Consider the following 61,935-nt stretch of genomic DNA (forward strand, 5'->3'; position numbering starts at 1 on the left):
AAATGAACGTTATTACAATACTAAGTTAGTAAACAATGAAGGTTTGAGTTGATAAAATATATAAAATTGCGTCAAAAAAGCATTAAGTTCATAATATGCGGTTGCATGCGTTCATCGCATAAAAACAGTTAACTATTATATTTTTGTGCAGAATATGCGTTGACGCAAAGCGTAAAATGCAACCACAAGAAAGCAACAGTCGAGTGCAACGTTACCGCAAGGCTTTGCGGTGATTTGTGCTCACAAATATCTGTTCAGAAGAATTTCCGCATAGAGCCACCGCAACTCGGTGGGCGCATCTGGGTGAAAAGCATAATCAATCACGATGGGACAAAAAGCTGATGACGGTCGAGTCCGAATTAAGTTGACAAGCCGCTAACGAACTTCTGTAGCAAGTACGCTCAACTGTTCGGTAACAAATATTCAACGCATCAGACAAAGAATTAATGCCATCCCATCAGTGCAATCATAAGAGAGAAGACGTCTTTCACCCCAAAGCTCTATAAATACCAAAGGCAACCTTCAGTAAAGGAGTTCGTACAGTTAGATAACTTTCCCTTAGATAGAATTAACCTTGCTCTTAGTTTTTCTTCAAAGGCGGAGCAAGAAAAGGGAAGAGACGCTGGCAGAGCGCTCTGGTCAGCTCGAGAGAGAACCCAGAGGCGTGGAAAAGCGGAAAGAGGGCCAACTCTCGCGAGAGCGAGACTATCTTTTGAACAGTGTAGAGAATAATAGTATAAAAAGCCTTGGAAAGCAAGAGATTGCTACTAGGCTCTTTATTCTCATTTCGCATTGTTATTTTGTATTTCAATTCTATATCTATAAAATGGAACTTGCTTATCTACATCTGTTTACTCTCTTAAAAGCACGCATAAGTAGCTAAATCTATTGAATGGATTGAGAAGAACTAAGCTAACATGACCTAGGATCTTCACCGCATGCGATTGTCTTGTCTTATGTTGCACCCAACACCCCTTTAGAGCTACTCGAGAGAGAGTCTAAAGAAAGAACCTAAGACTTGAGAGAGCTAGGTTAGAATCTAGACTCGAGAGAGCAAGATTAGATCTGCATAAGCAAAAGATAGGGACTTAGAGATAAGCTCTGTTTGCCAACATGCATTGCATGTGCCCTAGAGATAGGTTATGATATTATGCGGTCGCCTTGTTTGTGTGTGTGTCATTTGTCATCACATAAATAAGAATAAAGGCTTATGTGTAGGTCTTATAGACTTATCGCATATATCGCATGCGTTCGAGTAATAGAGTTCGTAACATTTGCGTTGAGAGATGATTTGCTATTGTATGTGTGTTGCAGGATCGTATAACCTGAACGCATCCTAGGAAGTGTTAGCTGAACCCTTCTCAACCCGTTCTCCGCATATTCATCGCATCTTCTGTATTATCAACTCTTGTTTTAACTCCGCCGCATACTTTTTTATTACCGCAAACAACAACCCAAAAACAACTCTTGATTTATCAGTTATCACAAAGTCTTCTTAAAAATTATCACCGCATACTGTTTTCCCTAGTCCCTAAGTTCGACCCTGAACTTACCAGGAAACTCAGCGGGATTTATATTTGGATTTTGCTGAGAAAACTTGTTGCTCAACGCATTCTCATCACCGCAATTCATTCTATTTTTTCATCGCACAAAATAACGCATCAAGTTTTTAGCACCGTTGCTGGGGACTTCGGCAATTTAGTGTGCTAACAGTAATTTTTCTGATTTCTTTGTGGCTCTCAATCTTTGGCGAATTACGACCCGGAGATTGAAAAGACATTTCGATGAAGACCAAGAGATAGCCGCCAACAACCACAACCAGATAAAGACGATATGGCGGAGCAGCCTGGAAACGAGCACCAAACGAAAATAATGTCATGGCAAATCCAATCCTATGGCAAACGATCGCAATAGGCCCATTCGGGACTATACATTGCCAAACCTCTATGATTTCTCCCCAAGAATCATGAAGCCTGCCCTTGATGGATCTCGATTCGAAATGAAACCGGTGATGCTGCAGATGATCCAGATTGCTGGACAGATTGGAGGAAGGTGTGTTGAGGACCCGCACGCCCACCTCCAAAGCTTCATAGAAATCTACAACACGTTTGTGTTCCCAAATATCTCTACCGAAGAAGTTCGACTAACTTTGTTTCCATTTTCTCTGTGTGATCAGGCACAAAAATGGGCGTACTCTCTCGAACCGGGGGAGATCACTTCCTGGGAACAAGTAGTAGAGAAGTTTATGAAGAAATATTTCCCACCAACTGATAATGCGAGGAGAAGGAAATTAATAACCAATTTTGAACAAGACATGGACGAATCACTTAGCGAATCCTGGGCGAGGTTTAAGCTGCTGGTAAGGGACTGTCAACACAACGGATTACCAGACTACTTGCAAATGGAGATCTTTTATCACAGATTAAACCCTGCTTCGCAGACCGTTGCCAATGCTGTAGCCGATGGAGGTCTGCTAGACAAAACGTATGACGAGGCCAAGAATATTCTTGATCGCATCTCTAAAAATCACGAGGACTGAAGAGAGAGAGCGATCAGAGATTGAGAATAAAGGATAATGAGGCAAACAATGGTGCTATCGCATCACTTCAGAGTCAGATGAATGCGATGATGAACTTGATATAGGGGATCGCAGTCAACAACCCAACACCGCATAGTGGGAAGTAAACGCAATTATTTAGATTGCCGCAAGGTGTGCGACTTGTGGTGAAGGACACACAATGGAAGAATGCCCGAAGAACCTATAGTCTATTTATTTTGTAAAAAATAATCCATTTTTTAACACCTACAGCTTTGGGTGGAGAAACCACCCCAACTTTGCATGGAAAAATCAGCAACAAAATTTCTAATCAGTGGCGCAAAAAGAAGGGCCACCCGAATTTTTCCCGCGAAACAACTGAGTAGTCAAGCCAAAAGTTCACAACCGCCACAATCTTCCTCCTTGGAAAGTCTGTTGAAGCAATATATCGAGAAGAATGAAACTGTTCTTCAAAACCAGGCGACGTCCATCCGCAACCTGGAATTACAGATGGACTAGATTGCGAGCTAACTCAAGAATAGACCGCAAGCCCTGTCAAGTTCAACAGAAATCCCATGCAACCCAAGGGGATTAGGTAAAGAGAAATGTCAAGCCGTGACATTGCAGAGTGGAAAGACTGTGGTTGGGGAGAAGAAGAAGCCTAGCCGGACTGTTCCAATTGTGCTGGAACCTGAGATTGGGGTGACTCGAGAAGAAGAAGGAGAAAAAGAAGCGATAGAGCCAGAAATTGTGTCCACCTCGAAGCCAAAAGATAAAGGACCGTGAAAGTGCAGTTGTTACCTTTCACGTAGAGACTCAGAAAGAAGAAAAATGATGAGATACAGTACCAACGCTTCATGACTATGTTAAAACAATTGCATATCAATATTCTGTTCATTGAAGCAATTGAGGAGATGCCTGCATATGCGAAGTTTCTTAAGGATATGGTGACCAAGAAGAGAGGTACTGGTAAGTTTGCCACAGTGGCTTTGACGCAGAGCTCAAAATCAATAATCCCACCAAAGATGCGCGATCTTGGGAGCTTTACTATACCTTGCTTCATTGGAGGATTATACAATGGGCAAGCATTGTGTGACCTTAGAGCCAGCATCAACTTGATGCCTCTGTCATTCTTTAAGCAGCTGAATATGGGGCAACTTGCGCCTACGACCGTGAGTCTCTAACTAGCAGATAGATCTCTGGTGCATCCAGAGGGGAAGGTGAAGGATGTGTTGGTTACAATCGATAAATTTTTATTACCAGCCAACTTCATCATCTTAGATTATGAAGCCGACAAAGATGTGCCCATCATCATGGGGCGACCATTTTTATCAACGGGTCGTGTCGAGATTGATGTGCACAAAGGAGAGATCACCTTGAGCGTGAATGGACAGAAGCTCAAGTTTGACATTATTCGTGCCATAAAGTATCCTGACGAAGAAGACTTGAATGAATCTGACGACGACCAAAGTTTGAATGAAGAAGAAAATCCTGAAAATGAAAATGAAGATGAGGATGCGATCACATCCATTGTTGCATACAATGCAATCATAGAAAAAACCAACAAGGAACATGAGATGATCGCAACCCAAGAAAAAGAGCCGACAGTAAATGAAGAAAGAAAAACAATGCAACCGTCCTTAAAACAACCACCACTAAAAGAGCTGAAGACCCTGCCCAACCACCTAAAGTATGCGTTTCTGAGGCAGAATGAAAAGTTACTGATAATCATTTCCTCTGAACTTAATGAATATCAAGAGAATACACTGATGAGCATTCTGAGAAAATATGTGAGAGAGATTGGCTGGACACTCGCAGACATCCGAGGAATTAGCCCCGCATACTGTATACATCGAATTCGCCTTGAAGAAAACCACAAGGGATCGATTGAACATCAGCCCAGACTCAACCCTGCGATGAAAGAGGTCATTAAGAAGGAGATAATTAAGTGGTTAGATGTGGGCATGATAACGGGCAGAAATGCACGTTATCATAGTGTTAAGTTATTAAACAATGTTGGATTGGGTTGATAAAATATGTTAAATTGCGTCCATTAAGCATAATTTCTATAACATTGCGGTCGCATGCGTTCAACGCATTAGAAATATTGATTTTTGTATTTTTGTGTAGAATATGTGTTAACGCAATGCAAGAATGCGATCATAGGAAATTATTGGTCGAGCGCAATTTCACCGCAAGACTTTGCGTTGATCGTGCTCACAAACATTTGTCCGAGAAGGATCGCCGCAACTTGGTCAGCGCAACATGGTGGGCACATCTGGGTGAAAGGCCAATTAAAAGCGATGGGACATAAAGCTGAGACAGTCGAATCCAAATTAAGTTGACAGCCGATAACGGTCACAAAGTACATTGAGCTTTATCGGTAACAATCATTCGACGCATCAATCAAGAATTAAAGTTGTCCCATCTGTACAACCGGGAGAGAGAAGCCGCCTTTCACCATCGATGCCCTATAAATACCAAGTGCATTCCTCAGAAAATGGGTTGATCGGTTGACGAGTTTACCAGTTGCTTCTGTTCATAGTTTTCTTTTCCATTTTACGGTGGAGCAAGAGAAGAGTGGTGGCGTCGGAGATTGTCCAGGGCAACTTGAGAGAGAACCTTGGGGCGTAAGAGCAGAGAGCGGGCCGACTCTCGGGAGAGCGAGAATATCTTTAGAGCACTAGTAGAAACAATGTAAACGCTTGGCAACAAGAAATTGCTACCAAGCTCTTTATTATACTTGTATTGTTATTTGTACTTCATCTTCGTATCTATTCAATGGAAGTTCTATTTCTGCATCTGCTCACTCTTTAAATACGCATAAGTAGCTAAACTAGTTGAATGGATTGAGAAGAACTAAGCTAACATAACCTAGGAAGTTCATGGCTTGCGATTGTCTTGTTTTATGCTGTGCAAAATACCCTTTAGAGTTACTCGAGAGAGAGTCTAAAGAAAGAACCTAATGTCTCGAGAGAGCTAGGTTAAAATCTGGACTTGAAAGAGCAAGATTAGGCTTGCATAAACAAGAGATAAGCTCTATTTGTCAACTTGCATCGCATGCATGCATCCTAGGAATAGGAATGATATTATGTGGTCACATATTTTTGTGGAAGTCATATTGTCATCGCATAAATAGAAATAGAGGTTTATGTGTAAACCCTGTAGACTTATCGCATATTTATCGCATGCGTTCTAGCCTTAGAAGCCGTGGTATTCACACCGAGAGGTGGTTCACTATTGTATGCATGTTGCTGATCGCAAGTATGAACGCATTCTAGGGAATGTTAGCCGAAATCTTTCTCAACCCGTTCACCGCATATTCATTGCATTTCTCGTTTACCAACTCTTTTCAAACTCTGCCACATTTGTTATTTATTTTTAATCAACGCAATCAACAACCAAACATTTTATTTATTTTCCCGGTTACCGCAAAGTTTTCATAAAAAATTTTCAATGCAATCTATTTTCACAAGTCCCGTTGTTCGACCCTGGACTTACCAGGAAACTCAGGGGAATTTACACTTGAGTTCCGCTGGGGAAACTTGAGTGAACAACGCAATCCATCAACGCATATCATCCGTATTTCCATTCAAGTTTTTGGCGCCATTGTTGGGGACTTCGACAAAATAGTTTGTTAACGGTAATTTTTTTATTTCTGTGCAGGAGTCTCAATCTCTGGTGAATTACGACCCGAAGATTGAGAAAAATTTTAGAAGAAGATTAAGAGATCGCCAATAACAACAAGAAGAAACACCAAGAATGGCGGAGCAACCGGATGCAAGGGCCGTTAACGTGAATAATATAATGGCCAACCCTATCATTCTGGCGAATGACCAAAATAGACCCATCCTGGACTATGTGTCACCTAACCTCTACGATTTCTCTCCAGGAATCATGAGGCTGGCGTTAGATGGATCAAGATTTGAAATGAAGCCGGTAATGTTGCAGATGATCCAAGCTGTTGGGCAGTTTGAAGGAAGGCATGGCGAAGACCCGCACGCCCACCTCTGGAGATTCATAGAAATCTGCAACACTGTTTTGTTCCCAAATATCTCAACCGAGGAAGTTCGACTAACTCTGTTTCCCTTTTTTTTGTGTGATCAGGCGAGGAATTGGGCATACTCTCTCAAATTGGGAGAGATAACTTCGTAGGAATAAGTGGTGGAAAAGTTTATGAAGAAGTATTTTCCACCAACTGAGAACGCTAGGAGAAGAAAATTAATAACAAATTTTGAACAAGAAGATGACGAATCGCTCAGCGATTCCTGGGCGAGGTTCAAGCGATTAGTAAGAGACTGCCTGCAATGGCTTATTTATTTTCCCGGTTACCACAAAGATTTCATAAAAAATTATCAAAACAATCTATTTTCACAAGTCCCTGTGTTCGACCCTGGACTTACCAGGAAACTCAGGGGAATTTACACTTGAACCGTTGGGGAAACTTGAGTGCACAATGCAATCCATCAACGCATATCATCCGTATTTCCATTCAATAAAATAACGCATCAAGTTTTTGGATTTATCTGATAGCATACAACACGTGGGTCAGTCTCGTGTAGTGCATGCCAAAAAAAGGTGAGATGACGGTAGTCCCCAATGCAAATAACAAGCTGATACTACAAAAGACCGTCACCGAATGGCGTATTTGCATGAACTACCGTAAGCTGAATGCGACAACGAAGAAGGATCATTTTCCTCTACCTTTTATTGACCAAATGTTGGATCGACAAGCTGGAAATGACTTCTACTGATTTTTGGATGGGTATGCTGGTTATAATCAGATTATGATCGCCCTTAAAGATCAGAACAAGACCAAATTCACCTGCCCGTATGGAACTTTCGCTTTTCGCCGCATGTCGTTCGGACTCTACAATGCCCCAAGCACTTTCCAAAGGTGCATGATGGCCATCTTTTTAGAATATCTTGAAGACTCTGTAGAAATATTCATGGACGACTTCTCTGTATATGGGCACACATACGAAGTTTGTCTTGCCAACTTGGAGAAGATATTGAAAAGATGTGAGGAGACGAACCTCGTGCTTAATTGGGAGAAATGCCATTTTATGGTGAAGAAAGGCATTGTGCTGGGCATAAGGTATCTCGGGACGGGTTGGAGGTGGACAAGGCAAAAATTGAAGCAATTGAAAAGCTCCCACCTCCAATAAGTTTAAAGGCTATAAGGAATTTCTTGGGGCATGCCAGATTTTACAGACGTTTTGTCAAGGATTTTTTCAAAAATAGCTCGACCACTGAGTGCGTTGTTAGAAGTCGATAGAAAATTTGACTTTGATGATAATAACCGCAATGCATTCATGATTTTGAAGAACTCCTTGACGACCGCACCCGTGTTAATTGCACCAGATTGGATACTTCCCTTTGAATTAATATGCGATGCGAGCGGGTATGGGATGGGAGAAACAACTGTCTCTTATACACATCTAGATGTGTATAAGAGACAGGGGTAGGTGATGGGAGCAGCTCTGGCACAGAAGAGAAAAACAATATTACATCCCATCACATATGCGAGTAAAACTTTGAATCCTGCTCAGACTAACTACACCACCACAGAAAAAGAGCTGCTTGCGATAATTTTTGCATTGGAGAAATTTAGAGCATATTTGCTGGGAACAAAAGTACTCATCCATACTGACCACTCGACGATAAAATATTTGATGTCAAAGAAGGATGCGAAGCTGAGGTTGATCAGATAGGTCTTCCTCCTCCAGGAATTTGATATAGAAATAATTGATTGTAAAGGGATGGAGAACCAAGTTGCGGATCATTTATCTAGATTGGAAAATCCAGAGGTTGACCACAATCAGTCAAAGGTGAGTGCGGTGTTCCCAGACGAGCAGCTATTTCACATTGAAGAATTTCTATGGTAAGCAGACGTGGTGAATTGTCTGGTTTACGAGCAATTTCCCGAAGATTACATCGACCACCAAAAAAGGCAGCTCAGGCATGAATGCATATCATATTTTTGGGATGAGCCAAATCTGTATAAAAAGGGGCAGACCAAATTCTACGACTATGTGTACCGAATGCTGCTCAACAATGCATATTATCGTAATGTCATGACTCACCATATGGCGGGCACTTTGGAGGACAATGCACCGCAGCTAAAGTATTATAAAGTGGATACTATTGGCCAACACTGTTTAAGGATGCAAATGACTATGTGATGAAGTGTGACCGGTGTAGCGCACGGATAACATTTCGTGGAAACATGCGATGCCTATGAACACCATTTTGGAATTAGAGTTGTTCGACGTCTGGGGCATTGATTTCATGGGACCATTCTCAGTGGGTAGAAGCAGTGACATGCGTCGCAAGCGATGTGGCGGTAGTGTTTAAATTCCTGAAGAAAAACATTTTCACTCATTTTGGCACTCCACGTGCCATAATAAGTGACAAAGGCTCCCACTTTGTCAATCACATTGTCAAAGACTTGCTGTGCAAATATAATATCCTCTATAAAGTGGCCACCGTATACCATCCGCAGATGAATGGTCAGGCCGAAGTGTTCAACCGAGAGATTAAGTTGATACTGAAGAAGGTGATAAAGCCTTCGCGAAAGGATTGGGCAACAAAGCTGAACGACGTGTTGTCGGCATACCGAACTACTTATAAGACACCCATAGGTATGTCCCTGTATGTACCTATGGGTAGTGAAGAAGCTAAACTTTGACTTAAGGACAGCAGAAGAAGCGAGAAAACTTCAATCGGTCGAGCTGAAGGAATGGAGAATTAACGCATATGAGAACGCAAAGATCTACAAGGAGCTGTCTCTTATACACATCTAGATGTGTATAAGAGACAGGATCTACAAGGAGCGCGCAAAGCTCTTGCAGGACAAACAGATATGAGGCAAGTACCTCCAAGTCGGGCAAAAGGTCTTACTATTTAACTCACGACTACGTCTCTTCCCTGGGAAATTAAAATCACGTTGGTTCGGACCATTCATAGTCCAAAAGGTATTCTCTCATGGCGCGGTCGAGTTATTTAATGATGACGGAACCAACATATTCAAAGTTAAAGGGCAACGAGTGAAAGTGTATCACGGAGAAGGCTGGCATCGCAAAGTCGAATCCATGGACCAGAGAAACTCTGAATGAGGAAGAAGTAGGAGGTCCCTACGCTATCAGGCGATTTAAATTCATCAGGGACGCAAGTTTTGTGAAGTATCCGTTGAAATCCTGAAATCTTAAAATTATCTCTACTCCTTAGTATTATCATTTCACTATCTTTTTGCAAAAAAAAAAATATGATCGTGTTGAATGATTACGGTAAGCGATTTTGTTAACTCTGTTTTTTATAAAATATTATTTAACCCTCTCGATGTTTTTTCCTTGCAACGATCGAGGTGAACGATTGTGGAGGCGCTACACAAAGATGCAACTATTTTATTCCGTCACCGCAATCCAAAGAAAGTAGATCGCCGCAAAGCAGGATGCGTCAACAAATAATGCAGGCGACATCGCAAATTTGGGGGTGGTATTTTTCCATGACTTTATTCCAAATTCTACACTATCACATCACATTTTAATTTTGAAAATTTTATCACCGCATCCTCTTTAATTACTGCAATCATTTAACATTGATCAATTTAGTAAACCACCGCATGCTTTCTCTTTGCTAATTATGACTTCAATGATGAAACACATGCTTCTATTTTTTCATGTACATTAGAGTCAACTTAATTTTAGGACAGCCACCTCATGAAATATTTCTAAAAGTTAGTGGTCTGCTAGTTTTCTTTCAAACTGACCCTTTATCAAACTTCCTAAGAACATCGCATGACTTCTTTTAACTTTTTGGCAATGAGGACATTGTCGCATTTTAGATTTGGGGATGAGGCATTTACTTTCGACATTCTATTTTTTAGCTCTATCTAAAAAAAATCATAATGTTGCGATCGGATCTTACTCATAGTTGGATGTCCGCATGACACATGTGGGGGCAAGCCAAAACGAAGGTAGGAATCGTGATCAACGCATAAATAAATGACCGCAACTCCGCTGCAGAGTAGGTATGAGTTTAGTCTGAGAAAGAGCACCTTACTTGTAGTTGGATGTCCACATGACAAACGTGGAGGCAAGCCAAAAAGAAGGCGAGGCACTTGGATCAGCGCAAGGTCAAAGAAAAATAATAATGTCAAAAATATGCAAGGATAAAAATCATTGAACACCTCAGTGAAAAAGTTCTTTTTGAAATAAATCGTGCGATGTCCTGAAATCTAGTAAAGTCCTTTTGAAGGTTAAACTTGCGGTCCATAAATTTTAGAAATATTTTAAGAAGAGACCTAACTGAGAATTAAAGAAATTTTGGTGTATAGGATTTGAATGAAGTATCCTTGAGAAATCTGGAAAAGAGATTGCGGTCGACTTTCTAAAGAAAATCTTTAGCTTATACTTGAGGATAAGCATTGTTTAAATTTGGTGGTGTGATAACAGACAGAAATGCACGTTATTACAGTACTAAGTTAGTAAACAATGAAGGTTTGCGTTGATAAAATATATAAAATTGTGTCCAAAAAGCATTAAGTTCATAATATTGCGGTCACATACGTTCATCGCATAAAAATAGATAACTATTGTATTTTTATTCAGAATATGAGTTGACACAAAGCGTAAAATGCGACTACAAGAAAGCAATGGTCGAGCGTAGCGTTACCACAAGGCTTTGCGGTGATTTATGCTCACAAATATCTGCTCACAAGAATTGTCACATAGAGCCGCCGCAACTCGGTGGGCGCGTCTGAGTGAAAAGCATAATAAATCACGATGGGACAGAAAGCTGATAACGGTCGAGTTCGAATTAAGTTAACAAGCCGCTAACGAACTACTATAGCAAGTACATTCAACTTTTCGATGACAAATATTCGGCAAATCAGAAAAAGAATTAATGTCATCCCATCAGTACAATCATAAAAGAGAAGACGCCTTTCACCCCGAAGCTCTATAAATACTAAAGGCAACCTTCAGTAAAGGAGTTCGGACAGTTAGATAATTTTTCCTTAGATAGAATTAGCCTTGCTCTTAGTTTTACTTCAAAGGCGGAGCAAGAGAAGGGAAGAGACGCCGGAAGAGCGCTCTAGTCAGCTCGAGAGAGAACCCAGAGGCGTGGAAAAGCGGAGAGAGGGCCGACTCTCGCGAGAGAAAGACTATCTTTTGAACAAAATAGAGAAGAACAGTGTAAAAAGCTTTGGGAAGCAAGAGATTGCTACCAGGTTCTTTATTCTCATTTCGCATTGTTATTTTGTATTTCAATTCTATATCTAGAAAATGGAACTTGCTTATCTATATATGTTCACTCTCTTAAAAGCACGCATGAGTAGCTAAATCTATTGAATGGGTTGAGAAGAACTAAGCTAACATAACCTAGGATCTTCACCGCATGCGATTGTCTTGTCTTATGTTGCACCCAACACCCCTTTAGAGCTACTCGAGAGAGAGTCTAAAGAAAGAACCTAAGACTTGAGAGAGCTAGGTTAGAATCTAGACTCGAAAGAGCAAGATTAGATCTACATAAGCAAAAGATAGGGACTTAGAGATAAGCTCTGTTTGCCAACATGCATCGCATGTGCCCTAGAGATAGGTTATGATATTATGCGGTCGCCTTGTTTGTGTGTGTGTCATTTGTCATCGCATAAATAAGAATAAAGGCTTATGTGTAGGTCTTATAGACTTATCGCATATATCGCATGCGTTCTAGTAATAGAGGCTATAGCATTTGCATTGAGAGATGATTTGTTATTATATGTGTATTGCAGGATTGCATAACATGAACGCATCCTAAGAAGTATTAGTTGAACCCCTTCTCAACCCGTTCCTCGCATATTCATCGCATCTTTTGTATTATCAACTCTTGTCTTAACTCCGCTCCATACTTTTTTTTATTACTACAAACAACAACCCAAAAACAACTCTTGATTTATTGGTTACCGCAAAGTCTTCTTAAAAATTATCACCGCATACCGTTTTCCCTAGTCCCTGAGTTCGACCCTGGACTTACCAGGAAACTCAATGGGATTTATACTTGGATTCTGCTAAGAAAACTTGTTGCTCAACACATTCTCATCACCGCAATTCATTCCATTGTTTCATCGCACAAAATAATGCATCAATGCACTTGCTATCAAGTAAATTCTTCATGCAAGATTATAACATTTATAATACATGATGCATGAACAATTGCACAACCTAAGGTGGGTTTTTAACTATATGACAAACATTTTGACATATAAGTACCATACATCACATGTATAAGCAATAAAAGTTGATGAACCGGGTAAAATTACCTTAAAACACAAAAATGAAAGCTAACTATTACAAAGACAAGGAGTCTCCGGTTCAAACAGACGAACCGGGTCTTGAACCGCTCGGCAAAGAATTGCTTCTCAAACCATCCATCGTGTACTAAGCACCCCGCGATCGTCTATACGATAAAACAAACTCTTTGCTCTATCCCTTACCAGCACTCCAGAGTTAAACGATCGTTTAGCATTTACTATACGATTGTCTAGAAAATCTAAACGATCGTTTAGTTATTACTACACGATCGTGTACCTTTACTAATTGATGAAGCCTGAAGTACACGATCCCTTAGCGCGCTCCGCAAAATGCCCACCTTCCGCGATCGTCTAAGCGATTACGATGCCGCGAAGCATCATCGCCTAAGCATCGCTTAGCTAGCATCTTTGTATCGCATACGCACGATCGCATAGGAAGTAACTAAGCGATGAAGCTTGCTAACTACACGATCGTCTAGCGTGTATGGGCCTTATACCTAAACAACGAGCATCGCATGTCCACTACGATTCGCCTACCTCCAGCGCCTACGCGATCGTGGCAACCGACGCTACACGATATGGTAAACGATTTACCCATCGCTTAGCATTAGCTAAACGATCGATTAGAAAATACTACACGATCGTTCTAGAACGAAAATCTAAATGATCGCTTAGTTAAATCCCAACGATCGTTTACCTAAGGCTACACGATCCGACCAACACTTGGTCTTCTTCTTCGTTGAGAACTGCATTCGCCATGCGCTGAAGCTTCATCATGAACGACTCGAAGAACTCGAACATTTCAAATTACAGACTCGATTGCAAATTAATTTCGCTCAAAAACCTAGGGGCCCTTACAATTAACACTTTGTAATACTGAAAACTTTAACAAACAAAAGGCAATTTAAACCCGAAACATTCATCATATTCATCCACAAATGTAGGAAACGGTTTAACCACAAATGCAAAAACCCACCGCGACTATAAAAAACATTCAATTTAGATCTATAATTTGGAATATCAGAGAACCTAGCTCTAATACCAATTGAAGGAAATCGAAACGAGATTTCCATGAGCAGCGAAAAAAGACTATTTCCAAATTACAATCATGAATCAACAAATCATTTACAGTCTACTTCAAACAAATGGTTATGCGATTCATACAGAAATTACAGCATGTAAAATACAAAGGAACAGAGAGTAAAACTCTACGCACATAGGCAGAAGCGTCTCCACGCTCCGTTGCGCGACCCCATCGAACAACAATGACCACGAACACTCGATCTACCACGACCGCAACACTGTACGAACATAGCACGAACACTTCGTGCTCGTCCTCAATGTTCTGCTTGGTCACGAACTCCTCCGCAACACGAAAGGCCTCCACAGCACTACGAACGGCCTCTAGAAATCCTCGATGGTATCGAGTTGAGTCTGACACCACCAACAAGGCGACCTTGGTATTCTCGGTGTGAGAATCTAGAAGGTGGTCTCTGTTCGGACTTGTATGAGGCAGACGAACAGAGGAAACAAACGATCGCATACACGACTGGGCAAGTGGGAGATGGTGGAGACCTATCGTATAGATCGATGCCCAATCATTTAGATAAAGCTATGCGATCGTCTAGCAAAAAGCTATGCGATTTTAGATTATCGTTTAGCTCGTCTGTTGCCTACAGACACTACACAATCGTTACCTTGGCACCACGATCGTTTAGCTCGCACCTGCTCGATCGTTTAGCTCGCCCAGCCGTCGTTTAAGTAAATCTGCATTGACTTGAATGACTTACGTGAGTTTTTTTTTTCGTGAAGAGAAAACTCAAAAACCTTTTCAAGTTTGTACAAAACTTCTTTCAAAAATAGGAAACCACTTTCCCTTTTAAACTCACGTTACGCGGAGGTTCCAAATGCAACCACTCTGATTATTTAAAAAAAGAATTAATTAATTAATATTAATATTATTATATAAACATAAATGATAACCACTTATGATACTAATTTTATAACCGACATAGTTTTATATTCATCTACATGAACCATATAAATATGTTTTTTTCTATTCATGCGTACTTTTAATGTAAATCTCATTTACATCATCCTCTAACTAGATGTTTTGATACATCAATACCGATTATATCAATATAGTCATCAAATCTCTTGTCAAATTTGAACATTTCAAATCAATACCAAGAAACTGATCCTCAACAGATCCAGAGCTACCAAGGGAGCCTCATAGGACCTGTAACTCCGAAGCTCCAACGGTACGTGAATAACTGACTAAACTCTTTAGTCACAGGATCCACCATTCGTTAACTGCCAGATACTCCACTAAAAGACTGACAGCTGAACTCCTCTTATTATAGATATATATTGTCCATCTTAACCAATTAGCAGTGCAAACACCTTCACAGATCGCTCGTAAGTCAGCTAGGCCAATAACCGTTATGCCCTTGTAGTTACATCTGTCTCCTTAAGTACCACTGATCCCTCTAATGAACTAAGTCATAGTCCACTATGACTGAGTCTTCTCTTCCAAAGAGAAGTTGTGGCCACTATGTTCAGCCCAGAATCAGCCTTAAGAGAGCAATCTCTCTACTTATCCCTGCTTCGGGAAATGAGTGAATTCTATCTTGTGGATTGAGTTCCCAGCTCCCAGATCAACAAGTCCCCAAAAAGGTAGGCATGTTAAGTTGGCAATCTGACCAACTCTCACCCATACTAATCAAAAGGACCGCACTCAAAGGCAGAAGTTCCCAAACACTCAGGATTGAGGTCGTGTCACCTATGTCGTTTAGGTGAGACGCAAATCTCTAGTATCAACGACGTTATATTCAGAGCTAGTCATCTCGTGGTCTAGGTCTTATACAAACTCTTTGTATAGGACACCCCCGCTCCACGTCTCCCACACATGGTCAGGATCTACCATCTATAGTAGTTTAACACACTTGCAAACCTCTACAAAGCGGACCGTATCTGTAGTGTCACCAGGATCAGGTATCCACTTTAATCCTTATACAAGACCCGATTTAAGGTTATCACTTAAGGCCTGATCCACTTGTAAATCACATATACATGCTTAAGTTCACATAAGATAACTAAGGAGCTTTGTTTATTGGATATGAGTAAATGCCAGAATTAAATAACATTTATTTTATTCATTGAACAATGTGTATCCTTACAAAACAGCGAGACTCCGGGAGAATTAGGACACCAATCCCAACAAATGGTATATCAGAAAGGAGAAATCGAACCCTGTTAGACATTGTTCGGTCTATATGAGTTATGCTTCCCTACCGGACTCGTTTTGAGGTTATGTACTACATACTACAACTTATATTTTGAACTGTGTTCCATCCAAGAGTGTTACAAGAACACCTTTGGAATTATGGAATGGTCGTAAAAATAGATTATGCCATTTTAGGATCTTGCCCAACATATGTGCTTGAGGAAAATCCTAAGCAACTGGAACCTCATTCAAAACTATGTCTATTTGTAGGCTACCCAAAAGGAATCGAAGGTGGTTACTTCTACGCTCTTAAAGAAAATAAAGTGTTTGTGTCGACAAATGCTACATTTTTAGAAGAGGGCCACAAAAGGGAGCATAAAACCCGCAGTAAAATTGTGTTAAGTGAACTTTCCAACGAAACTACTGAATCATCAACAAGAGTTGTTGAAGAAACCAATACCTCAGGAAGGGTTGTTGAAGTTGGATCATCTAGTAGGTCAAATCCACCTCAAGTGTTGAGTGAACCTCGATGTAATGGGAGGATTCGTAAACTCACCTGTCTGTTATATGGATTAACAGAAATCCTAGCTATGATAGCTGACGGAGATGTTGAGAATCCATTGTCTTACAAGAAGGCAATGAAAGATGTTGATAAAGATGAGTGAATCAAAGCTATGGATCTCGAAATGGAGTCTATGTACTTCAATTCTGTTTGGGATCTTGTAGATCAACCTAATAGTGTTAAACCTATAGGTCGCAAATGGATCTACAAGAAAAAATGGGGTGCTGATGAGAATGTGCAAACCTTCAAGGCTAGACTTGTGGAAAAATGTTATACTCAAGTTGAGGGAGTTGAATATGAGGAGACTTTCACCTGTTGCCATGCTGAATTCTATTTGGATCCTCCTATCCATTGTCTCATATTATGACAATAAGTTATGACAAATGGACGTCAAAACTGCTTTTTTGAATGACAATCTTGAGGAGACCATTTATATGGAGCAATCTGAGGGATTCATTGTTGGGGTTGATGCCTTAAATCTTGTAGGGTCCTGTAGTTTATAAACATTTGTATGAATAAACATTTTGTGATTTATAATATATGAAATTTTATTCACTCCAGTCTATGAAATATTTGATATTTTAGTTGCATTAACCACAAACCAATAAACTAAGATCTATGGTTATCGTTGTAACTTAAACATGTATATGGGAACATACAAGTGGATTGTATTTTAAGTGATAACCTAAATGGTCTATAGAATATGGATAAGAAGGGATACCTTATTCTGGTGACATTACGAGTATGGCTCGCTTTGTAGGTGTTACAAATGTTGTAAAGTGCTACAAATGATCTGATCCTGATCATTTGTGTATTGACATGCGAGTGAGGATATTCTATACAAAATAGTTTGTATAAGACCGGACCACGAAACGTTTGATCTTGTTATATAACGGCGTTCATAATTGAGACTTCCATTTCACTAGGATGACCATAGGTAACATGACCTTAATCCTTAGTGAGTTGTGAACTTCTGTCTATGAGAGCGGTCTTTTGATTTGCATGGGTGAGAGTGACCAGATCGCTGACTCAACAAGCCTACCATTTTGGGGATTCGTCTGATTGGGGAGGGGCCTGGGAACTCAGCTACACAAGATGGAATTCACTCCTTCCCCGAAAGGGGTAAGTAGATAAATTGCTCCTTTAAGGGCTGATTCCAGGGCCTGAACAATATAACGCCACACCCTATCTTAGCCCAAGAGGGGTTTAGTCATAGTGGGACTATGATCTATTATTCATTAGAGGAATCAGTGGTACTTAAGGAGTTAAATGTAACTATAGGGGCAAAATGGTAAATTGGCCCAACTGTACTTACGAGCGATTTGTGAAGGGTCATCGTACTGTTGATTGGTTATATCCAATGGACACAGAAATATATTTGTAGTGCGAAGAGTGCAGCTATCGATCATTAGTGGAGTGCCCGACAGTTAACGGATAGTAGATAATGTGATTAAAGAGTTTAGTCAGTTATTCACATATCGTTGAAGCTTCAAGCTATAGATCCATAAGGTCCCCTTGGTAGCTCAATGGATTCAAGTTGAGAATCAAGTTTTGGGTTAGTTTGAAATTGTTTGATTTGAGGAACTGATATTTAAATATGATTCAAATTTAATTTCTATGAATTAGATTCATAGTTATTAAATTTAATATAAATATGATTTATATTAAATGTCATAAAAGAGAAAAAGAACTATGATTTATATGTTGTATATGATGCAATATTAAAACTATAGGTTATAAATATAATATGATAAGTTAGTTATTGTATTTATTTATAATTTATTAAGTATATGATAATTAAATTTCTTTTTCTCAATAACCAACCTCAGTGGATGGTTATGTGGTCTAATGGTAATTGAGGGATAAAAAGAAAACAATTTTCTATTGTTCCCACACGTTATCAGACTCACTATCGAGTGACTACACGATCGCATCGAGTTTACTACACGGTAGTGCTCTCAGCTAAACGATCAAGGATCCAGTCTATGCGATAGACTTCCATCTTCTACACGATAGTATTATCGCTTACTTGATTGTCTCCTCTTCTTCTGTAACTCTTCCCTCAATCCAAAATAAGCCAGAGCCCACCACTCCTGGATTCTCACACCAATAATAACAAGGTAATCTAGTGGTAGTGTCCGGATCTAATTGAGGATTGAGTTTATTCTTGCTGCTGTTCGAGGCAATTCGAGTTGCTCGTTACGTTCGAGTTTGATCGAGGAATATACTTGAAGAAAGGTTCTTCAAAGATATTGTTTCTTGATCCCTTGTATTTAATTCAAAGCATGCTGTAATTTATGATTTAATGCATAATCGTTTCTGTGTGACTGTGAATGTATGAGTTCTTTCACAGTGGAGTTTGGACGATCCGTTTCCGCTCATAGGTCCTCTATATTTAGAGTTCCTTCATTCATAACCATGTCAAGAGCAAAAGGTTGCAAGCTTAATAGGTCCATCTACGTTCGTGTTAGATCCGGTCGATTTCGTGAATCTCCATCAATGTTCGTGCCAGATCCGACTGGTGTCCTGAAGCTCCATCAACGTTTGTGATAGATCCGTCTGGGTTCATGGTAGGTCTATTCGGGTTTGTGAAGTTTCGTTAACGTTTGTGGCAGATCTATTGGCGTTTGATAAGTTTTTCTTTGTTGTGGCATGTGCATACTGGAACACCATTGAAGAAGGTTCATTTTTAATTTCTTCTACCCTCTTGGATTGATTTAGTTTCTGAGCTTGTGAGATAAGCTTTTCTTTGTTGTGGCATGTGCATACTGAAAATCAATTTTCTGTTTGTGGGCTTAAAGGCAAAGTTTGCTTATATGGACTTATGGAGATATTATGTCATATTAGTTAGATAATTAGCAACTGTGCTTACTGTTTTGCAAACTGAAAGAAGGAACTCTTACTGTGAGTTCAAGGCAAAGTTTCCTTGAGAAGTTTTGCTCTGTGGAGTATGATCTTTTCCTTCTTGATTCTTGATTTTATTGTGGCAATTACCTATTTAGATGTCCATTCTAATTAGAATTATCTTATAATCATTTCAATTTGTGGTTCTCGGCAGTTAATGAATTCTTTTCTTACTTTAGTCTTTTGCTTGTGAAAAAGTACATGACATCCACTCAAATTCACTTTAGTTTTTACCATTTTTTACCATTTTTCTTGAATTCTTAAGAACATGAGATCCATTTTAACCTACTACTCTCTTGTGCATGTCTTTTACATATATTAGCATTAAAAAAAACTTGCCAACACTTTTAAGGTTGAGTACATATCTGGTATTTTCTCTCACCTATTCTTAAGATTTTATTATTTTTATTTTCTGAATACTCCGTTCAATGAAACTAACTTCTTCTTGTGGCTGACAGAAATTTCAAGATTAGTGACGATGATGGTGGTCATTCAAGAGAAGGGTAAATTTTATTTGATCTCAAATCATTGTCATAAAGCACTGCTTCTCTTCAATATAGCTATTAGTCTTTCCTCTTAGTTTATTAAGTTTACTTGTTTGGATTTATAATTAATTTTTCCTTTGAGTTGTTTATAGTGTCTATTCTATTGAGCATCGTAGTTCATGAGTTTCATCCTTTTGTTGAGTTTATTTTTTCATGATTAGTTGAGTTGTTTGTGTTTTTGTCATATGTTCTTTTTGTTTGTCTATGCTTTGATAAACGTTAGTTGTTTATGGTTTTTCGATTAATATTGAGTTGTTTGTGTTTTTGTCATATGTTCTTTTTGTTTATGTCTACGCTTTGATAAACAATTTTCTTCTTTTTGGCTATTGTTATAATTTTATTTTGTTAGGTTCAAGTTTGATATGTAATGCTAAATTTTGATTCTCATAGACTTGGAAAGAAGATAGGAAGATTGTATTGGGAATATTTTGTTGAGTTTTAAGAAAGTGGACAAGTAGAAAATGTGCATTTAACACAAAATAGACTTCATAACAACGTTAATAACAATTACAAGGTAATATTTATAAGATGATTAAATTCTAGTTTGTTCTAAAATATTGGATTAGATTCATTGTTTGAATGCTTTTTTGATGTTTAGATTCATTCTAGGTATGAAGCAAGTTATCAAAAAGCTAAAGAATCAGAGGCTTAGGTTGCTTGCCTGAGTTCAAGTTGGGTGTGGTGATGCCAATGACTTCATTAGAAAAAAGTTAGGTGAGGTAAAACGGACGATGGATATAGCTTGTGGAGGAATGAATAATTATATTAGTTTTGTTGAAGTGAATTAGTTATTGTTATGTTTGTTGAAATTTGTGTATACAAATATCTTATTAGTTATTGTTATGTTTGTTTATCTTTGTAAGTTAAATATACCTTGTGGAGAAATGAATAATTATATTAGTTTTGTTGAAATGTATTAGTTATTGTTATGTTTGTTGAAATATGTGTATACATCCATATAAATATTCGTTAGTCAACCTTTTTCATTGTCGGTTAGTACCCTTATAATGTTGGTTTTTGACTAACATTATAGCCTAGTTTTGTATTAGTGATAGCTGGTTTATATATTAAATTAAATATTATTTTTTAATTAATAAAATACTTTTACCGACGCTTACATAAGTTGCAAAAGATACTTGCAATGACCATTGGTCCTCCTTTAGCAACAATTTTATATGTTGTTAAAACTTAACTTTTAGAGACGAATTTTCAACGTCATTGTATAACACAAATAGTGACAAAACATAAAAATACACTTTTAGTAACGTGTTAGTGTTAGTAAAAGTCAAGTTTTAGCGGCGCGTAGTGAGTATGTCACTAAAATATTTGACTACGCGGCTACCGCGACATTCACAGCGACGCGTCTCTACACGTTGCAATACTTCGACCTTTTTTTGCTTTTAGTAACATGTTTTACTCATCATTGAAAGTTATTTTTCTTGTAGTGTTTAGTTAAATGTATGTATGGATGTATGTTGTTAATCATTTCATTACTTTATTATATAAGTGTTACATAAGTTTAGTAATGAAATGAAATTGCATGATGCATGACACTACTTTATGTGATTTTATAATCGTTATACTCTTATTAAATACATCATAACATGCAATGAATGATTTTAATTTGTTTCATTTATTTTTTAAAAGTTATAATTACATGAAATTATAAATTGAAATAAATAATTCAGAACTATATACAAACCTTAGGTTAAAATTATTTTTAAATGGTTTTAAAATACGATTCACATAGATCTAAGATTACATTTTTAATAAGATTAAAAATTAAGTTTAATATTTTAATCAGTTTAGTAAGATTAAATTGATTCTAATTAAAAGATTAAATTTGTAGCAAATATATCTATGAGGGACTTTTTAGTATCTTATTCTCTTTTGTTTTTAACATAGAAGAGTCTCTCTGGTTCTTCCCAAGAAATACACGGACAACAAAAAAAAAAATCATCTCTCTTTAAACTCTCTCCCTTTTCCAAAACTTAGAGTCCACACACTCATGAAAATTCTCTTCCCCAACAGAGAATATGGAGGTTGCTTTTGTAACGATGTCCTCGTTGACGACCTTTTGGTTCATAATTGATCGTGACTGGAGAGGAGACTTTCGTGAAGAAGGCTTTGGCTTCAAGGGTAAGTTGATTCAAACTCTTTCTCTTCCTTTATTGCATGCTTTAATTTTCTGATAATGCATAATATTTAATTGTTCTGTAAACTTCAATTCTGTGAAAAATTAAAATTGGGACGATCTCGCTTTCACATTCGAACTTCACCGTTCCTTCAGTCATATCTCAACTCTAACACTTCAAATGGTCCCTTATTAAAAATAGAATTAGATTGCATCTATTGCATTTGGGCCTTCCAAAATGGGTCATTAAAAAAAACCATATTTGTTCCCTATAATTCGAGACTTGTTCGGTTTTAATTTATGTACTTTCAAATGTTTAATTTTAATCTCCGTACTTCCAATAAATCTTAAATCTAGTTTTTTGCAACTAATTTTTATTGAACTTGATTAATAATAACAATAATTTTCATGTATAAAAATACAACTATGAATATGTTTAAAAAGTTACAAGAGAAAAGGTAATAGATCGAAAAAAATTGGAAAAATAAACCGTAAACTAGTAGTATAGACTAAATTTAAAATTTATTGAAAGTATATAAACTAAAATTAGACAATTGAATATTTTTATGCAAATATATTATATATAGATATATATATTATTAAAATAAAAAATTGAAAAATAAATTTAAATCAATAAATATTTTATGATTTTAAAACAAATTAACATGTCTTTTACTTATATTATACTTACATTAATGACATTTTGTTACTTGTATATTTCGTAAATGTTTCTAAGATATAATAGAAATATCGATTCACCCCTTATATCGATATCAAACTTACGGAAATGTGGAAATATCAAAATGTCAACGAAAATTTAATTCTAGATTGGTAACATTGTTTTTCCAGTCGGCTTTCTTGGCCCAAATAAGTAATTATTAGTTGACAATATGTAGCATGACTAACTCATAATATTAAAACAAAAACAAGAAAAATATAAAAGAAAAAAAAATCAAACCAAACCAAACAAAGATAAGGAAGATCATGATATTAGTAAGACTTAACAACAGAACTAAGATTGATAAACCTAAATATATCGAAATGTTAAAATAAAATAGATACAACATGATACAATTATCCAATACTGAATGTGTAACTTATTCTTACAACAAAACAATGCTTGGTGCAGTTTATTTCCATGAAAAAAAAAACGACATATCAAATAACAGAGGTGGTTTGATGAATTAGGCTGACCTCTTGCAAATGAAATCATAAGCAGCCTCCACAAGACTCCTGTGTGCAGCATCCTCGGAAGGCAACTTTAAGAGAGATGCAACTTTTAAGAAAGCAGCATGTTGAGTGGCAAAAGCAGATTCTTCCATTTCAGAAAGCACTTTGGTTGGAATTTTGGTAGGTTTCGATATTGCCCACTGCATTGCCCAAATTGCCAGTGGCCTCATGTACCCTATTGATCTATATCTATCATCAACATCCCAAGCTTCTGGGGTTTGAAATGAATACCTGCAAAGCCCACAAACCATTTTACTTTTAGAGAACTCAAGAACACATAGAACAAACAAACAATCTAAAAGATAGAATTACATTGCAATATCCATGACGATATTACAATATACTATAGCCTTTCGAGAGGACTACTCTTTCAGATTTCCCAATTAAAAAATAACTACCAAATTCTTCGTACCTTTCTCTCAACACATTCCCTCTATTTATAACTAAAAATAGGGGCGGATTTAATATGGGTCCGGGGCTCGTCCCCTCAACTTTATACTCTTTATATATATATATATATAAGAAACTTATATAATTCAAAACTACTAATTAGCCCAATGTTAGTAAATTTGCCTACCAATTGCTCTAGACCTAGGATCGGGCCCTGCTTAATATATTTATTTTTATTAAATTATATAAAGTCTCTGTCAACAAAATTTCTGGATCCACCATTAACTAAAAAGTCCTAATAAATTTACTAATTATTAATATGCCCACCTAATAACCATATTAATATTCTACTAATAATCCTACTATTTTCGGATAATCCAGCATTGATATTGGAGTTTTGAAAATCTAACGGTTAATTTCCTACTCCTACATTTTGATGGTTGAATCAATCCAATCTCTAACTTTAGAAAATCTCAATTGTACCTGTATTATGAATTGTGATTCTATACAGTTGTCTCTAGTGCTAATAAATAATAATATCAACAGAGTAATTGCATGACACTTTATTTTGTTTGTCTAACTATCAACTTTCTTCCATTAATTGTTTATTGCATTATATCAAATCAGCAAACTACCCCAATGATCAAGCTATGTCATCATTTAGATAAGGATAATAATAGCAGAGATTAAGAGATTAAAAAATGTAATTAAAAATTTTTAAAATTTGTTTGAAAACTATTTGGTTTTGAGTTTTTAGAAATTTAAACTTATAGATAATACTTTCACTTTGTTTTTGTTATTATTTTTCACCCATTTTTGCAAAAACTAAAAATAAGTTTTTAAATTTTTTTTAAATTTTAAAAATTAACTAAAAATTCAAATATTTCTTTAAGAAAAGTGAGATTGAAGAAAATTAGAAAAAAACCAGCCTAACTAAAAAAAGCATCATTATCAGACCTGGGCCTAAAAGGAAATATAGTTTTCCAAATTATTTAACTAAAAAGTCATTTTAAGTCCATAGTTATTATGAAATAGGTAAAAAAAAAATCATCCTTTAGGTTGGTATCATTTGGTTTTTTATTTTTGAAAATTAAGTATATTTTCACTTAATTTCTTACCATAGTGCAACTTTATCAAGTAAGACAATTGAATTTTTAGTCAAACAAAAAACAAGAACAATTTTTTGAAAATTACTTTTTTTAGTTTCTAAAACTTTGTCTAACTTTTGAAAACATTGATAAAAAGTAGATAAAAAAACAAGAAACTTAGAGGTGAAACGGATGTTTCAAAGCTTAATTTTTAAAAACATAAAAACAAAAACCAAATAGTTATCAAACAAGTCTTATAAACCAACGTGTAAGTTGGGAGGATTCAAAACGAGCATAAAATTCAAATAAATTTACTCCCTATATTAATTTTACGATTAAGCTGAGAAAAGTTAGTCAAAACCCAATGGAATTCCAGAATAAAAGGAAACAAAGTGTTGTACCCGAGGCCATCTTGTGCCCAAGCCGCTTGATGAATGCCCATTGCAGTCTGGAACCCGGTTTCAACCAATCCTTCTTGAATCATAGAGGCAGCAACAGAGTATGTAACTCCAGGCCAAATCTCCTTTGGCTGCAATATCGATTTATCAACCCTTCCATCTGGAAACATTCCATTCACTGCCCCTCGTGTTCCTCCCTTCACCTTCATCACATTGAAATTGTAAATCTTCTCAAGTGCACTCCTTATCTTCTCTTCATCAGCAACGGGACAAAGCCCACATGCTCTAGCATACCTGTTTTTTGCGAATGTGAAACATGGTCAAATTGGGGGGGAAAAGCTAACAGAGACCATTTTGTTCATCTTCTTTTAGTTTTTGTCACTTCCCATATCTCCCAACAAGTGTATGAATCCAACCCCTAATATGATAGTTGATAGATATCATGTTAAACTACTGCTCAATCCTAAACTTTTTGGTTTATAGGTTTAGGTAAAATATAGTTTAAATACTATTTTAGTTATTGTACCTTCAACGTTAGTTTCTTTTAGTCCTTGTATATTTCAAAGGTACATTTTAGCTACTCTACTCACAACTTCGATTTGTTTTGATTCTTATACTTTCAAAAAGTCTGTTTTAATTCTATACTTATAAAAAGTGACTATTTTGGTTCTTTGAAATATGAGATAAAAATGAAAATGAAGGAACTAAAATGATTACTAAAATGAACTAAAGTTACAAACATTTTGAAAAGCACATCAACAAAGTGTACTACTAACGCAGCATTTAAACCTACAACACGATATTCTGTTCATATTCTTAACAAAGACTAGAGACTGCTCCATAATCATGCAAATTCAACCCGGTCATATGAGATCCAGAAACGTAAATGCAAGTAAGAGAGAATCAATCAAGTGTTCTTCACTCACCATTGTCCAGCCAGTTGATCAGCTTGAATAGACGAACTCCAAGGACCCTTACTGTTGTCATAGTTGAAGTAGGAGCCATTCCATAACGTGTCATAAACACTTTTGGCCTTCTGATACTTGGTCCAAAAGTAATGAGCAGCGGCTTCATCATCAACCTCAGAAGCCAATGCTGAAGCTGCCTGAAGAGCAGCCACCCACAAGCCACCGCAATACGCACTCACACCCTTCACAGTCCAAGTATCATAAGTCTGATCAGGGAACCCCTCATTCTCAATCATCCCATCTTTATCCTTATCAAATTGCTCCATAAAAGCTAAGGCCACATACACCGAAGGCCAAACAGATTGAGCAAAATTCTTATCCCCTGTAGCAACCACATCTCTGTAAACCTGAAGAACAAATTTGGAACCCAAATCCTTCCATCTGGTGACATTCAAAAGGTTGTAAGCATTGACTTCAAACCAAGGATCATTGAACCCAACATCGTGAGGGACAGCTCCAAGAACTTTCCGAGGAACCCAATTTCCGTCGCTCATGATCTTGGCCTTTCTGGGATCGTGCATCAGTACAGCCGCGGCGAAATCCCTCTGAATGCTGAGTTCAAGTTTGGGGAAAAGCATAACGAGAGCAAAAGAGGAGTAGAAATGGACATCGTAAGTATTCCACATTAGGTATTGGCTTCCTTCGACAAGAAGTAAGTTGCCGACGTTTTCTTCTCCGGGATGAAGAAGTCTGGTTCCGAGTGCGGCGTTTGAAGGTCCGGCGCCGCCGTGGGTTTGATCGAAAATCTGAGACATTCTCTCGAGAATGTCGACGGCGACATCCTTGCGGTGGTCGCCGTTGAGTGCTCCGCCATTGGGCTCCGATTTTGATCTTTCGAGGAAGTATTTTTGATGGGTTATGGTCGATAGGTTTTGCAGCGGAGGTAAGCCGTCTGAGATTACCAAATTTGAATATTAAATACAAAACGGTGAATCAAATATATATACATTCTTTCCTCGGCTACGGTGGATTCAACATCCTACCTCTAGGGTCTGAACACATATCCATATTAATTATTATTAATGTTGATAAAAATATCATGAGTCTTCATATCTAATTGGAACGAAAAATCTCCGATTTAACCTTGGTCAAATCGAGGATTAAAGTAGGATCCTCGAGTTTATTTAAATTATTTTTTATTTCTCATTTTTTTAATTTTTTTACTTACTATCAAGTAAATATAACCGTTTTTCTAATGGAAAATTCTTATAAAAGTGCTTTGTATTGAACTTTTTTGTAAATATTTTTTTATATTTAAAAAGATCCCTTTTATAATTTTTGATTTTTTGATTTTTTTTTAAATTAGCTTATTAACTATCTTTTAATAAAAAAAAAATATCCTTCTTATATTCCACCAATATGTGAAATTAACAAGAATTAAGTATGATTTTTTTAATTTTTTTATTCAAATGGTGTTTTTCAATATTTTGGAGATGGGTCCTTGCAAGGACCTGATTCTCCAAGGAGAATTCGACTTCAATTTGGGGGAATAGGGATTAATTTCCCCCGGGGATGGAAATGCCCCCGCTCATCCCCTGTTGTCAACCCTAGTTTTGATTTAGTCCCTATAGTTTTGATTTAGTCCCTAATTTTAAACGTTACCCACTTGGTCTTTAAAATTTGAGTTATGTTTCAATTTAGTCCTTAAATTTCAAAATTTTATAATTTTATCTTTGAGATTTTAGTTTTGCTTCAATTTAGGCCATGGCTACTACTCCGTAAACAAAATCGCTACAATTGTAATTTAAATTTTAATATAGATAAAAATAATGCAATTAAATTAATTATAATTTCTAAATTTAATTAATTGACATTGACTCAAGTGTATATTTGTTTAAAAAAATGTAGTTAAAATAGTAAATCTTGAAACTAGATACTGAATTGAAATAAAATTTCAGTAAAATTAAAATTTTTTGAAATTTTTTGAAATTTATGGACTAAATTGAAACCAACTTACTTAAGAATCAACCCCTAGAAACCAATTTTTTCTTAGAAGATTGATGAATAAATTTTTGGGCCATTTCAAGGTTTTATTCTAATTTAGTTCGTATAATTTTCATTTCAATTCTATTAAAAATTTCAGCAATTTGTGGTGGTTTTTCAATAAATTTATTAGAATTTTTCTTTTGTTTTCAAACAACCTTTTTATTATTTTTTTCATTTTTTAAATTAACTATAAATGCATTGTAGTTGCACTATGTACAAAGTAGACAAATTCATAGTTGAAAGAAAAGAGATGAAAGTTTTTAATATATTAAAGGCTAAAACAAATAGTTTTGAAGTTCAAATTTTAAAAATGATTTTTTCATGTTAGCATTATGTAGCTTTTTATAAATTAAAGAAAATTTAAATTAAAACTGTAAAATCATCCTATAATTCAAAACTTTAATGAGCAAATATCCACTTACACCTATTTTATCAATTTAAATTATAAATTAATAATTATATCAATTTAAACCTTAAATTTTCATAAATATTTAAACACTCGATTATATTCCATTTGGATAGACATCATATGAAGTCTATAAATTTATTAATTAAATTTATAAACTTATATAAGCAAATCACTTTAGACTCTCAATTAATATTTCACCATTTTGTTAAATTGATATTCGAAGAAATCTATATATGTATAAAATTTGATGCATTGACGATTTTCAAATATAATCCTAATAAAAGTTCTAAATCAATTCACTTATAACAATTTAGGAATTTAATTGGAAATCATTAAATGTCTTGCATAATATTTTTCAATTGATATATTTACAAAATTTTGAGATTTAAATTGACACAAATATTAATTTGAGATTTAAATTAATACAACTCCAGAACTTTAGGAATGTAAATTGATTTTTTTTCCCAAACTTCTAGTGCAAACAATGTAAGATAAAAATAAAATTTAACTATAAGGCTAAATTATAAGTGTAGTCTTTGAATTTGAAATTTATACATATTTGATTCCAACATTTTTTTAGTGTTTAATAGGTATTTAAACTTTTAATTTTGTGTTCAATATGTCTATGATAAATTCAATTTTTGTAACAATTACTAATATATTAGATATAAAATTTAAACAATGAAATATTAAGTCCCCATTTAATAACTATTTTGTTTTTGTTTTTACTTTTGAAAATTAAGCTTACGACACTACTTCCATTTTCTAAATTATTGTCTTTGTTATTTACTTTTCATAATGGTTTAAAAAACCAAGTCAAAATTTGAAAATAGCTTTCAAAAAGTTGTTTTTGTTTTTTGAATTTGGCTAAAAATTTAATGACTTAAGAAAAATGCAAATCATCTATACCGCCAAAACATTTGATTTTTCTTTTTGCCCTGGATTGGTTATAGGGTCATACGAGGTAATTTTACATTAAAATCATTAAATGAAAAAACCCTATTTAATGTTTACATTGATTTTTTTTTTTAAAAAAAAAAAATATCAACCATCACACTTACCAATTCAAAAGATTTGATTCAAAATATATTATTAATCTTTAATTTTAATATTTTTATTTTTTTAAATTTTCACGTTAAAATGATTAGATATCAACTATCACAATAACCGATTCAAAAGATCTGATTCAAAATAAATTATTTATCTTTGATTTCAAGATTTTTATTTTTATTATTGTTTTAATTTCACAAAGATTTGATTCAAAATAAATTATTTATCAATTTTATTTTTATTATTTTTTTGAAAAAGAATCTTATTATATTTAATAATTCTAAGATTTGATTTAAGATTAAATTAAATTAAAATTAAAAAAATATATTTTTTTATATATAAATGAACTAAATTCTGCTCACAATTTTCTAAATATTTCCTTTTATTTTCTTTCTTAACTTCATATTTATATTTTTATATTTCGTTATCATTTTTTCTTTCTGCTCCATGCTATTTCTATTCTGATTGAGATATCTATACCAGTCTGATTCCATGTAACTCCTTTGTTTAGTATTTCACTAATGACTCTGTTTACTTCTTTTTCTACTTCTATAGTTAAACATTTCTCCATTTTTATATTCATGATGCACTGGTCCCCTATGTATGATCATTTTTTAAATTTTCTTGCCATCTTGTTAAACTAATTTTTCTCTTACAATTAATTAAGCTTATGACCTTACAAGTTTTTTTTTCCCTATTAACAAGTGTAACCATAAACTAGCTAAGGCAAGAAGATTTAGATTGAATAATCTTTTTCCTTTTTGTTAAAAAAAAAATAGTGAACTGATAATAGTAGTTATACATATAGTAAAAATATGTTTTATTTTTAAAGATTTTTTTATTATAAATGGAAATATTATTAGTTAAATAGTTTGTTTGTCTTAATATCAAGTATTTAAATTGATAACAAAATTAAAAAAAAAAAAAAAAAAAATGGAAGACATCATTTGATAGTTTTCTCTTCCTCATTAAATATTAAGTTCACTTTATTACATTTTAAGACTCTTATTTCAATTTATACATGTATATTTCATTTTTAAAATTACGAAACACGTGCAATGCCCGTAGTTTCAATTAGTTGTAAGAAATGTGAGTAAAATAGACTTAATTTTAAAAAATAAAAACCAAATAATTACCAAACGAGATTTAAACTGATGTGTGTCTAGTATATACATGAATTTTTATTAATAATAGATATAAAATTTAAGGTGTTGAAGAACTAAATAGACAAAAATTTAAAATTTAAGAACTAAATTTAGTATTTAACCTAATTATAATAATTTAAACGTTTAGGACCGATCAAAAAGAGAAACAAAACGCTAGAATATTTATCTGTACCAACCTCCAGCTCTTGAATAGTTTGCTAATTCACCTAAAGAAAAGGGAAAATTCCCCACCCTGCCCAACTAATTAACCAATTAACTATACATATATTTACACATAAATATTCACAAACAAGCTTACCATGATATTTTAAACAAACATATATATTTATATATATATATATATATATATATATATATATAATATATATATATATATATTAAGTGATTTTTTTATGTATATATTGAATGTAGCTAGCATTTGTTTACTGTAGTTTTATATATGGTTGATTTTAGTTCACTATGCTTTATGGAGTTAAATTTTTTTATGATATCTTTGTACATAAAATGTTATTGTTTTTAGTAACAAAATGTTATGGTGTTTTATTTAAAATGTAATAATAATGATATATTTAATATATAAAAATTTATTGAGATTGGGAATAAATTTAAAGTTGTTAAAAAATTAATAAATTTAAAAAATCAAACATAGAATTTCAAGTGGATGAAGAATGAGATGGGGACGAGTTGGGAAAGATATTCTCGTTCCCATCCTATTTTGTGGACATCTTTATTTGCAGCTTTAATTTTTTTAACCGTTCTTTATTCGAAAAAGATATTTTCTATCGGATGTTATTCTCGTATCATGGAGGTTGGATTGTAATTTTTCTTATGGATGGTAAGAAAAGAAAAAATTAAGGCTGCTAGAGAAGTACCTGTCCAAATTGTTCCACCAGCATTCAAGAAATACAGCTCATTCAATAGAGTGACAGGGTACCTACAATAACATTTACCAAAAATCAAATATCAATCCATTATTACTTCTTTTCAAAATAAATAAATAAATAATTCCATTAATACCTGTTAGACAACTATTGCATTTTAAGTTATTTGGTCTAGGTTAAAAAAATAGGACAAATTGCAAAAATCACAATATGATTGTAGTTATAATTATACCCTTAAACTTTTAATTTTAAAAATTAAGCCCCCAAACTTAAATGAATATTAAAATTAGGTCAAATTGGATCTTCAAATTTACATAATTGTATAAATTGTATCGTTTGAGGGTTCAGTTTTTACCAATTTCAACAATTATTGTAAGTTTGAGAGTCTAATTTTAACACTTCTAGAAATTTAGAGACCCAATTTTTACAACTAAAAGTTTGAGGGTATAATTACAACTATAACCATACTTCAAGAGTGACTTTTGCAATTTGTCCAAAAAAACAAAAACAAAATTTCAAAACTCCATTTCTAATAAAAACTTATACCTATTAATTTCTGTATTTTTATTGTCTAAATTTTAGGATTATTTCTTAATACAGATGTAAGTTTAAGTTTTTAAATGCTCGTTATTATATTTTAAAATTTGGTTAAGAATCAAAGGGGTAAAGAAAGATGAAAAATATGGTAGAACCATTGTAAGATAACAAACACAAATTTTAAAAACTAAAAATCAAATGATATCAAATAAAATCTAAAAACATTTTTTAAGTTGATGAATTTTAAAAATAAAAGAAATTAATGAAATAAAAATAGATGCTTTTGAATGGGACCTATATGAGAAATTTTAGGTTTGTTCCAAGGAATGTTAATAACTCACCATTCTGGTAGCCTTTTGTCTTCAATGATTGGCCTTTGCCATGCTTCTATCTGGGCCTCCCATTTTCCATGCTCTATTTTCAATTTTGAATTCACTTATTAAAAACACTCATTTCCAAATTTTTAATTTTGAATGGACAATGATTAAGAACAACACCGTCCACATTTATCGCACATTAAATAGATAAAAATAATTTATTTTTTAAAAAATATTTGTCACACGATAAACTTTAATTGAATAGCCGTCTAAATTGTACGGTTTGATATATCTAAATATTTTTCTTTTGAATTTATGATAGGAATTAAAGATTTACCTAATATTGCATCACGTGCTATAATTTTAGCTGCATCTCCAAGAGTTCCATAGAATTTACTATAACGCCTGCAATAAATGGACATATTATTTTGAGGAAATGAAAAAGAGAGTAAGGTAGAGATTAAATTTTTTTTCCATTTTTTAAAGTTTCGTTCCATGAAAGGTTGATTTTTTTTTTTTAAATTCAAAATTTTGCTAATTTTTTCCTAACTTTCTTATCATTGTTTTCATTTTTTAAGAAAAAAATTTGAATTATCAAATTTAATTTCTAAAACTATAACTTTTTTAAGTTTTCAAATATGGCTTAGTTTTTAAAAATATTTTTTGAAAGTAGTTAAAAAATGAAATAATACAATAGGCGGAAATAATGCTTACAAGCTTACTTTTTAAAAACTAAATAATCATCATACAAAGTCTTAATTATTCAATCATGGTCGAGTTGTTTAAGTGTCAATTTTCCAATTGAATAACCATAACTTAGTAGTGACATGTGTATTCTCTCTTAAGGTTTAAGGTTCAAATCTCTATACTCTATGAAACCATTTTTTTTTTTTTTTTCTGTAATGCAAATCACCATAATATTGGATGTCTCAATTTTCAAATGTCCGACATCTTTAGATAACTATATTTGTTTTAATGAATAATTTTGCAGATATTTGGGAATGCTAGAATAATGTGTTTATTAGGGGCTGTTCAAATAACCCGACAACTCAAGCAAACCAAACTACCCAACCTGAATTGTAAGGGTTGACTTGGGTTAAATCTTCTATCTTATTATTATTTTCTTAGGTTGGATTGAGTTCAGATTACATTTTAAAAATTCGGGTGACCCAATCCAACCTAAATTTCTATCATTATTAATATATATATATATATATATATATATATATATATATTTGTTTGAAGTTTAAAATAGATCTCTCGAATTTTTATATTTAACATTTGAATTTTATTAAGTTTTAGTTATGAATATGTTTTTAGACAAATTTAGTATTTTAATTTAATAAAAAGGTACTAAAAAATAAATAACCTACCATTCAACTCCAATTTCAAAGTTTGGGTTGGAGATTTAATTTGAGTCATTCGGATAGTCAATCCAATCAATCTTAATTTTTTTTTTTTTTGTTAGTCTAAAAAATTCTCTTAATCCAATCTAATCTAACTTAAATAGATTTTTAATATTTATGTGGTAGGATTTATACTCGAGGTAGATTAGTGAATAAAGAGGAATTAAGGAAGGAGGTTGACCTGTGGTAGGTCTTTCCATCGAATTTAACTTCCGGGCAGTCCCATGCCAATGAGAAAGTGACCGTACGGGCAACTGAAGAAGGAATGGTCAACGTGGCTGCTACAGCTGCTCCAATACTAGAGCCTGGCTTTGAACCCTCGTATTGCCCAACGCTCCCAAGCTTGTCAAACGATCCATGCTGCAATAAGAATAAAAAATAAAAAAAAAAATAGAAGTTTCATATGCAATTAGCTCATACAAGCTTTTTACATCAATATTTCAAATCCAAACTATTGATCTTACTATTTTAGGTCATAACAATTTTGTTTTTTTAGTACTACAATTTTTATATATCTTAAAAAATTATTTTTAAATTCTTAATTAATTTTTTCCCTAAAAAACCATGTTTTTAAAAATTATGGTCTATTTTGCGTTTTTTATTTTTGAAAATTAAGTATATATCCTCCTCATTTCTTACTATTATTTGTCTTAGTCAAATTTAAAAAACAAAAACAAGTTTTCAAAAATTATTTTTTTAGTTTTCAAATTTTGACTTTGTTTTTTAAACTATTGATTAAAAAGTAGATAATACAGGGAGATATTTGAGGTGAAAACAGTGTCTACAAACTTAGTTTTTAAGATACAAATTAAAAACTCAATAATTATCAAGTGAAACCTATATTTTTGTTTAGTTTTTAAAACTTTATTTGATTCTTAAATCTATCAGAGAGAGAGAAAAAAAAAACTTAATTTGTAATTTTTAAAAATTAAATTAAGTAATTATCAGTCGAAACTTTTTTTTTTTTTTTCCATCCGGGTGGTGTTAAAAGACGAGAGTCTAATATTTTATTTTAAAATAGAAGAGCAAAATGAAAGTGGGACAGTTGTTGTAACGATTTAAAAAAGAGATAAATAATATGGTGGTGCCTTATACTCGTGATTGTTTCTAGATTTTTTTAATTGTTATTTTAAATAGTCATGATCGAGTGTCATCCTTTATGTAATTATGCATTCCACCGACAGTTCACTGACTTTTGATCTTTCTAGGAAAAGATGATATGGTTTGAAAAAGGAATGGTTCGTGAAAAAAAGGAGAAAAAAAAAAAAAGAAGAAGAAGTAAACTTGAAGTACATTATTACTTTTAACAACATTTTTATCGAAAGCAAAATATTGTTTTGGAAATAATTCACCAAATAATCCTTATATTTAAAGCATTCATTAACTTCAATGTATTTTACAAGAACAAGATTTTAATGAAACCTTTAAGAACAAAATATGATAAGGGGTATATGAGAATTGAGAATAGACTGCACCTAACAAATTATAAAATTGGTTTGAAGAACAGTAATAGCTCTTCGGTAGTTAAAGAAAATTGTGAGAGTGTGTGTGTTTTTTCTTTATCTTTATTATTATTATTATTATTATTATGAGAGATTATTGTTTCTGTAAATAAAAGCATGAAGGGAAAAAGAGGTGAGACTTAAAAAAAAAAAAAAGTAGAAAAGGTGATAATGGAATGATGTAGCGATGTACTAACATTTTTAATTTCTTGCCACATATCTTTTGCTGAAATGCCCTCGGAATCACCGGATATTACAAAGCAAGGACAGACTGAGATGTGAACATCATCAGTTTCCTCTGCTGCAATAGCATACGTTACAGTTGGTCGCCCTTTCGTGGTTCTGTTGAACATTTTACAAATATTTGTTTTTATATGAATAAAATTAGGAATAAATCTTTTTTTTTTTTTAAATATTCGGAAAAGTTTCTCAACTTCTTCGTGTTTAAATACTTTTGATATGTTGATCAATTTTTTTTTTTTAAAAAATAGAATTTGATTTGTGAAACTATGTACTTTTTATTGGTTAAATTAAAAAATGTATGTGGTTGCTTTCAATTTTGCTCATTTTATTTTAAAAGTTGCAAAAATAGTCTTCAATAACAACCCATTCAAAATGTCCTTTTGCTTATGATATTTTGAAAGTTTCGATTCTACCATTAAATTATTATTTTTAAGTACTATATATATATATATGAAAGAGGCAAAATGGAAACCAACCACGACACATTAGGGGTAATTTAATTGGTAGAATTTAGCTATTTTTAGTTTTAAACTACAATTAGAATTTGAAAAATGTTTTTAAAAGAAATTACTAAATAAACAAATTGTGAATTAATAAACTTATTTAAAATATTAACAAAATTGGAATAAATTGAATAACAAAAATTGGGTTTTTCTATTGAAGAGTACTCACTTGTGGTGTAAAAGGACTCCATGAGCTCCATCTTCTGCCCTGTTCACAGGTTAAGTTTTCAAACCTTAGAGAGGATATATGAATAACAAATTCGAGCCCATCCGAAATTGACTTTTTAAATGTTTAATAAAGTACTTTGAAATTCACTAAAAAACAATAATAATAAAAAAAAAAAAAATTAAGATGAAGAATTTGATTCATATCTTCACAAGGGAAGATAGAAATTCTTGACACTAAGGGGACGTTTGGCCTAAATACTGAATTTCAATAATGTTCATCATTGAAATTTATACATTTGTCGAGAAACTTCATCTTCCATCCTTTCTCTCTTTTGCACATCTATCAAAGAATTACATCTTACACAACTCTACATCTCAAACATAAATTTTCTAATCCTAATATATTAATTTTAGGAGTTATTTGGGGAGCTGAAATGTAATCAAGATTATTGGAAATCTGAAGGGTATTGGGATGTGTGAGGAATCGAGGCAGAATGAAAATGAAATTGTGAAGCATGAAAATGGTGGAACAGAGTGTTGAGTTGAAAATTGTGAAAATGAATGAGTTTAATATTACAAATCGGACTCAAAACGCTCAATTCAAACATGAGTTTTTGGATTGTATTAAAAACTCATTCTATTACGGTCACCCAAACAGTTCCTTAAATTTCAGAACTCAACTTAGTGTCACAAACACCTGTAGAAGAAAGATAACATATCCTTACCCCATCTTTGAGTTAAAGTGATGGCCAGTAAATCCAGATTTTCCACCCACTGAGTTCTGAAAAGGTTTAAAAAAAAACAGAGCTCCAAAATTCAGCAAGAAAATGCCTTACCACCGTATCAAAATGAACTATAAAAAGGAATTGGGAGCACTTACAGCCCAAGTAAACAGCAAAGTGACTTGTGCAGAAGTTTGACCTTCATTAGATAGCTGCCATATAAACCAACCACCACCAAAATCAATTTTTCATAACACATTAGCCAACAGTTTGTACATTAAATCGGTCAAATGATCGTCTAATTTTTCAATTTTCATTTGGCCATACATTGAATGTAAATACTGAGACTGGGAAACTGCTCTCCTTGTAATTGTGAGGAATAAATGGCGAAATTTGACGACAAACAATCTTAAGATCCGGGTCCGGTTCACCTAATTCAAAAAATTAACAAAAATATGCGGGAGAGAAGAAAATAAAAGACCCGTTTGGATTGACTTTTTAAATATTAATTATAAATATAAATAAAATATTTAGAAAGTCAATCCAAACATACTTAAATGAAGAAAAAATGGGAATTTGATTCAAATCATTATAAGTGATACCATCGTATATTGTCCAAGACCTCGGAAACAAAGCATGGTATGTACTATTTGCTCCACTCAAATTCCAATCCCATGATTCTATGCCATCCTGCTTTCCATCTCTAGAAAAATGCTCAAAGATATAAAATAAGAGAAGGAATTATACTGCTAGATTCGTTTCAAATCTCAAAACCATTACTCGTTAACTTGAAACCCATCTACATAGAATTATTCTTCTATATATTTTCACCGGTCCTTGACATAGATAGACTAGAGTAGTAATATGAATCTCTCATTAGTTAAAACTCAAAACATCAAAACTACTTAGCCACCTTCTTGTTGATAAGTTAGGTTCCATTTGGTATTGATTTTGGAGGCGTTAAAAGGTGATTAATTTTAACTATTTTTAATGTTTGATTTAATCAAGTATTAATTATTTCAAAGAAAAACACTTTGTAAAATCTAGAAACGTAAAGATCAAGTATCAATTATTTCAAAGAAAAACACTTTGTAAAGATCTTAGGGCTCTTTTAACAAACATTTCAAAATTCTTATCCTAATGCATTCTACCTTTTCACATTCAAATTAGAAGTTTATCAAATCCTCATTTATTACGTGTTATAGTTATTTTTTCTAAAATCATATGCCAACATAATTATTTTAAATGATACCAAAATCTCAAACCTTACTTGGATTTTTGTGGTTTGGCAAAGCATAATACAGATGAGAATTTGTTTCCATTTGGGCGTGAAACAAACACCTAAAACGGAACAATGTAGACATCAATCAAACAATTTAAATGAATGGTCAAATCATAAATTTAATTTTTATACTTTGAGATTTACATCAATTTGATGTACGAATTTAAAAATTTAAAAATTTAGTCTCTAAACTTTCCTAATTTGTTAAATTCACGAATTTAATTGGGAGAGAAGAACAAAGCAAAGACCACAGACTCAGAGTTTCAATATTAAACTAGTACGTAACTTAAACATGAAATGAATACAGAGAAGAATATGGAGATTGACTGACAGAGAATTGATTGGCTAAAACTGGTTCATCTTCACACGGTCCATAGAACATTTGAAAGCGTTGAAACTCTCCTCGGTAACTCCGCCCGATGCTTCCTGCACTAAAATTAATTCAAATGTCAGAAGAAAACAAGCAAATGTCAGACGGCGGCAGCAGCGGTGTAGTGGGAGGAGGAAAAGTGAAGGAAGCTACCTACCCTATTCCACCTAACGAAACGCCATGGTAGCATGTGATTGGTTGATCAGAAAAGAATTCGTAAACCGGAATCTGAGGAGAGAGCGAGAGAATATACAGTATAGTGAATAAATGATCAAATGAAACAGAAATCAGAATCGATTCGGAAGAAATTAGCAGTAGCAGTCATTATTACTCTTCCTTTAGCGGTTTCTTCCTTGCCGTGACGCCATAATCTGTAGCCTAACGAGCCCTAGAAAATCGAAAACAAAGCGAGCGGAATCAGATCACATAAAGAAGAAGGAACCGATTTCAGGGAGTCGAATCACAATATCCTAAGGAGTTAAGAAGTTGATTTAGAATGACCAGATGCCAAGCATCGGTGAGAGTGAAAGAGAAAGACTCTGGAGATTTTCCGGTGAAATCGAGCTTGCGTTTCCAGGTCAGTGATGGCGGCTTGGAGGGATCGACCTGCAAAATCAGAAGAAAGAAATCTCGTGTGGAGAGTTTAAGCGAGAGACTAATAATAACAATGCTTGTTTGAATTGAATCCAAATTTGTCAAAAGAAGAAGCCATGGATGAAGAAGATGACGGACCGTAGTTGATGAAGCTCCATTGCCGCCTTTTTCCATTCCGTTTGCTCTCCTCACTTGATACTTAACCAGACAGAGAGAGAAAGGACGGGGTGGATCACACTTGTTAAAAAATTTGATTATATGTCCATGTCCAACTACACTTGCTTTTTTTAAAAAAATGTTTTAGTTATTTTTTATTATTATTATTATTATTATTATTATTATTTTCCTTGAGAGCAATATTTGGTAAAACAAAATAATTGAAATATTGGACAATTCAATAGGATTTACTTTTTTTTTTTTGTTTGTTTAATTAAAATGCATTTTGGATTACTTTTAGTGTGGAGTTTGTTAGGGCCTATTTGGTAGAGAATTTGGAAATATAAATTCGAAAACAAGGACAGAGTTTATTTCATGTTTTCATAAATGTGTTTAGTAGCAGATTCAAAAATTGAATTATAATCTAAACAATTGTAAACTAGTTGTATTTACCCATAACATATTAGTTGACAAGAAACTATTATTAATTTATTTATGAATATGTTTTATGGTAAAAAAGTTTGTATAATTATTATTTTGTAATGTCATATAATTAATAGGATAAACTGAAAAATTAATCCCCATAGTTCGGAGGAAGTTAGAATTTAGGTCGTATAATTTATAATTAGAATTTAGTCCATATGATTTGATGAAAGCTTCATAAATAGCCCCCTATACTAGAGATTATTTAAGATAAAAAAAAAAAAAAGAATTTTAACAAATCATAGGGACTATATATGAAATTATATCAAACCATAGAGACTAAAGTCTAACTTTTATAACCATAGGACTAACTCCTAACTTTATCAAAACAATAGGGACCAAATTTATAATTTAACTAGTTTATAATATATTACATAATACATATTTTCATTTTAAAAAAATAAATTGAGTTTATAATAAGACATATTGTATTTATGAATATCTTTATCTTTACTTAATATAACTTTGCATCTTAAATCTTAAAATTCAAATTATGGATATAATAAAAACATAAAAATGTTGTTTTCTGAATTTGCACTATCTGGATCACAAAATCCGAGAACAAATTTCATAAACATAATTTGAATTGTCTGCCAAACATATATTCGTTGAACTCAATGAATCTAAAAATATAAAACAGAATCCAGATTACCAACCAAACAGACCCTTAACTTTTTAGTCCATCTATTTTCTTAATTTCAATGAATATTGAATTTAGTCTCTTAAGAGCATTTGGAGTAAGGAGTTTGTTATTATAGTACTAGGTTATTATAGTTAGGTTATAATAATTTGTGCTTGAGGTGTAGATTATTTTAACTTAGGTTATAATAGTATGTATTTAAGGTGTAAATTATTTTAGTTTGATAATGAAATAGTAAACACTGTAATAAAAGATTAAAAAAATGAAGAATATAAAAGAGTAAAAACTGTAGTAAATAGTAAAAACTACAGCAAATTGAGGTTTTAAAATAATATTAACCGTAACTAATTGGGGGTTTGAAATAATATTTGTCATAGGTCTCTTTCTCTTTCCTTATGGGACAAAGTTAACAGGTAAGCCAAATTGGGAATATTGTGGACCTACTGGATTGGGGGCATGTTGGACAGGAATAAGTTAATGGTTATTATAGTTTGTGGGTTATAATAGTCTATGTTTGGGTTGCATACCACTTTAGTATAATAAGAAACGATATACTGTAACAAAGTGGGAGAGAGAGAATGAGTGGAAGAAATTAAATACTTTGGCAAATAAAGTTTTGAAATAGTTGTACTATACTTAATTATAGGTTATAAATATTTGGTAATACCACCATTATATTTGGATCCCCGAACAACCAACTTCAAGTTGAGGCCCAAGCACCTCCTTGGTTTTATTTATTATTTTTATTTGGTTGAGATATTAATAATGTTCATACGATAAAATGAAATATGTGAACGTTTTTCATAATTGATAGTAAAAATGCGAATAGATAAGAAATTATTTTTTTTAAAAAAAAAAATTAACAATACGCTAATTATATGGATTAAATTTATAATTTATTGAAATAGTGGGACTTGAGTCCAAAATATGGTGACAAATGCTATTTTAACTTTATTTTTCCTAGGAAATGAACAAGGGTAAAAGAGAAACCCTTCATGGTAGAACTCTTCTTCCCTGTCAACAATAGAAAATGGTAAATACTTGGCAAATAAGTTTTTGAAATAATAGTTACTGTACTTAATTATAGGTTATAAACATTTGTAAACATCACTATTATATTTAGATCTTCAAACTACCAACTTCAAGTTGAGGGCTCAAGCACCCCTTGATTTATTTATTTATGTTTTTTTTTTTAATTTTGGTTAAAAATATTAATAATTTTCATACAATATATGAATATATTTTTATAATTGATAGTAAAAATGCTAATAGATAAGAAATTCTTTTTAAAAAGATTAGCGATAAGTTAATTGTATAGATTTAGAATTTATTGAAATAGTGGGACTAAAGTCCAAAGTATGGTGACAAATGCTAATTTAACTACATTTTTCTTAGGAAATGAACAAGGATAAAAGAGAAACCCTTCGTGGTATAACTCTTCTTCCCTACCGATGGTGTTAACATTCATGCCAAAATTTGAATAAGGAAAAACATACATGATCTTAACTTGAAAATGATAATAAATTTATTTGGAAGGGGAAGAGCGTAGCTTGCACACCGTTGTGGTATTTCCCTTGCCACCCATATTTTGATGCTTGAGTTATAGAATGAAAGGCTTGGAAGCTTAGAATTTGTGGATGAGATTTAAGTTACCTCTTTGAGAGTTATAATATTATAATTATAGTAGTCTTTGTCTTAGGTCTCTTTCTCTTTCCTTATGGGACAAAGTTAACAGGTAAGTCAAATTGGAAGTATTGTGGACCTACTGGATTGGGGGCATGTTGTACACATTTCGTTTGATAGATTGAGTCCACAACCTTAACATGGCCGAGTTGAGGTGACCCAAGACCCAATGGTTAATTCCCTTCCTCTTTTAGCATTAGTGTTCCTAGTTTTTCAAACCTGTCTCATTTTAGCACTACAAGAAATCTGACTTCTCCCGATGTCACATTTCATCGGGAAAGTGTGGAAAAATCGTCGCGAGAGGCTCTCCCGACGCATAAACGGTCGTTGGGAGTTTGGTCGGGAGAAACCCGTTGTCGGGAGAGGATCTCCCAACACACTTTTAAACGGCGTCGGGAGTTATGAGGAACTCCCTGCGCACCACATATGTGTCGGGAGTGCCCTCATAACTCCAGACGCCACGTAGGCGTCAGGAGTTTCCCCATAACTCCCAACGCCGTTTTAAAATGCGTCGGAAGATCATATATGTGTGGGGAGTATTAAAATTTAATATATCGTTTGTAATTTTTTAAAATTTGATCTGAAAACCTGTAAAACATATTAAACCAAATAAAGATTCACATAACTAAAAAATGAAAATGAAGTACATATTATAACAAGTAAATAAAAAATTACAATATCCAAACGAAGTCGATACTAGAAATTACAATATCCAAACAAAGTCAATAAACATTCATATCACAAATACATAAAAGAAGTAAAATCAAAACAACATCTAGAACACTTCTCGAACACAACATCTTCAACAATTGTCCCAGCTCATCTCCGAACAACATTCTACAATAAAACAAAAACATTGAAATGTTATATTGATAAGCATCCACAGATTTCATCCCCCGTTAGTGGTTGAGAACCTTCCTACAGTGGGGCTGGATTGTAATTCACACATTTGATGCTAGACATAATAATTAAATGGGTAGAGAACGAGCGACTTAAAGTTAAACTGAAAAAAAAAAAAAAAAAACACGAATAGTTTAATATAGGCCTTTCTAAACTTTACAAGGCCTATTGGAACAAAAATTTAAAGTTCAATTTTCTATTAATACAAAATTTTAGTTTTATGTCTAGTAGATTCCTTTAAACTTTTTTATAAGTATTAAATGTGTTAAGTACCAAATTGGAGGTTTAAAGATTATTTATTATTTTTTTTACATTAATTAGTTCTTTCATTTTATTCAAACATCTTCAAAATGTTAAATCATGCATGCTTAGGCTCAATATAACCAACATCATATGACATGTTCGTTCGTTATAAATTACTTTCAATAATTTAGAGATTGTAAACAAATATATTCCTGCAAATTGAACGAGATATAATGGGCATGATTTATACAAAAAAAAAATCAGAGAAGATTTTTAATGGGCATGATTTATACAAACAATTTTAGAGAATTAATAAAAGCGAATACAATATTGAAACACATTTTAATGGGCATTCACATATGATTTTAAATAATATAAAAAAAATAAAATAAAATAAAATGAGAAAATTACCGGTGATAGAGACGATGGTAGCGGCAGGCAGTTTGATTGCAGCTGCTGATCCGATAGGAGGAGCGACGACTGGGCGGCGAACGAAAAAAAGATTAAAAATGAAGGGAAAATGAGAGAAAAATGGAAAATGGAAGGGAAAGGAGTTGGTGAAAACTGGAAAGTGTAAAAGGATAGAAGAAAAGGGAGAAATGGAAGAAAAATTGGATGGAAAAATGGAGAAAATGGGAGGTAAAGTGTAAAAGGATGGGAAATGGGGAAGAGTGAGGGAGAATGGTGAAGATGAGGAAAATGGGGAGAGTGAGGGAGATGGTGAAGATGAGAAAAATGGGAGAATGAGGGAAAAATTTGAGAGGGAGAGGAAGAAAAAGAGGGGCGACGGCAGTGGAGGGGGGGGGGGGGGGTTCTATGAAAAGTGGGGAAAAAAAATGGGGAGTGGGAAGAAGGAGGGGTCTGGTTCCCGACGTCGCCGACGGATCTTCCTGAAAACTCCCAACGATCAACACCCGGCATCGGGAGTTCCCCTCTTTTAATCGTCGGAACTCTCGACGTACTTTACGACGTCGGGAGTTTCCGAGAACTCCCGACGGGCCTTTGCTTCGTCGGGAGAGACCGTCTCTCCCAATGACCTAACTCCCGACGCTCTATTTAGGCGTTGGGAGAACTTCTTTTTCTTATAGTGTAGATTAACTTCTTTGGTCTACATGTGTAGATTAACTTCTTTGGTCTACATGACCTATGTTGATGCCAAATTTCTGGACAAGAAAGATGCACTCGACCTTTATGTGACAACAATGGTAAATTTATAATTTGGGAAGAACATGACCTGTAAGATGGAAAGATTTGCACACTGGTGTGGTGCTTGCCACACAAGCTTTGATGCTTAAGTAAAAAAAGTGTAACCGTGCAGCAAGTAGAGAGTTTTAGTATTAGAATCAACTTACTTCCTCTAAAGTAAGTTGATATATTTATAGTTAAATCCCGACCTATGGCATCCATCTGAGAGTTTTCAAGTCATATTAGGTTAACTCTTGAGCCAAATGGGCAAGACCCTGTTCATCAAATTTAGAGGCTAAGCCTATGCCTCATCCTTAGTCGAGGAGGTTAAAAGGCATAATGTTGAGAATACTCGTTAAATTGGAAGGAATAAGTTCGATAATGGATCACGAAATCTTGGCTGAGTAGCATGGGGCACGTGGTATCCCGTGTGAATCAGTAAGGACCACCTTGCAAGACTAAACACTCCCTGGATGTGTGGATCGAGGAGAAAGGGTGCTCAGTGGGAAGAGGATTGTCAAATAACTTGTAACTGCCAATATATCCTGCGGTAATATACAATTTAAAAAATGAAATAAATATAGAAAAATATAGAGTGAGATGGAAAAGATAGAAAATCACACACCATTTAAGAGATAGAGAATAAGAGAGGCTTTCGCATTTCTTAAATGCATCATTATAAGAAAATAATAAAAAGGAATCTTTTGTTACAAAAGAAGTAGAAGTGATGTGGTAAAAACAAATACGAATGTAGAAAGCCTATTTTTTTTAGTATTTATTAGCGAATTTACTCATTTTTCTTTCTTTCTTAGGCTTTTGACCCAAACTATCATCTTCTCAAGGCCCAAATATGTCATAGTACACTCCATTCACTAAATGGAGAGGGTCAACCTCGACCTCATCCTTGGCCGAGGTCGAAGCCCAACGGCCTTTTGACTCAAGATCAAATTAGCCCTTTTCCTTAAACTCATCCCATCCTCTTGGTCTAGTTGCTTGTATGTCTACTATCGTTTTCTTGACCTGGTAACTTTCTCTTCTTCGCTATATCACTGCTATTTTTTTTAGTCCAAAAATAACTCATAATAACTTAACGATATTTATATTTGTTAAATATAAAATCTCAATTTACTTTTATAATAAAAGAGTGATTTCTGTTTAAACCACTATATAAATTTGTAAAAGGTATAATCCAATGGCTAGATATTAGTAACAAAATATTGACAAAGAAATGCTTGGTGGAGTTCGAGCCCCCAATCATCCCCTAGCTTTAGTCGGGGGTTGAAGATGTGAATCTGGCTTGAAGAGAGAATAACAGAGGATGGAAAATAATGGTAAATTATAAACTTCGGTTCAATAAATATGTTAGGGACAATCACCTTCCAACTATATCTACAATAATTTTAGGTATAAACTTTTGTGATTTTTATTTTGGTTTTACTCTAAAATGATTCACACCAATCGAAATAGTTATTCTTACTAATATACCTACGATTATTTTCTTATTTAACTAATATGAAATTTTGACCGCATTTCTATCCATAAGAGCAATATAATATTCTATGTAAAAAAAACAAAGTAAAAATTACAATCTATTCATGTGCGGATGAATTATCAAAACTTGTAATCTCAAATAAGACAAGAAAAAAAGAATTAATAATTAATAATAATTAATAAATCCGTATCCAACAAATAAGTTGTTTTCCCATGACAGCTAATTTTTCTCGCCTATACACATCAAGAAGTCCAAAAATTAATGTCCTTAAGGGCTTGTTTTACATGTTTTTTTTTTTTTTTTTTTTTGGAAATTCTTATAAATAGAAAGTTTTAAAAAATATTTATATTTTATAGTAAAAAAATTTCAAAAGTACTTGTGTTTTTAATTTTTTTTGGTATAAAATATAAATATTTTTTAAATATTTTTATATTTAAAAAACCTCATTTTTTTTAAATAAAATTCGAAACAACTTTAGTATATTTTTTCGTTTGTTTTCAATGATTTCGATTTTTAAAATACATGATATTATTATTTAGTGAATCTAAAATTCATGTCGTCAGATTTCTATTACGTGAGATTTTTATACACGGAAGATAAGTGGTAAATTGTAGTGTCTAATTAATTAATGAATTAATTTCAATTAAGCATTACTGTTAATTTCAACGAATTATTAAATATAAATATATTACATAGACTAATATGTCCACAATCAATATTTTATGTTTTTTAATTATTTAATATAATATTCTAATTAATTTAGAATTTAATTATTTTTAGTAATTAAATTAAATTCGATTAGATTTTAATATAAAATATTCATTTATTTGATTTTAAGAATTATATAATTAATTAATACAACAATAGAATAAATAATGTTAAATTAATTTATGACTATATTAATTTTTTTCTTGATTAAATTTAGTTTTATTTTCTATATACAAAATTTGTAAATCAAACACGGATATTTAAGGTCTATTTAGTAGAGAATTTGAAAACAAGATATTGAAAACAAATGATCAACAAGATCGTAATTATATTTTATGTGTTCATATATGTTTGGTAACAAATTTAGAAATTAGATTCTAATTTAAAGAGTTGTTTAAAATGTGTTTAATACTATATGTTTATAGATCATAAAACTAATTATAGTTATCCACTAATATTTAGTTGACAATAAATTATTATTAAATTATTTATAAATAAATATGATTTATGTTGAAAGCTTATATAATTATTATTTTATATTATTATATATATACTCTTAATGAGTCATAAAACATCTTTATGGTACATAATGGATAAATTTTCAAGGAAAAAGGACATTGGAGCTAAATTTTTGTTGACATTTGTGAGTTTTGCAAAGTTATTTCATAGTTAATTCGTATATTAATATAACTTAAATCCGTGCACGAGCAAAAACTTGATATCATTGAATAACTTAATGAAGGTTACCAAAATTTAGATTTTATTATAAAATTAGTTTGTGAATAAACGAAATTTGAATATATAGTATAGAAATTGCAATATTTGGTTAAATAAAAAATCTTATTTGATGAAATTGAAAATTTATGGTTAAAATAGATACTACTCAATTTTAGAGATAAAATTTGAGTATGTGATAAGATTGGGCATCATTTTTTTAAGGTATGTCATTGTAGTTTCTTTTTTCCTTTTTTTAAAAGGGTATGTCACTTTATTGTTTTGAAAGAGTACATAATTCTTTTTTTTTTTTTTTATTCTCAATAATTGGAAGCATAGTATGAAACCATCCATCTTTGAGATAGTGAGCTATGCTAATGTAATTAATGTATTGTGCACAAAGCTAATATTGATGTAATGTCATGTTACGCACATTCGAATAAGAAGATTCCTGATTAAAGATATGAAAATATGGTTAAGAAAGATTTAAAATAATTAATAGTTACTATCTACACCAATAAAGTGATCTTTCTTTTTTGGTTGCTCAATCATAAGAACTTCAAACTTAAGTATGCTAAGCTTGGAACAATTTTATGTTAGGCGGACTAATAGAAAATTTCCGAGAAAACATGCGAGTGAGAATAAAACATGCTTAAAAAATCTGAACCCAAAGTAATGATGATACTGTTAGGTCGCAGAAAAATGCTTGGACTATCAAACGTTAAATCTTAATATGATTCTTGAATTTGGAGCGTTACACTTAACCTTAGGCTTTAGGTATGTGCTTTGGTTGGGTTGCTTGTGGAAGATGTCTAATTAGATGGAAAGAAAATAGAGATGAAAGCAATTTTAAAGGTTCGAGAAATTATTCAATATTGCTAAAATGATGTGGTATAGTTTCCTATCGTTAGAGGAAGAAGAAAGAAATACATAATTATAGTAAATACCCATTTTGCTTATACTTTAAATTTTGGAGATGTGATAAGATCGGACATCAATTTTTTTAGTGCATGCCATTTTATTTTCATTTTTCCTTTTTCTAAAGGGGCTTTATCCATTTTTTTTTCTTTGACATTTTTAAAGGGGCTTTAAAGGATATATCGCTTTTATTATTTTGAAAAGGTATATAATTCCTTTTTAAATTTAAATAATTGGGAGTAGAGAATGAAATCACCCATATTTGAAATAGGGAGCAATACGAATGTAATTAGTGTCTTATATATAGAGTTATGTATATATTTTGCTAAACTAAATTAGAATAGAACGGGAATAGATATCGATTAATAGCGTCATGTTACTTTTTTTTAATGGTTTGTTCTTTTTTTCCCAAATAGTAATATATTATTCACGATGTTCGATTTTTCTCCCTCTATATGGAGTGGGCTTTGTAGGATAAGCAATACAAACGTTTATTTATAAGAAAATTGGAGCGTATGACAAAATTTAAGGTTTCATTATGAAAAATGGCAAAACCGCCAAGGAATTAGATTTATGGCAACTCAATATGCACATGGCCACAACTTCCTAAATCCATTATTTGTCCTTGTTTGGTACGTAGTAATTTTTGTTGATGAAACTACAAATACTAGGTAATTGTAGAATAAAAAATATGGTCGAGTTATGTACAAGAGTAATTGCTGATATTCCTCAACTGTCCTCCTAATTTTGATTTGTAGTTAACATAATCTCCATATTTTATTATTGTTTTAGATTTTGTTTAACCACTCCTTGAATTAATCACACCTTAATTAAATATCCAAAATTTTCTACCAAATTATATTTTAAATATTCATATATTTTTAACTCTTATTTTATCCATATATTTTATTCAAATATTTGAATGATTTTTCATTACTTTATACGTATTCAGTTTTATTCAAATATTTGAATTGTTTTTTTTTTTTTTTAAATTTTTTATATACATTCTTAATGATTTGGAAAGAAAAAATATCACTTCGTAAAAAAATGGTCATAACTTCTACTGTTTTTGCTATGACTTTACAATGGATTAACTCCTCTTTGATGTTCGATGGGAAGAGAATTCTCACTACCATGATTTCAAAATTTTGAGGCGCATATTCCATCAAATTTATGGTTCCAACAATTTTTGGAATATATCCAAGATAAACTTTTTCCCTCCGCTGAGTTAACTATATCTCGTTTGATAATTTACCATATTAGTTATGCCAATTCGAATCTTATTAGGATTGTTGAAGATAAAGATATTTTGTGGTTGATGTCAGTTTTATCAGAGTCCCCTCAAATTGATTTATGTGTAGTGGTTGACCATGTCTCATCTGTTGTCCTGAACACTGAAAATATACTGTATTTGAATAATGAATTAGCAAACATTGATCATTCTTTTCAACCTCTTAAGGGCAACATTGAAATCATTGATTTTCAAGATTTTGATTCATTTCAATCTTGTATTCCCACTAGAGTAGGTTTACTTTTTAGGAGCAAGTCTGTATGAAGAAAGCAGTTTATTTCTTGTACATGTGGATTAGACACTTTTTCATAATGCATTGTTTAGTGTGTGACAGTTGTCTAGGTAGAATGTATTTGTTGTTTTCAAACGGTTTTGAAACTCTCACACCTTTAGAATTCCATGTGGGGTAGTTTTGACAATTGTTAATCATTATTTTCTAATTTTCTAATTCGTTTTACTATTTTTAAAATTTTTAAAAGTTTTTGCTATTTATCCAAATGAAAACTTAAATTTTGTTATTTATCTAGTCAGCCCTTATTTATATAATGATTAAGATAGTATTTTAAATATTGTATGGAAGTATTTAACCTTATTTATTGAATATTTGATCGTCTGTTACGTAGTTATTTATGGAAGGGCAGTGCAGTGAGTCGGGGTAATGCATGGGTGGCGTGGGATGAGGTGTGCTTGTCGTTGGGAGAGGGGGCGTTGGGTGTGAAACATGTGGTTTCATGGAATCGGGCTGCTATTATAAAGCTGCTCTGGCTTCTCTTAATTAAATTGAGATCATTATGGGTGGTGTGGGTGGAGGCGTATGTTTTGCATGGGCGGTCATTGTGGGCTGTTCGAAGTGAGGTTGGAAGGTCTTGGTGCTTGAGGGCTATCTTGCGTTGTAGAGATAGATTCAAACATCTGGTTCGTTTGATGGTCGGCGATGGATGGTCTTGTTTTGTTTGGTGGGATCTTTGGCTGCCGGGGGATACAATTTTGGATTCATATGGGTCTACGGTGGTTTATGATGCAGGGAGTAGTTTGGAGGCGCGGTTGTCAGAGTTCATGGATGGTGAGGGAGGTTGGAGGTGGCCTACAGTGTCTTAGGAGTTGCTTGAGATCTGGGGTCTTATTCAGATAGTCAGGTGTATTTCGCGTCACTCCTTTTGTGCGTGGTTAGCTGTGAGGAACATGTTGGGTATGCGGGATTGGTTGAAGAGTTGAGGTGTGTTGTCAGAGGGGGGAGAGGAAATGTCTTCTGTGTGAAGGAGGTGTGGAGTCGCGGGATCATTTATTTTTTAAGTGTGGATTTGGGAGAGAGGTTTGGTCTAGTGTGTTACGTCAGTTGGGTTCGTCGCATCGGGTGGAAGGGTGGGATGTCGAGTTGAGTTAGTTGTGCCAAGTGGGGTCGGGTAAGGGGTGCGTAGTAAGTCGTTTTGTGTATTCTGGTGTGCTTCTATCTACTATATCTGGCAGGAGCGTAATCGGCGACTGCATGGAGGTCGACTGAGATCGGTGTCTGCTCTGTTTCACCTTATGATCTCTACGATCTCGTGCTCGAGCTGCTTCCCGGCAAGGTTGATCTTCTTGGTTTTATCAGTACGTTTACGGATGCTTTTCTTCTTTTTGAACTTGTTGTTGCTCTTTGCTTTGTTGAGGTTTTGATTTTTTTTTTCTCTAGCTTTCTCCCTGGTGGTTTGAGGGTTTTTGCGTTTATGTTTTGGTTATGTTTTGGTCTTATCTTGTTGGCTTTGTTTTCGTATTGTTACCCTGTCTTTAGTTGTGCTTTGTTGCTTTGATGCCTTGATCCCGGGCTGTGAGATCCCCTTATTGTTGTATAATAATATCATCTATTCTAAAAAACACTCTTTCTAATGGAGTTTTTTCTTTTCCTTTCTTCTAATAATAATAATATTATTAATATTATCATTATATTGTACTTTTTAAAACTTATTGTTTATATAATATTACTTTGAAACTTATTATTTTAATTTTGTAGATTTTATTATATATAGACATTAAAGAGACGTTTGAGGAGCTAAATTGATTATTATAGTCGATGGGTTATAATAATATATAGGTATATTTTGTATTTGAGATGCAAACAAAAATAGTAAACACCATAACAAAAGGAAACAGTAAACACGGTGACAAGTAGCAAATATTGTAACAACGACGGATTTGAAACTCTAGGTTATAATACTAGAAATACTAACTATTATAATTGAAGCTCAAATATGGAGTAAGCTATAGTAGCCAATTCTACCCACTTGAAGTCGGGGTTGGATATTTCTTAAGAGACCAATAATATTTTCATCAATTCTCATCACTTGAAAATACGAGAACAATTTAAATGTATTGAAAAAATATAAACAAACGATTGAATTTACTCAACTACAAATACAATTTTTCGCGTTTATAACAAATAAACACAATTTTTCATGTTTCAACTTCGTGTGTAAGGATTTCTTCAAATCTATTTAAAGCACATACTCTGATTTTATTTCAAAAAATAAATTAATAAATTTATTTAATGGCAATTAACGCCATAAATGGGTGACATTTAAAAATTGTCATAAAAAATCAAAGTCCGAAAGTTGCATTTTCCTTTTTTTTTTTTAAAAAAAAAACTGCAAATTTTATTTAACACTTTTTTTCTTCCCCTCAATTTGTTTGCTCCCTTATGTCATGAAAACCCACTTTTATTGTAGTGTCGTCACATCATTATAGAATTACGGATGAAAAAATTGTTCATATGAGGGATACTCATGTGTAATAAAACTATAATATTGAAATAATAAGTTTCAAAACAAATAGCTAAAAAGTATATTTTTCAAAAAAGAAAAAAAAAGTACAATATAAATAAATAAGTGAATAAATAAACTCTTTTTTATTAATTTTTTATACACATATTTTTATAATTGAAATAACCAAACCTTTAAAACTTGAAGTCGATGGTACAATGTTTATACCAATTGGATAATCTTTTGCCATACGTAAAGAATTGTTGAAGATTGATTTAACAACACTAATAACTTCCTATATTCTTGACTCTCCCTAGATATATCATTTTGTATGCAACCCACTTCTTTTCTTTTTCAGGTTGGTTTGATCCACCCTTTATTTTGGCAATTCTTTTTTCTTTTTCTATCCCTAACTTTTTAAAAATTAAATTAATGTTTTTCTTTAACACAATTATGTTGGAATAGCTTTATTTATTTATTTATTTTTAAACTTCTCTTTAATGTTTGGAGGGGGGTTTTGTTTCTTTAATGCAATTATGTTATTAGTAGAGCCAACTTCTCTTCAATGTTTTGGGCAGAGATTTTTAGGCTAAATTAAAAAAAAGAAAGTTGTTTTTAATTTTGTACTTTGTACAAAAAGATTTCAACTTTCAAAAAAACTTTTCAAAAGATTTCAAAAATACACTTATGTTTTACCCCATCACTTTCCTCTTCTATTTCCTCTTTCTCCCTTACTTCAATCTAATGACTTAAAATTTCTCTATTTTCTCTATTTCTATCTCTCATCATATTCTTCTTTCTATTAACCGTATGACCTTTGTTTATCTTATTAAAAAAGGATTTGTCCATCCCGTTAAGGTATATAGATTATAACAAAGAACTAGAATAATAGAAGTACCAAGGGATTAGTTTCAAGGGGGAAGTTTGGTTTTGGAATTTTGTGAGATTTTGTAGGATTTTATCTTTAAACTTGAAACTTTGGTTTATATTTTTTTTGTAAGAAAGATTGATGTAAGAATTTGACAAATGGGAGAAAAATGAGGGTATCTGAATGGAAAAAAAAATGATATCTATATAACTTGTTTTATAATAGGTTTTTTTCGAACTCAAGAAAGCCTCAAACAAATTCATCATTATACTAACAGTAGGAATTTTTTTAAGGCTAAGAATATTAATGTAACTTTTAAAAATTCAAAAATATTTTTGAAATGAGGAGTAACAAATTTGTGTTTATATACTAACATTACGGGTATTTTTTTTAAAAATCTTTTGGAGGTTTAAGGATATTTTGAAACTTTTGAAAGTTTAGAGATATTTTTGAAACAAAACACTAACGATTTCCATCCAGAACTAACGGTAAGAGTTTTTTGAAACTTTTTTTTTTGCAAGTTTAAAAGCATTTTTTGACACAAAGTATAAAGTTCATGTATTTTTTTTTGTATAATTTAACTATTTTTAATTAATATTATATGTTTTAAACTTATTATAAATATAGGATTGTTTTGAAACTTATTAATGAAATATTGTTGTTTTATTCATTTTTGAGGTGCATCTTTTTAATTTGACCTATTATTGTCTCTTCAAAAGGTGATGAAGATTAAATGTATTGATTAAAGGAAAAAAGAGAGTGAAGCATCATCCTCTCTTAGAAAGAAGATGCCAAAAACAAAGAAAAAGTAGACCCCATTTAGTAACTATTTGGTTTTTTTGTTTTTGTTTTTTAAAATTAATCCTATTTTATCCACATTTTTTACAATGATTTGCATCTTTGTTAAGTACAATGGTTGAATTCGTAGCCAAATTTTAAAAACAAAAAAAACTTTTTGAAAGTTATTTTTTTTTTAGTTCCCAAATTTGCCTTGATTTTTTAAACCGTATGGTGAAAAGTAGATAACAAAGGAAGAAATTTGGAAGTAGAAATAGTATCCATAGACATAATTTTCAAACTTAGTTGTTGGGCTAGCGGTGGAAGTGCTTACCCAAGAATAAAGAGGGCCCTAATAACATTTTAATTGTTCTTTTTATTTCCTTTCTATTTTCTCAAGAACACAACACGTGCAAACTAGTTTCAAACTCAAGTACTCATTTATTTCTTGCTAGAGATGTCCATTTTACCACGGGATCTATCCTCAATGGGACAAGATTCTAAAATGAGATTCCTCGTCTTGATGGAACATGAGACATACACAGCGGAAAAAGGACCTAATTATACTCTAATTTCTTTTAATTTAAAGGAAAAAAATGCATGCAATTGAAGGAAAAACAGTAATTAAAAATTACCTTTGAAGCTTCCGAAACCCGCTTTTCCTTGCCGAATCTCGATCCGAACACGAACGGATCACCATTAGAGTTGACCTACTATCCTCTGGACTCAGAACCGGGTTGTGGGACCCGGTGGATGAAGAACCCGAGAGAGAGAAAGAGATTGAAAAGAAGATGAAATTTGGGTAGGGTTTGGGTTTGTTTTTCCAACCCAATTTTGAAAACAAAAATTGGCAAATTGTCAAAACTTTTTTTATCCAAATTCAAAAGCCCATATTTATAGAAAAGGGTCATGCAACAATTGCATGAAATCAATTCATAAAAACCCAACACCTAGAATCCACTATCTAAGTGGGCTTAAGGTCTCCACTATAAGCCAACACCTAGCCCACTATTTTGTTAATGGAATTATCCAACAAAAGTTTGGTTTTTCCCACTAACTTTAGTCAAAGGGCAAAATAGTCATTTGGTCAAAGTCAATCTTTCACCAAAAAGTCAACATTTTGACTTTTTATGATTTTTCCGGTTGACTAATTTTGACCTCCCGAGCATGAATCCGCATTCATTTTCTCGAAATTCAAATCACATTTGAATATAAGGTTGGTCAAAGTTTGACTTTCAAAGTCAAAAGTCAACTCTTTGACTTTTTACATGTTTGACCATTTTCATTATTTCTGAGCTTCCGAATATGAACGTATTCATATTCTTCATATTTAAATCACATTTAAATATTAAAGTTGTATCTCTAAACTGGAAAACTCGACCACTATATCACATATACTTGTCGGTTTCTCTCTCTTCACCTAATTCGAACAATTCGAATCATTCTATCATACTGTTCTAAGTTTATTCCATATGAGCTAGTAGGGGAACCTAATGGACCAACAGATCATGGGCTCCAACAATCCGAGATTAACCGGTAAAACTCTTTACCTAATTAATCAACATTTGGTAACTAACGGGTCATTCCACTAAAGTCCCATAGTTGCACTCCCCTTACTGTAGATATATTTTTGTCCATTTGATATAACCATAATAAGTAAGCTAATCCTTCACAGATTTTTCATAACCTCGGCTGGGTCATAAAAACCGTTTTACCCCCAAGACTACATCTTGTTCCTTAAGTTCCACTAATCCTCTAATGAACAATTGGTTTAAGGTCCAACCTATAAACCGAATCCCTCTCGGGCCAAGGAGAGGGTGAGGCCCCTTGTTCAAGACCTGGATTCAGTACTAAAGGGAACAACTTATCTACTATCCCTATAATGGGTAGGAGTGAATTCCGTCTTGCACCCTATGTTCCTAGCTATCCACCCGATCTTATCCCTGAAATGGGAGGCTTATTGGGCCAGTGATGATGAGCTGCCCTCACCTATGCAGATCTAAGGATAATTCCGAGTGAACAGGAGTTCATAGTTAGCTAAGGATTAAGATTAAGTTAGCTAGGCCATCAATTAACGAAATAGTCAGTTTTATACATAAAACGACATTTAGAACGTAAAAAGTGACTATTTCATGGTTCAGTCTTATGCAAACTCATTGCATAGGATGCTCCCACTCACATATCTTTATATGAACAATTCAGGATCACATCGTTTGTACTAACTACAAAGTGGGCCGCATCCATAGTGTCTTTAGAATAAGGCGCCCAACCTTATTCATATACTATAGACCATTCTGGCTATATATTTGAATTTGATCCACATTTATGTCACTACATAAAATTCAAAATACATTAAATAGTCTCAGGACCTTAGTTTATTGGATTCAAGATTACAATTTCAATAACAACTTTATAAAAAAACAAAACAGAATATGTTTATTAATTTACAAACTACGAGTTTTAGAACATAAAATCCAACACGTCTCTACCCCATTAGCTTTTTTTTTTAAAAAAAATATTTACTATAATAATTCAATGCTATGTTATTATATTTAAATTTCAAAATTTATTGATTTATGGTCAAGATAATGAATATTTTGAAGGAATGAAATTTCTTTTTTGAAGAGCGTGAATGACGTGTAATTCAAGTTCAATTTGAAACACGTAAAATACAAAGGAATAACATACATTCACAATACAGAATATGACAACACATTGTAATACTTATAAGCATGCTTATGTTGAAGACTCTCTTCTGAGTATTTCCTCTCCAAATCACAAACAGCCTCGGACTTAGTCTTCCTTGTACAAATATTCCCACAAACTGTTGGGTTTTATGCCCTAAAAGTCGTAGATAGTAAATTTTATTAATTGACCGTCATCAATAAAGAGTTATAGATGTTAAATCAATAAATGCTATTGTTTGTATTATTGTCTATTTTGTCTTAATAACCCTAAATCTAACAAACTACCATCCAAGGTTGTCTTATGAGTCTTGAACTATACGTAGAGACATGCAAGAATCCATGTTCAAGATATACCCTAAAGGGACTATAGTATAAGGATAAGGCTGGGTACCTTATCTTGGTACACTATGGATATGACCCACTTTGTAATTGATACAAACGTAATGATATAATGCGTTCGTGTATGTGACACGCCAATGGGGGTATCCTATGCAATGAGTTTGCATAAGACTGAATCGCGAAATAGTAACCACTAGATGTAATACCGTTAATTAGTTAGGTTTCCATTTCAATAGGATGATCTAGGCAACTTAGCCATAATTCTGACTATATTATGAACTCCTATTCACGAAGGATTGCCCTTTGATTTGTATGGGTGAGGGTGACTTTCGTTGACCCAGTATGCCTACCATTTTAAGGATAAGACCAAGTGGGGAGTTGGGAACATAATAATACAAGATTAAATTCACTCCTCTTCGCCTTAAGGGTAAGTAGATGAGTGTTCCCTTAAGTGGTGTCTCCGGAACTTGAACAAAGGGCACTACCCTTTCATTGGCTCGAGAGGGGTTTTTATTTATCGGTTGGACCATAAACAAGTTATTCATTGGAGGAGCACCGGTGCTTAAGGAGTCAGAGGTAATCCAAGGATAAAATTGTAATTTGACCCAATTGGAGTTATGAACACTCGTGAAAGACTAACTTACTAGTATTGGTCTATATTTGTGGACATAGAAATATATTTGTAGTGAGAAGAGTGCAATTGTGGGTCTTTAGTGGAGTATACCACAGTTAACAAATATTGATTAATTTAGTTAATGAGTTTAGCCAATCAATCTTATATCGTTAGAGCTTATGATCTACAGGTTCACCAGGTCCCCTCGTTAGCTCACTAGAGGATACTTAAGAGGGATAATTTGAATTGTTCAAATTAATTTGAGGAAACTATATATTAATGTGATTAATATATAATTAATTATGGATATGATATATGATTAAATTGGAAAGTAATATTTGAATAAGATTGAAATTAATTCATTCAAGTGAATTAGATTCACAAAGAATTAAGTAATAGAGAAGTTTTACACATATACATGCGATGTTTACGATAATTAAATATATACATCAAATTGGGTTTAATGTATAAATATTATTTAATTACTATGCAAACTAAAATTAAATAAGTGTTATTTAATTAAATAGATATTATTTAATTAATTATGACAAAGAAAAATATTAGGAAAAAGGGCTTTGCTCTTCTTTATACAAATACCTCCCTATGACCTTTTGGGAATACACACAAGACATACTCCCAACAGAGAAAGACTGACAATACACAACACCTTAGTGTTGTTTGGTTTTATGCTCTAAAAATCGTAGATAGTAAATGCTATTAATTGACATCATCAATAAAGAGTTATGGATGTTAAATCAATAAAAGTTATTATTTGTATGGTTGTCTATTTTGTCTTAATAACTCTAAATCCAATAAATATATTGATTAAAGGAAAAAAAAGTGAAACATCATCCTCTCTTAGAAAGAAGATGCTAAAAACAGAGAAAAATTAGGCCCCATTTGGTAACTATTTTTTTTTTAAAAAAAATTAAGTCTACTTTATCCACATTTTTTACAATGATTTGCATCTTTGTTAAGTACAATGGTTGAATTCTTAGCCAAATTTTAAAAAACAAAACAACTTTTTGAAAGTTACTTTTTTTGACTTGGTTTTTTAAACTATAGGGTGAAAAGTAGCTAACAAAGGAAGAAATTTGGAAGTAGAAATAGTGTCCATAGACATAATTTTCAAACTTAGTTGTTGGGCTAGTGGTAGAAGTGCTCAGCCAAGAATAAAGAGGGCTTGAATGTAACTAGTTAGGTGCCTTTGGTCCCCCCACCCCTTAATAACATTTTAATTGTTCTTTTTATTTCCTTTCTATTTTCTCAAGAACACAACACATGTGCAAACTGGTTTCGAATTCAAGTACTCATTTATTTCTTGCTAGAGATGTCCATTTTACCACGGGATCCATCCCTAATGGAACGAAGATTCTAAAATGGGATTCCCCGTCTCCACATAAAGTTTATGTATTCAAATCATAGTCATGGATCTTTAATTTATTGGATTTAGACATTATAAGTGCAATTCACATATTCAATAACAATTTTATTGAATAAACGTCAATAACATCTTTATTGATAATAGAATATGTTTAACGTTACAAACTGCAAGTTTTAGGCATATAACCCAACAAACTCCCACTTGGACTAAAACTCCAGTGGATTTTACATATTTATACAAATATATATACAATGTTGAGTAATGAGAGAATAAATACAATAAACAAGGGTTTTGGATTCCTAGTACTTCTTCTACTTGCCCTAGTTCTAACTATTTCGCAGTTCTAGTCCCACTAGACGGCCCTAAAAAACTTTTGCTGAGAGGGCCTTTGTAAATGGATCAGCCAAGTTGTCTTCAGAGGCAATATGCATGACAAACACGTCTCCTCGGTGTACATACTCAGCTTCTATGGTAGAGTTAACAATACAACTTTTCTTGATACTCCTCCACACTATAGCTCCCCCATTTAGAGTGAATATTAACCCCGAAGTAGCTTTCCCAGAATCTATATCGGTCTGAAAATCAAAATCAGTATATCCAGTAAGGATCAGATCCTTAACACCATACACGAGCATATAGTCTCTCGTTCTCCAAAGATACTTAAGGATGTTTTTAACAACAGTCCAATAATCATATCAAGGATTGGACTGATATCTGCTGACAATTCCAACTGCATAACATATGTCAGGACGAGTACAATATGGCATACATTAAACCCCCTACTGCTGATGCATATGGAATTCGTTTCATAACTTTAACCTCTTGAGGTGTCTTAGGACAATGTTCCTTAGACAGATGAATTCCATGCCTGAAAGGCAACATATCTTTCTTGGAATCTTGCATTTTATATCGAGACAACATTTTATCTATATAAGGTGCCTGAGATTCGGCTATCGGTCTGTTCTTGTGGTTTCAAATGATTTAACATACTGTGTTTCTCCTAAATCCTTCATTTGGAATTGCGTGGCTAGCCATGTCTTAATGTCAGCAAGAAATTCTACTTCATTCCCAATAAGCAGATTATCATCAACATCTAGAACCAGAAAAGCTACAGTTTTGTTGACAATCTTCTTGTAAACACAAGGTTCGTCAACATTCTATTCAAAGCCATAAGATTTGATTGCAACATCAAATCTCATGTTCCAAGATCGAGACACTTGTTTTAGCCCATAAATTGATCTATTAAGCTTGCAAACCTTTTGTTCTTGACCCTGTGCAATAAACCCCTCTGGTTGAGACATATAGATACTCTCTTCAAGATAGCCATTAAACAAAGCTGTCTTGACATCCATTTGGCAGATTTCATAATCATAAAATGTGGCAACGGATAAGAGTATCCTAATAGACTTGATCATGCCAACCGGAGAGCAGGTTTTTTCATAGTCCAACCTATTTCTTTGGGAAAACCCTTTTGCCACGAGTCTAGCTTTGTAAGTCTGTATCTTACCAACTTGGTTTCATTTTCTCTTGTAGATCCATTTGCAACCAATGGGTTTTACCCCTTCTGGTTGATCTACAAGATCCAAACTAAATTGAAGTATATTGACAACATTTCGAGGTCTATGGCTTTTATCCACTAGTCTTTATCCACATCACCCATTGCTTGTTTAAAATTCAATGGATCCTTTAAGCCATCATCAGGTATGACGACTTGAGTTTCAGTTAAACCCATGTACCGGTTAGGCTGTTGCACAACGCTCCCACTACGTCGAGACATTCTTAACTCTTGAGAATGATGTGAAGTACCAGTTCCATCAACAACTCTTGTTGAAGAACCTGCTTGATTAACAACTCTTGTTGATCTATCTGTAGTTTCTTTGGTTATCTCATTTAATACTACCTTACTGCAAGGTTGATGATTTTTAATGTGGTCTTCTTCCAGGAATGTTGTATCTGTCGACACAAATACTTTATTTTCCTGATGATCATAAAAGAAACCACCTTTTGTCTTTTTGGGATAGCCTACAAAAAGACATACCTTTAAACGGCGTTCCAACTTCTTTGAATTTTGCACCAACACATGTGTTGGGAATCCCCAAATCCTGGAGTGACGTAAACTACCTTTACGTCTTCTCCATAACTTGTAAGGTGTTTCTGAAAAACTTTTTGAGGGAACCATGTTCAATATATACACCGCAATCTCTACTGTGTAACCCCAAAATGAACTTGGCAACTGAGCATAAGTCATCATAGAATAAACCATGTCCAACAAGGTTCTATTTCTCCTTTCCGCAACACCATTTTGTTGAGGTGTGCCAAGTGCTGTAAGTTGTGACCGAATCCCGTGTTCTATCAAATAGTGCTGGAATTTTAAGTCCATGTACTCACCACCTCGATCGGATTGAAGTGTTTTAATCCCTTTACCTAATTGGTTCTCAACCTCTGTCTTATATTCCTTGAACTTTTCAAGTGTATCGGACTTGTGATGCATTAGGTAATGTAGCCATACCTTGAATAATCATCGATGAAGCTGATGAATATTCTTACCCTCATCTCGCTTTAACATTCATCGGACCACAAAGGTTTGAATGTACTAGCTCTAAGGGTTCTTTGGCTCTCAGATCGTTTCTACTAAAAGATCTTTTGGTCATCTTACCCTCAAGACAAGATTCACATGGCTGTAAAGAGCTATCTTCTAACTGGTTTAG

General features: G+C 33.2%; 1 protein-coding gene across 2 annotated transcripts; it reads right to left on the minus strand.

Moving 5' to 3' along the window:
- Positions 1–23,191: 23,191 nt before the first annotated feature.
- LOC120079899 (non-lysosomal glucosylceramidase-like) lies at positions 23,192–39,676 on the minus strand. Of its 2 annotated transcripts, XM_039034350.1 has the most exons (19): positions 39,550–39,676; positions 39,319–39,423; positions 39,149–39,205; positions 38,975–39,045; positions 38,779–38,878; positions 38,436–38,506; positions 37,768–37,868; positions 37,493–37,596; positions 37,324–37,377; positions 37,169–37,224; positions 36,445–36,483; positions 35,727–35,871; positions 34,209–34,387; positions 32,959–33,026; positions 32,646–32,718; positions 31,759–31,820; positions 26,234–27,167; positions 25,311–25,601; positions 23,192–23,662 (listed from the first exon to the last, which is right to left on the minus strand). In XM_039034350.1, the coding sequence occupies exons 1-19, from the start codon at positions 39,583–39,585 to the stop codon at positions 23,386–23,388; spliced, it is 2,823 nt and encodes a 940-aa protein (XP_038890278.1). In that variant the 5' UTR covers positions 39,586–39,676; the 3' UTR covers positions 23,192–23,385. The 2 variants fall into 2 exon arrangements, with proteins under 2 accessions (XP_038890278.1, XP_038890279.1); XM_039034351.1 differs by lacking the exons at positions 39,319–39,423; positions 39,550–39,676 and having other exon boundaries at positions 38,779–38,873; positions 39,149–39,211.
- Between the last annotated feature and the right edge of the window lie 22,259 nt (positions 39,677–61,935).

The sequence above is a fragment of the Benincasa hispida genome, chromosome 6 (assembly GCF_009727055.1).
Source record: "Benincasa hispida cultivar B227 chromosome 6, ASM972705v1, whole genome shotgun sequence".
NCBI classification, from domain to species: domain Eukaryota; kingdom Viridiplantae; phylum Streptophyta; class Magnoliopsida; order Cucurbitales; family Cucurbitaceae; genus Benincasa; species Benincasa hispida.

Excerpts from the sequence above, each read along its gene's own strand:
- LOC120079899 (XM_039034350.1), bottom strand. The coding sequence starts at position 39,585 with ATGGAAAAAGGCGGCAATGGAGCTTCATCAACTACG. Across the intron at positions 39,424-39,549 it reads ATGGAGCTTCATCAACTACG|GTCGATCCCTCCAAGCCGCC; the intron begins GTCCGTCATCTT and ends CTGATTTTGCAG. Across the intron at positions 27,168-31,758 it reads TGGTGGAACAATTTGGACAG|ACGGCTTACCTCCGCTGCAA; the intron begins GTACTTCTCTAG and ends TGGTAATCTCAG.